Below are 62380 nucleotides of genomic sequence, written 5' to 3'. Positions count from 1 at the left end.
AGTGTAAATGGTATGATTTACCATTTTCTCCGAGTCTATATTGTAAGGTGTGTATCTAACTAGAAGTTTTGAGAACAGAAAACGTCTTGATAAGAGTAATGAGGGTGCACACTCATGACTTTTACCATAGATAATTTTCCTTTCTTAATTCTGAAGGTTAGAGATAAGAAAGAGTGAGAATTTTAGTGTTATTTCCTGTAATAATTCTTGTCTTGTTATTGCTTTTGTGGTAGTATAATGTGCTCGATAGTAGTAGAGGAATGCATATTCAAGGACAACTTGAGTTGTATACCTTTGGTGGAATTGGTTTAAGCCTTTGAGACAAGTTCTTGCCTCGAAGATAAGAGATAGGAGACTAAAAGTTAAGCTTCGGAGGACAAGTGGGGATATGGGAGTTTAGGAGTAATGTTATGAGTGAAGAAAATTTCAAGAAAACAAAGTCAGAAGATCTTATATCGTTCGCAAGAAGTTCAGAGGTTAGATTAAGGAAGCTGTGGATAAGCATGGTTGTAGCAAAGTTTGAGAAATAAGTTGGGTTTAGTATATCAATGACGTCAGCAGTCAGAAGATAGGAAAGTGTGGGTGAGAAACGGAGTGACACTGTGAGAGTTTGGTAACATGGATTTAGGTATCAGTGATTGTTGGAATCTGAATAAGAAAGTAGTGGATGGCCTAAAGTTTAAGATAAGAAAGGAATAGGAAATTCTATAATGGATTAAAGGGAATAGGTATCAAGAAAGGAAGTACAATGAGAAGATTTCGAGAGGCAGTCAGATAAAGCAGAACATGATGTCTTTGAAGAAGAATGAAATATTGTTAGGATCTTAGGATTAAGTGGAAATTTTGAAGGAGATGATCAAGTTTTATCAGCAAGTGGATGATTCAGAGTCAAGTTTAGTTGGATGTTTCAAGATTAGTAGTTCACGCAGAAGAAGGGTTTGAGCATAGGGTTTCAATTGAGGAAGACAAAGGTATGTCTCTGTCGATCAAAGTCTGGAGGCAAGACCTCCTGGAAGATGATAGTTGCTTCTTAGTGTTATCACTTATGGAAGCAACTCAAGTTCAGAGCTTGCGGCGCAGGAGAATCGGAATGTAAACCTCATGGTTGTGAATGACTTCTTAAGATGTTTTCCTGAAAAAGCTTCTGGTTTACCTCCTTCACGTGAGCATGAAGATCACCTAAGGTCAGTGTTTGAGGTTGAAAGTGTGCAAGCAAGAAAGGATTTTTCAGTTCAAGTACAACAGTGAGGATTGAGGATGAACTATCAAACGATTCAAGGTTATCGGGGGATGGTATAATAGACAACTCTACGTGGAACTTAGAGGATGAGATGACAGAAACTTACCTCGACTTGTTTCGGTAGGCCTAATTTTCGAGGACGAAAATTTTTGTTGTTGGGGAGAATGTGAGGACCGTAAATTTTTGGATGTGGGGATACGACAATCAATCACCCATTGCATTATTAGAATGCAATAATTGGAGTGCATTATTGGGAGTATTTTATTACTGGACGCACCCTTCCATCAAAAGGGGGGGATAACTGACTCCTCTCTGCTCATCACCCATCTTCATCCTTTTTCTTCTCTATCTTTTCCTTCCAGCCAACATCATCGTCTTTCTCACACAGCCAAATCAGCCTCCTGTAGATACTTCAAGGTAGACGGTGGTCCGTATGCAGGTGCGGCGGAGGTGAAACCCCTCCCTAGGTTGTCGTGGCTGGATCGAAGGAGTAGTGACGTGGAGGCCAGATCACGGTGGAGAGGAGCAGCCAGTTAGTCAGACGTGGCATAGAGACGCCAGAGAGAGAGTAGACAGGATCAGAGGCTGGGTTGAGGTGGCTGGATCAGTGGCGCGGTGGCCGATTTGGCAGTGATGGAAAAAAAAAAAGGGTGGTTATGGTGATGGATGAAGCTGGAGGAGGTGAAGGTGCTAGTCCGAGATATGAGGTTGCGGGTGGTAGACATGGTTGTGCTTGGAGAAACCCGGTAAGGGGGAGCTAAAATTGGGTATATGAATCGTAGGAATAATATGTTTGATATCATATTATGATTATCTAATATTTTTGATGAATAATTTTATGTTTAGGGTATCCTTCTTTGCTATAAATCTGTATGGGTAATTGTAGAACTATCATGTTGCAAATCTGGGAAAAGGGGTGAAAGATATGGGTTTCTGGGTTTTCTCTGCATTCTGTGCAATTCTGCAGAATTCTGCAAAATGCACGCTCGTCCCATTTTGGTGAGTCAAAATTGGACGTTCGTCCAATTTTGGTAAATCAAATTGGACGTTCGTCCAATTTGTGCTCGACCAAATAGTGGTCGGCCAAAATATATGAGTGTTCGGTTTGGTGCTCTAAGATAACGAATGTTCGCGTTCATCCATTGATAAAGTTAGAAATCTTAAACGTTCGTCCTTAGTCAAGTTTCCTCAGCAATGTCGAGCGTCCTGGCTGTCGAGCGCCCTCTGGCTGTCGAGCGTCCTCTGACTGAACGAGCGTCCTCTGGCTGAACGAGCGTCCTCTGGCTGAACGAGCGTCCTGGCTGAACGAGCGTCCCTTGTCTGGCTGAACGAGCGTCCCCGGCCTGGCTGGACGAGCGTCTTCCACTGTTGGACGAGCGTCCTCCACTGTTGGACGAGCGTCCTCCACTGTTGGACGAGCGTCCACTGTTGGACGAGCGTCCTCCACTGTTGGACGAGCGTCCTCCACTGTTGGACTTGGTATTCTCAGACTCCGATCGTAAGCGTTCTGTATTAATGATAGGTAGTTCGGTTTCATTTATGTTCATTCCCAGATAGAAATTGTCCATAGTGAACGTTCGGTATTAATTTGATAGTCTTAAGTTCCAATCTTAAGCGTTCGTTATTATTATGTGATTAGTAATTTATAGCGTTCGATCTGGAATATGCTTAGGTTAGATTATAAGTGTTTGGTCTCGATGATGTATCACTCAGATAATGTTCATCATAGGCAGTGTTCGGTGAGATTTGACCTTTTAACGTTTGTTCAACTGGGGCTCAACCTAGCGTTCGGCTTCGAGCGTTCGGTCTAGTGTTTGATCCATGTTCGTTTTAAGAGTGTTTGGTTTGGGTCCCGAGTTCCAGTGTTCGGCTCAATAGTTCATTGATTCCCTAGCGTTCATTCAAATAGGATCCAATCAAACAGTGTTCAGTGAATAACGTTTGGCAGATAGCGATCGTCCAGTAGCATTTCGTCCAGTTGAGTTTGGTGAACAGTGCTCGTTCAAATGTATTCTACTTTTAGTATTGGATTCTAAGTTGGATGAATTTATGCGTATAAATGTTTGGAATATAGGATGTAATGTGATATGTGTGAATGCATGAGGTATGATAATTATTATGATAAATGTATCTCATGACATTGATATGAGATCATGCATTTGCTCATGATATGAGTATTGTGGGGAGGTTTTGTAATGGTATAATGTAAGTTGAGGAACATGTATAGTATGAATCTCATGGAGAGATTCTGAAAAGTTATGTTGTTAGTGTGTATGTTGATGTTGAGGGTCCCGTAGTTGGAGGTTATCCTGATACTCTAATAATCATCCAGTCTCATGTAGAGAAGGATGAATTATGTGGTGAGAGGAGCAGGAGGTCCTGGTCTGTGTGCCGGTTTTGGACATAGTGAGGGGACTAACCTTGTGAATGGTATGAAGTATTTTAGAAGTGTAATTGTAAGAAAAAGTAGAAGTCATCACAAGTGCATAACCTCCCGTGACCGCTCATCAACGTATCATCCGGATGAATGTCTAGTAAGAATTGTGGTATGATGGTATATGAGGATGTCTGATATAAATTTTATATGATGTTTATATCAAAGCATTTATGCATGTTTTATAATTGTTGTGTTGCATGTTAGCTAACCCTTACTTATTTGTGCATGTATCGGAAAAATCTTATTCTTGCGATGATCGTATAACGTTTTTGTTGTACGGGAGCAGATGAAGGATTGTCGCGTGATCTGGTGCGAATGAAGAAAGAGATGGAAGACCAAATTTGTAACATCCCAAATTCTCACATTAATGTAACAACCCAACTTTTTACATTAATGTAACATCCCAAATTTTCACACTTGATAATTAACATTACATTTACGGTAACATTCCGTAATCTCACCCTTTAAAATTTCCTAGTTAATATAAGTCTATACATGTAAAAAGATTCTAATTATAGTTCTTCTACTCCTCCCTTTCCTTGGCACTTATGTGAGGCGACATTCCTTCATCTGCTCCCGTATAACGAATTATACGATCATCGCACATACCCAAACACAAAACACAAACAAGTAGGGTGAGCTAACATGCAACAAATCATTTATAAGACATGCATAATTACTTCGATACAAACATCATATAATAATTATGTCAGACACCCTCATACCATCGTACCACAATTCCTATTGAACACTCGTCCCACAATACCCAATAAACACCAAAATACCCAATAAACACCAAAATACCCAATGGACACTCATTCCATAATACCCAATAAACACTCATTGAACACTCGTCCCACAATACCCAATAAACACCAAAATACCCAATAAACACCAAAATACCCAATAGACACTCATTCCATAATACCCAATAAACACTCATTGAACACTCGTCCCACAATACCCAATAAACACCAAAATACCCAATAAACACCACTATACCCAATAGACACTCATTCCACAATACCCAATAGGCACTTATCCCAACGATATTCAATAGGCACTTATCCCAACGATATTCCATAGGCACTTATCCCAACGATATGTTGATGAGCGATACAACGGAAGGTTTTTCACTTGTGATGTCATTCTTAGTCCCCTCACTATGTCCAAAACCGGCACATAGACCAGGACATTCTGCCCTCCATACCATTCATAATGTTAGTCCCCTCACTATGTCCTAAACCGGCACATAGACCAGGACATTCTGCCCTCCATACCATTCACAAGGTTAGTCCCCTCACTATGTCCTAAACCGGCACATAGACCAGGACCTCCTGCCCCTCTCACCACATAATTCATCATTCTCTACTTGAGACTGATTGATTATTAGAGTATCAGGATAACCTCCAACTTCATGACCCTCAACATCAACATATACGCACATACCATGTCATTACAGAATCTCTCCACGAAACTCATACAATGCTCACATTCCTTAACTCATATTATACCATTACGAAATCTACCCATAATCCTCATACACATACCATGACATTACAGAATCTCTCCGCGAGACTCATACCATACTCACATTCCTCGACTCATATTATACCCTTACGACATTTCCCCATAATACTCATACATGTTCAGATGCATAAATTCAAATCAAATAAACTTCAATCATTTCAGAAATCATACAAACTGAATATATTCCAACAAGATATATTACATGATAATTTAACAGTACATAATCTGTACACAAGATTTAAGTTAAAAACTTGTCGAGGAGACTTCCAGGAAAGAGAGGTGCGTCACAATGGACAACTTAAGTACCAAGTCTTTCCTTAGCCAAAGTGTTCCTCAACTAGTTTTTAACAAATTTCTTATTAACAGATTCAAAACAACAGCATATAATATTTACACCGAATATCAATATAGATAAACATACAGTAAGCATTAACAATATTCATACATAATTTCAAGACATGAATAGTAATAAAACAGTACTAAATCATAATATAAAAGCTTAGAAAGATTAGCTCCCCTACCTCTATTCCAGATTCCTCTTGATCTGAATTTATTTCCCCGAAACCCTTCAGAACCTCTACTCTTCTTGCAACTAAAAATTTCTCCCTAGCTCTTTCTTCTCTATTTCTCAAGCTCTCACTTGATTCCTCTTTTCTTGGTGCAAAATACCCTTCCCTCCCATGGCTATTTATAGTTAAAAAAAATTTACTATTCATTAATATTTTAATATTATTTATTATTTTAATATTATTTAAAAATAATATTTCAATCATTTTCTCACCAAATCTGATCCTAATTTCTACCTACTACTTTCTTCCATGCTAAGGAATCTTAATGCTGAAAATTTATTTTTACTATTTACTTTTTACTATTTACTATTCACTTTTTACTATTTACTATTCACTTTTTACTATTCACTATTCATTTTTTACTATTCGATTTTCTTAAAAAAAAATACTAAATAAGTTATCAAAAATTTTAACCTCTCCTTCTAAAATTACTATAATTTTATATTCAAAATATATATTTTTCTATCCATTAAAATTATTATTACTAATAAAATGCTAAAATTTACTATTATAAATATTTTTTTTTTTCATGGGTCTTACAAAATTAGAAAGATTCAATGTTTTATATTTGTAGTTAAATTTGAGCTTAAAATATATGTATAGGGTTAAGTATGAGGTTACGGGGTGTTACTGTAAATGTATTATTATAATATTTTTGTTGAGTTTGAATTTGATAGGGTGAATTTTTGGAATGTTACATTAAGAAAGTTCTAAAAATATATATTGTACACACCATAGAGAGTTGCAATCCAATTCATATTATTTTTCTATTTACTATTAATTTGTGTAATTTATTATTGACTTAAGGGTCAAAAAGTAATTGGCAACTAAATCTCCATTTAAGTAAAGCTCTTTTTCTTATAACAAGTAATTTATCATTAATGACTTCATTTATGCCATTAAGGAGGAGAAAGGTCTAAAACTAACATTGTATGAAATTCAAAACCTTAAAGATCTATTTTGAATTTAGAGGAGAAAAAAATAACACAAATTTAAAAGACGGAAATGAAACTTCTTTTTAGCAATAAGTGGACTTATTTCTAATTTAATCCATATCTCATTTGATTCATTATTAGAAATTAAAAATAGCTTAAAACTTGAAAGATTGATATGGTAAGAAAAATGGGTTAGAATCAACAATAAATCAGTCTAATTCTTTTGTTGCTAACCTACTCAATAATAATTGAAGTTTTTGTCATTTTTTTTATATTGAAATTACGAGGAATAAACAATAATATTTGAATTTTTAAATTAAATATGAAGATGAGATGAAGACTTGCATCCTGTTGTCTTTATACGTCTTCGTTTCAAATTACTATAACACACATAATTTATTAAGTAATATAAAAAAAAGTTATCCAAATTGTATATCTGATATTTTTGTTTCTGTTCTAAAATTATTTGACCTTTATCAATTATTATTTTATATTTATATAATGATAATTTTTGTATTAATATGTAATATTGATAAAAAGGCATTTGTAGGTGTTTGAGAGAGAGATAGAGAGAGAGAGAGAGTGTGAACCGTAGGAATTCCGAAATTCTACTTGGAAATTCTGGTGCGTTGCATAGCTCAGCCATGTGACACTGATGGTTCCCCAATTTGTACCCACAGGAATTCACCGCTGGCTAAATATCTTCTGCAAGCCCCCACATGCTTAACTGCAACAACAACAAAAAATATATATACCTAAGTAACTTTTCTCTTCATACATAAATATAAACAAAACAAATATACAAGATTTTCAAAGGTATCACCAAGCACCATGCATGTGCAACCAAATTTTATTTCTTAATCCAAATCTCTCTTCTATTTCCATGTGCCCCCCCAAATATTGGGCACTTTCCATATAAACTACTCTTTCTATGCATCTTATCTCCCTCTTTTGCCACCAACTTTGCTTTTAAATCCTTTTCTTTTCTCTCCTTCCACATATATAATGTATTATGTTTCATGTGAGTATTCATTATCAGGTAATTTCTCTCTTTTAACACACTTTCATATTTTATAATTGATTGATATTAATGTAGATCCCAAGAGATGTGTCAGTCTCATTTTCTCTTTAGTGATTCTATTCCCAAAGTGGTAAACCTACAAAAATTTCATTCAACAAAACAGAAAGAAGAAAGAATAGAAAAAAGAACACAAGTTTGATGAAGTGTATGATATATTAAAGTGCCTATATATCATCTCTGAACAAAAATATGCTGAGAATAATATTAAAAAAACGTATTACTATTATCATTATTTATGTATTGGAAGGCCTTAAAAGGCATATTGATACTTGTGCATAGCTGAAAGGACAAGTAGAAAGAGATCATCAAGTAATCTTGGTTCAAACAAATGACATTTAATGTTGCTTGTTTCATTCTTTTATTCTTACCCTATTGCAAGAAGCTTTTTGTTTCAAGCAACATTAAGTGGATTGCTAAACAATTCATCATTTTAGTCTCAAAAAAAGGTAGAATTCCATGCTAACTCTGCACCACCTTCATTTGAAAGCAGCCTATTAAAGAAATCTCCAATTGGTGGAACTTCCAAGATGGGGTCCAAACATCTGAGAGACACACAAAAATGTATGGCCAAGAACACAGCCGCAGAGGCTGCACTGAAACATGTTGTTTCTTAATTGATTAATATGAAATTTGAAGTGGTTTAATCTTAGTATGTGCCACTTGATCATGTTATATATATAATAAGGCATTAAGCCCCATGTTACAAAGAATCAGAAGCCAACTATTCCCCATTCACAGCCTGGTTGTCTCACCATCATCCTTAGATTCACTGCAATCTTGTTTGTCTTATCTCACCAAAGGACTCATAGAGTAGACAGGAATCTTTGGCATCCAGACAGCACAGATAGATCTGCAAACCTGTTCATTTGACTGGTACAGTCATCACACAGACCCACAAACACAGACAAATATTTATATTTTTTATAAAAAGTGGGAACAAAGTATCCTCTGTAGGCATGCAGGTATGATTGTTATGTGATCATAATATATATAGTGGAATCTACAGCATGCATTCTTCACATCAAGGCTAACACCTCTTTTGGTGTGTGATACATATCAGATTCTTCAATGGCTCTTTAAAGGTGCACATGAGCAAGAAAGAAATAGGAGCAGCAGCAACTTCAGTATCCCTCCCAATAGGGAAGATACCAGTGGTACTAAAATGAACTCTTTCTTATTCTTAAAAGTTACAGTCACTATACTACTGCTTAATTTCTCAACTCTTACTTGTTTCATATGAACTTCTTTATATGATTTTGGTGTGATGAATGAAGAATCTTGATGCAAATGTATCTGCTTCTTTTTCAGGGCAAAATGGTAAAGGGAAAGAGGTAAATCTGCTGAAGCGTGAGGGATCACAGAAAAGAGGAAGAAGGAACAAATGGGGCACGCCTGGTTGCAAGAACTTTAAGATATTCACTTTTGTATACAGAAAAGACATTCCAAAAGCTTTCTTTTACAGCACTCTCAACTTGAAGAGGCTAGGAAGCTTTAACAGCAAACGGTTTCTGTACTTCATGAAGATGAAGAAAGAAGAGGCATCCAAAGATGTTGGAAGTGCTAACAAGGCAGATTCGGGTAGCCATGTTGGAAACAAGGTTTTGCCCATAAGTGAGGCACCATTGTCATCCTCAGCTGAAAGAAAAGACCAATGTGGTGATGATGCCACAGAAACTAAAGATCAAAACAAGAAAAAGCCAATGTCAAGAATGAAAGAGCTACTCAGATGGGCTGCTTCTTCCAAGTCAGAGAAAGGAGGGAAATTCAATGGAAGAAAGGTGAACTATTTTTAAATCTCTAAAATGACCCTTTTATTTTATTTTATTACTTTGATCAAAACACAACCTTAATCTCTGTTTCTCAGTTGAATTGATCTTGAAAATGTTGTCAGGTTTTAATGTTCAGAAGGCGTGGAAACCTGAAAGCAGTTCCAGATGATGATCAAGGATGCACCGAGTCACCCAAGATCAGTTTCAGATGGGATGTGGAAAGCTGCTCCACCACTTCCTCTGTTTACTCAGCAATCTCAATAGCTTCCTCATCAAAAAATGGACTTAACCAAATTTCAACTTCCACTTTATCCATCCCTCCCGAACACACTGTCCACAATAAATCTGCCAGAAAAGGAAACTGGATCACAACAGACTCTGAATGTATGCCACATCTCTCTATACATATTTTCATTTTCTTCATTTTCATTCTAAGATCATAAGCTTCATCTTTATCTTCACCATATTTTCTGTTTAATGAGCAGTTGTGGTGCTGGAACTGTGAAAGAATGAGGCTGAAGGGGATATTGCATGTGTGGTGAAGTGTTAGGTGGCAAACTACATCACAAGTTAATGCTCTAAAATGTGTCATGTTCATCATGGATTATTTTCTGAGATATTTCTAGAGATTTTATGTAACTTAACTAAAGATAGAGAGATCAAGAGGCATAAGGAAAAGAGAGTAATTAATTATCTGAATGTGCTAGATGGTGATCAAACAGATCAAATGCCCATGGCCATGACATGAGAATGTTTGCTGTCTGCATTATTAGGAGTATAAATTAATTACGTGTTGACTCAACTAATTAATGTAGATGGAACCACTTTTTCCTGTAAATCTCTTATAATCGCCATTGATCATTTTCTCAAGTTTATGCTATTAGTATACAACTCATGTGTAACCAACATTAATGTTTTTTAATATATCCATATAACAAACATCTCTGTTAAATGCAAGAGCTCGAAAGTTGGTTTGTTGAATTTTGAGATTAGCCATATATATCATCACCACATTGGTTTTGAAGGGAATGAAGTAGAAAATTCTGGATGGATGAAAACTTAAAAAGATATTCTTAGAAAAGCTTAGAAAAGTTTAGAATGTGTATAAGTTGATGAAGCCTATAAATAGCCACGTCCTATAGTAATGTGAGTGGTAGTGTATCCAATCCACCACCAACCTCTATCTAAGTGCCATGCAAGAAAAGTAACATTTATTCTAATTATGCTGTTCTCCTTAAATTTGGGTTCCACTATTTAATCATTTCATCTCTTTCTAAAATCCAATAATTGCTAATGTGATCGTTATGTAACATTGGACTCCATTGCATTCTTCCATTTTATTTAACGTTTTAATCACAAAATGTTGTCTCATTTTAACAACATACTATAGTACCACTGAAACACTAAATATTTTCTTATTATAATATCTCTAACCATTTATTTTAGACTGAGAAAATCAGGAAAAGTACAAAAGAGACAGAATATATTAGGAAATTACACGATTTTGAATAGGTAAAATAATAAAGTCTGAATATTAAGAACTAAAGAGATTAAAAGAAATTCAAAATCAAAATTGAATTAAATTAGAAACTAAAAGTTAAAGTTTGTTGATTCCATGATAAACATGAAACAAAATAAGCGGGAAAGAGTCGCGAAGGCTTACAACGCCCTCGATATGAAAATAGGCCTTTGCTTCGTAAATAACAAAATTATATTTTTTTAAAATAAAAATAAATATAGAAACCTAACCAATATACAACTAAAAGGAAAGAAATTTATATACAAGAAAAGTTATATTAAATTTGATAGTTTGGTGCGAGAGCTAGAGTCATGATTTGATATACTGTGAAGTACCACAAAAATATTTTCAAAACGTGGTTCAAATCCAATCATCGGGTAGAGAATAATGGAATAGGCTAGACTTTGAGTTGCAACATAAATTACTTCAATTGCTACCTGCACCCCAATACTTTGTTTTATTAAAATGTGCAACTTTGATAATTTATTTAAATGATGTTTTCTTCTACCTCACCCATTGAGTAAGAAAATATCTTAGTACGTTACTTTTACCTGCAAAAATGATATTTACTGTCAATTTTTTACCATGGAAAAACAAGAGTTCTTATTGATGGCCTGAAACTACAAATTTGGAGAAATTTGGAGGAATTGTAGATTTGTCAATGAGTAGTAATGTATTATTGCACATGGTCTGTAATAGACTAATTGAAACCCAATCTCATTACAGATTGAGAATAGATTATAAATGAACTTAATCACATGACAAATGAACCAAACAATATTTTGGACAAGGAATCTCTACATATACAGCTATTGCCACTTACTGATCAAGCTGAGACTTAACGTAAGTGATCTCCACCATCCATGTGGCTGGATTGTATCCATCTTTAATCTTAGGAACTCTTGTGATTTCCCTTTGAATGGTTCATGCACAATCCATAAGATTACTGCCACCATACTGATTCAAGAGTTTAGACATTATAACAACAAAGATTTACCTCAAAGTACTCAATAAGATTACGAGAATTCGGACCAAGAGGGCCACCATATAAGATTACTATATAGATTGTATCTAAATTTGTATTACTATATAAGATTACTATATAGATTGTATCTAATGAGTACACTTACAAAAGCATTGTAAAATTTTACCTATAACAACCTATAAAAAACATCCTAAGTACACTAAAATTAGAATTTCATTCAACCAGAAAAGTAAAATGCAATGCAGCTGTCTAAACAGGTTATAAATATTAAAAGAAATTCAAGAAACAACTCAAAAGTTTCATCTCTACAAAAACTCAAAAATTCATTATTGAGAACCTAAAACTATGCTAAAACTAATCTCAAATCATGAAAACTTGGTCTTCATAGGTTGTAGAACAGAGTTGTGCTACTGCATCACATATTCTCTGCTATTTTGGTCTTGATGAGGCTAGACAATAAAGGAGGGGCAGTAGTAAGTGAAGATTATGGAATGTGTCAATGAGACCGTAGGTTTCATTTAATGTTTGTTGAATGATATAACCTAAGTATTGTGTAATGCAAATTAAGTAAATAGGTTTGTATATGTGTAGCTATGATAAATGATTGGTGAAACTGAATTAGAAACTCAAGAATCACAAAATGACTCTCACCAATTTTGACAGCAAAGGTAGTTTAAAATGGAGTGTGACAACACTTAAAAGGTAGTTTTGTTATTTGTCATGCATGGAATGATACTTATACCATCTGATCATTTATAATATGACACTAAATGACTCTTAAAACACTAAAATGCTTAAAATATCACTGAAATCAGAAAAGGACTAATTGAACCTAAAAGATTGCAAATAAGCTTCTAACAACTATTGAAATTATGCATATGAATGTGAGAATTGGATTTCTTGAATTGTGAATGTGGTCAGGAAGTTTTAATAGACTAAAATATGGTATTAAGTAATGTTAACATGCTAACAAGTCTAAACTAGTGGAATAAAGCTAGGAAACTTGTCTAAAGCAAAGAATTACCTCAAACTCAAAGTTTGAGTATGTAGAACCTAAAAAAGTCTACTAAAAGAGTGAGAAAGTGGCAATTCACCTAATGTAGACTAACAATAACTAATGTTAATATTCTAACAAGTATAAAGTAGTGAAATGGCATTAGAAAACTACTCAAAAGCAAACAACTACCTAAAACTGAAATTTTGAGTAGTTAAAACCTAAAAAAGTCTACTAAAAAGGTTAGAAATTTGCAATTCACCTAAAGTAGACTAACTTTAACTAATGTTAATACCCTAATAAGTCTAAATTAGTCTAGTGAAGGTAGGAAACTACTCAGAAGCAAACAAGTACCTAAAACTCAAAGCTTGAGTAGTTTCAACCTAAAAAGTTCACTTAAAGGGTGACAAATTGTCAATTCACCTAAAGTAGAGTAATTTTAAGTAATGTTAACATCCTAATAAGTCTAAAGTACTGAAATGATGGTAGGAAAGTGGTCATAAGCAAAGAATTCCCTAAAACTCAAAATCACACTACTTAAAACCTTATAAAATGTAGTAAAAATTACCTAATTGAGTCATTACAGGTCAAATTTCATTCTGCTGTGATTCTGTGATATTTGGAAGTTTAAACAAGTCCAAATTGATGTATTAAAGCTGTGATTACCGAAGGCTTTAACCCCTCGGTAATTACCGTAGGCTTTTGCCCTTCGGTAATTACCGAGGGGCATAACCTGTCGTTAATGATAGCGACAAGAGATTTACCGACGGTGTTTTGGTCGTCGGTAAATGTTAGCAACAAGAGATTTACCGACGACTTATGGTTGTTTCCGAGGGATTATGGTCTTCGGTAATGCCCTTATTTTTTGTAGTAATATGAATTTACAATATATTTTCTTTGATAAAATGAGTATTTTTAGTAGTGAAAAAGGTTGACAAAAGTCTTGTAATAAGAATAATTATAATATTGTTAGCTATCTTTTAGCTTTTGCAATTGTAAGAAAGAATTCGTGTTCAAGTGTAACCTAAACAAGTGAACCAAATCTTGGATTCATCATACATTGTAACCCTTCTTTTAGTGAATAATTTACTTATTTCTTAGATCACTTTTTTAAAAATCTATTTTATTTTAGCGAAAAATGGTTGTTGTCAAAAGAATATTCAATCTTATCCAAGAATGGTTCAATTTTAACTTAAAGTAGACTGAGTTTCAAATAATGCCTAATTTGTCAATCAAAAGTGGATTTGTTTCAAATTTGGATTTTTAGCTAGATTGTAGTCCAAATAATAGTTGGGATTTTAAAACAAGTAATTAGTGATTGTTAACCAAATAATACATGTGTTTTAAACCATGAGTGATTTTATTTATAAATAATACTCCTTTGTATTTTTGCAACATTAATACTTAGTTTTTAACCATAAATGATTATATTTATAAATAATATTCATTTGTATGTTTGCAACATTAGTCTATTTATTGAAATTCAATTAATTATTGAGAAATGGACATGATTAGTTGCTTACACATAAAACAATATAAAACATCTAGAGTAATTTTTCTTTCATCTCTCTTATATTGCATGTTAATTGTAACTAATATTAGAAAGAGAGATTTGTGAACTAAGTTTTAGAAAAGCTTGTGATGAATCATCTGTTATATAAAATTATCGTCCGAGTGTACATAAAAATTTCAAAAAGTTTAAATACATAAATCAACCTTTCATTTTGTATTTGGCCTATTTCATAGATATTTTTATTGTGACAAATCAATCAACTAGAATAAAATGGTGTTGATTGTAAAAAGTTTTTGTATTTTTTTCTACTTTAAATTTTGTTTATCTCCTTGTATTTTTAGTGTATTATGGATATCAATCAACCCAATTATCAACATCATTACAATTTATCGTAAAAATAACCATCTCATCCTAAAAATATCTGAAATTATACATACACATTGTTTATCATGAATCCTGACACATGGTATAGGTCTTTGCAATCGACCCAAGACCATCTGACCAATAATAGTTCTTAATGTCCACCATTTTTTATGTTTGCACCACCCGAAGTAACTCCATACATGTCTCCTTCATCCATTTTAAAGCTCACTTTGTCTAGTCCTAGTGAAGTTGGATCCCCAATCGCACTTAATACTGCCTAACATGATGGAATCAATGAGAATTTGTTAAAAAATCTAATTGTCGGAGTTGATAAATTATTAATCCAATAAACATACAATAATGATGCAAAGTATGACGTTTTCACAAGGAGGATAGTGGGTCAATTAAAATCTTAATGAAACAAAGTTCATCTTGTGATTCAAACGTTTATCACATGTTATAAACGAACAACCAACAAAGGAACATTGGTTAGGTCGAGACAAATATCATGTATTTACACGTGAGATTTTCACTAAAGATTAAAAAGAGAAAAAAAAATTAATTTTAAATTGATAGTAAATGAAAGAACAATTAAAAGAATTAAATATATTTTTAATCTCTTTTTTAGTGAAAATTAAAATTAGTCTCTTAATATTAAAAGAAAATATATTCAACAATGTAAATAATTTAAATTTTATCTTAAAACATTTTGAAACATTAAATAAATTTAAAAATATTTAGTTAAAAAATTAAATACATATATTTCTAAAATTGGAAGACTAAATTAGACCAAAATTTTGAAAAGAGACTATTTTCAATTTTTACTAAAAGTTAAGGGATAAAAATATATTTAATCATAAATAACTAAAATGACTCTCAACATTCTAACCCAAAGAGACTCGTCAGAGTTGATGAAGATGATACATCATCATAAATATGACCTATAAGAAAAAAGACAACTAAGGAAAGAAACAAGTGCAAGCATTGATTTGTCTGCTATAGAAAGAGCAATGAATGAAAAAAACTAAGTTGGAAGAATTTATTAAGTTAAAGAATTTCAAAAAATGTGTTTCGAATATGAAATTCTCCTAAAGATAAATCCGACATGTCTTAAAAGAATGAAAAGAGCATGAAAAATATTTTGACTATATTAGGTAGAAATAATTTAAATGTAATAGTCATTTGATTGTTACATGTTTATTTAATTTTATGTAATTGAAATTACTGTTAAATTAAAATATTATTATATTATATTTTCAATTAATCAGTTTTATAACTGAAAAATTTAATTTTTATTTATTTATTTTGGTTATGAAACTAGTCTTTGTAAAACTAGCTATTACAAAGCTAGTTAATATAAAACTAATAGTAACAAAACTATTAATTTTGTAGTGTTATCTCACTGTCACATATTTTTGTAATATTCAATTATTTATACAAGTAAGTTTGAAAAGCATGGTTTCATACACAACTTTGAATTAAAGCATACATTAAAATTTTGAAAAAATGATTGATGAAGAAGTCATCATGTTAATATACTTAAGCACCAACAATAAGTCAATAACTTTAGTAGTGACACTTGAAGAAGAAAGGTGGTACATCAAAATCGTGAACAAGGTCATAATTGATTGTTCAATGATTATGTTTTAAAGGATTGTACGCAAACATTTTCATTACAGGTTTCATATGCAAACGAATCTATTTCTAGAAATTGTATAAATTTTTGGCAATCATAACGATAATTCTAGAGGATAGATGCAACGCAAAGAAAAAGTATATCACCTTTGCAAAAAATAGCATGTCATTTTATTGTTTGGGTATTGGCTTATGACTTACCTACGTACTGAGAATGTGGATTAATGTATTTAAATTGGTGAAAGCACAATATTAAAATCCTTACAATAATTTGTATCAAAAGAATTTAAAGATGATTATCAAAGAGGTCCAACAACAAACACACCAACTCACTACTGAAAATTAAAGAGACTTACTAATTTTCAAATATATTAGAATATGTGTTTATAATGAACAAATTTTTATGCAATTACATGGAACGAATTTATTATAGTGATTGTGCTAATTCAATATCATTCTTAAAACAATAACACGATAAAACTTATGAATAGATGAAAACTATATATTTGTGAAAAATTTCAGTGAAGTAAAAAAAAATATTACTCATATAAACAAATTTCAAAGGATATTAGAATATTTCAATCTCAATTCAAAATAATTCGTTCTTAATGAAGTGTTGACTCATGGACAAGTAACAAGTGGTTTGATTGTTTATTTTGTCGAAAAATGACCTTTTTATGGTTGAATGAGAGATCCACTTACTAAAGATTTTTGGACGTTCAATAAGAAAGTTAGGATATTTTATAATAAGATAAAAATAAGTGTTTATAAAGTGAGTATTTCTTAAAAAATACTATTTATATTTATAGGATCAATATGAGTTGTGGACCTATGTTCTTATTAGAATAGTACTTATTTAGAGAATACAATAGCATTATAATAAACAATAAGAGAATGATAAATAATTACAAACATACCAAATTATCGAGATTTAGTTATAATATATAAATATGATCCAAATAAACATAGTTTTGGATTGCTCTATAATGAAGAGGCTTAAAAGACTTTACTAGTCTATACTCTTTAATATGCCTATTGGACCATATAGGAATAATATTGAGTAAATATGATAAAACATGACACCTTATACTTAATCATTCTTAAATTCTTAGTTTTGTTATCTATATTTGTATTGAATGACTATTTGATCAACTACAACTCGTACAATTAACCACCAAACTGGTGACAAATCTTGAGTCTAGATAATTAACCAAACGCTCCGACGACAACTCATTAAGCCTAAACAATTATGTAACAAACCAAGTGATAATTCATCATACAAAATAGATAAACTCAAAAACTGATTAACTTTAAGGTTAGAACATGATTATTCTTATTTGGGCCGTAATTAGGCCAACCTTAATAAAAAGTCCACCACAAAATCTGTAAATAAATGTTTGTGGTAAGAAGGTAAATTACTCATTGATTACAACATTAAATGTTTTCTGTCTAAGTTGATCTAACTTTGCATCAAGAGTACCTTTTGCATATACATCCGTACAGACACACATCGGAAACCCCTCTCATTGTACAAAACTTGAACATGGAACGACACGTCAAAGACCGAATAATTGAATTTTACCTCATACCTGAAACATTGTGTATTGTATGATCATCCAGTTAACTATAATCTTATTGGTTACTGTCTCATCAATTACAGCCTGAACGGTCAACCATCAAATCAATAACAAATATCGAGTCTAGATGATCAACCAAACGTTCTAATGACAACTCACTAAGTCTAGACAATTTTTTAACAAACTAAGTGATAGTTCATTATATCAAACATCACCATAGTAAATCAATCCCAAAATTGTTTTCACTTAAGATTATAACATAATTTAATTAGATTAATCTTAATAAAAATCCACAAAAAAAATGTATAAATAAATGTTTTAAATAAAAAGGTATGTTACAAATTAATTAATTTATTTCTTTTTTTTAAGTTAATCTAGTTTTGACACCAAAATTATCGGGTATCATCCAAACAATTTGAAACCAAAAAACACTTTGATCGCACATATAGACTTGAAACTACACATAAAATACTGAACAATTAACGTTGACCCACACTGGAAAAAACATTCTTTCAAAATTAATCAACAATTCGAATTACCACCAAATTTAAATATATTTAAAGAACCAGAAATGGAAATTTATTTTATAAACGACATCTCGTGTCATATTTTTCACGTTATGCATGCTAAATAATTATATTATTTTGAAATTATCATATTATTATAAATTATAAATAAATAAATAAATTTTTTAAAATAAACTTAATTAACTATTCATAAATTTTCATTAATAAATATTATTTCGTATCACAATTAAATTTAAATCAAAATATTAAATGATGAACTGTTTAAATTTATTAAAAAAATTAATTTAAATATAAATTTTAAATTAATGGTATAATATAGTACATGTAAACTCGCATTTTTCAACTCGAAAATTGGTCTAGTAAATGCTGTAATCAGATAATGTTGACACAGTGATTCTGTTGGAATCAGACCCAACTGCTTCTGTTAAAGACACGTGTGATCTCTGGTAAGAGAACTTGCAAGAAAGAAGCTTGAATTTTTGATAGAGTATCACACACTTCAACACGGCACCAATCATCTCTTCAACTCTTCAACCACTCACTATTAGTCTTCTCTTTTCTTCCTCCCTTTTCTGAATTGCAAAATCTGATGAAGATGAGATGACAGAATTCACAAACCTAAGTTCTGATCTCGTAGAGCTGATCCTGTCTCTGCTCCCAATCCCCACCCTCATCAGAGTCTCAACAGTGTGCAAGCTATGGCACTCCATCATCTCTTCCCCTTCCTTCTCCACACTCTCCAATCACTCCAACAAGCCGTGGTTCTTCCTCCGTGGCATCCATAACATCTCCTCCAAGAACAACCAGACCTTTGCCTTTGACCCTTCCTCCAACAACTGGTTCCTCCTCCCCACCCCCCAACACCACCACCGACACCAACCCAACACCTCCTTTATTGGCACTAACTCCTTCTTCTTCATCACTGCCCCCAACTTCCTCTACACCCCTATCCTCCACCCCTCCTGGCACCTCACCCCTCCCCTCCACTTCCCCAGGATCAATCCCCTATTGGGTGTCTTCCATGATGCTAAAGGTAGCAGCTTTAGTCACCCCAAGTTCATTGTTGTTGGTGGGGTCAAGTTCATTGGGAACCTTGTTGACATAGAGGACCGTTTGGATGTGGAGATTTATGACCCTCTTCTGGGGAATTGGGACCTTGGGCCTCCTCTCCCTCCTGATTTCAGATCAGGAAACTCCTCCTCTTCCCTTTCGTCTGCCCTCTTCAAAGGGAAATTTTATGTCTTTGGGATATACTCTTGCTTTGTTTCGTCTTTTGACTTGCATCATAGGGTTTGGAGCGAGGTTCACACCCTTAGGCCTCATGGGGCTGTGTTCTCCTTCTTGGTTGCATGTAAGGAGATGCTTGTGCTTGCTGGGGTGTGCAATTTTCCCCACGGGTTTTCTTCCTTTGTGCTGTGGAAGGTTGATGAGAGGACCATGAGGTTCAGCCAGATTGATGTGATGCCACATGATTTGCTCTGTAGCTTGTTTGATGGTGACGAGGATGATAAATTTGCAAGCTTGAAGTGTGTTGGGTTGGGAGATCTTATATATGTTTACAATGAGGATTACCATAGGATGTACCCTGCTTGTGTGTGTGAGATTAACGGGGAGAGTGGGAGGTGTGTGTGGAGGAAAGTGCCCCCGTTGCCATCACTGATGAACAGGTTTCACAAAGTTATTAGCTTTTGTTCGACAGTTTCACTGCATAGTATTCTGCGTGAACTTCAAGGCCCTGGTCTTCAATTCTAGGTATCCTTTTTTCTTGACATTACCAATTTTCTATTCATAGGTTTTTAGGGAGCACTTAATTTAACCGCATAAAATGGTTTTGTTTTCTTCTTCTTTTTTCTATTTTACCAATGATTATAGTGGCTTGTGATTGTGAAATTAAGTTAAATGTATGTTATTTTGGCCTTGTTTGTTTTATGTTCTGTTTTTGTTTTACAGCAATTTGTCTGTGCCTTTTGATCATGATATTATTTGTAGTCCCAATTATCTTATCATCCCTTTGGTTGATTGAGTTTTTGGTTCAATGATAGATAAGTTTCTTATAGGTTGGCTAGAGGGTATTTTACCAAATGCGTCTTTCATTGTTTAAGCTACCTGATATTAGAAGTCCGTGTAGTGATTGTCTGATGTAATTAAACGTACTAACTACTGTCTCTTAATTGTGCATCGCCCTTCATAAACCTAGTTTCGTATGCAGTTGTTGTATGCAATATTTTTTTGTTTATTGTCTTTTACATTGGCTTGTCAGGATTCTACTATGTTGCTTAATTTTTTTTTACCCTTTTTTATGCCTATTTCGGTAAATCGATGTTTATGTATTTATGCCTTGTTTACCTCTGCTGGTAATGATTGCACGTGAAAGTTAGGAAAGGAAAAACGTTATTGTTCTTTTTTATTTATCTGTTTAACATGTTTTGACTCTGACAACAATAATGCTAGCTGAATTGACATATTTAGCAGTTTAGCTGCATAATTAGACTAATTAGCATTACAAAATGTTTTGTTTCATAATTTGATCAAGCTCAGAAAGAATTGTTCAAATTTTTGAAACAGATAAATTTCTCCATCATGGTGTAAATTACCCTATTTTCAGCTGTTGCTGATACTCGAATTCATATGTTTATAAACATCTTTTTATTCATGTTATAAAACTCCCAAGTTAAACAAGCATATTTAAAATTTTTGTGATGCAGAAAGTTACGAGGAATTTCTCTAATTAGGAGTAAGCTTTTTTTTTTGCTATTAAGTGTCAAGCCTCAGTATCAGTTTCTTCCGAGTGAGTAAACTGTCAAGGTCAAATGGATCCCGATCCTAGTTAAATAAAACTGAGTGTATTCATGTCAAGTGGGAATTGTTCCCACTTGTTATCATAGGAACAATTAATCTTCACTACCTTACTGAATGGGGCTGGAGAAAATTAGAATTGACTAAAACATGATCAACAAAATCCTTTTATGGTCGAAATATGGTGAAGATTCATTACTTTTCATAAGAACTAGTGAAAGCATAAGATGTGAGTTAATCTTGACTATACAATTAAATAATTGGTCAAGATTATGTTTAAGCAAAACAGTCATGATGGAACTAGATACCCACACTTTGTGATGTCTGCATAGATAGAAACTCAGTTGCTTTGTGGTTAATTTTCTACGCTCATGTATGTGTGTGTGTGTGTGTGCATGTATATGTGTGTATAGACAAAGACACATACACATATATATTTAATTTAAATTGTGTTTACAGCTTTCAATATGTTCAAAGTTTATTTTAATGGTTGATTGAAGGTGTCAACAACTTATTTTTGTGTATAAATTGATCATTATTGAGCTATTCCATTGCCTACCATTTTCTACTTCACAATATCTCCCTCACTATTGAGGTTCTTTCTTTATCATACTTTTGAGTTCTGTTTGGTTTTACTATAATTTATACTGTGTTCGAAGTTTACATCTGTTTGGTTTTACTATAATTTACACCACAACACACATAGGTAGAGGTAAAGAGAGAGATTAGAGAGAAAAGATGAATTGTTAATATGTATTGATTAGCAAAAAATTTAGTCTCAGCACTCCCATAATGAGTTTCCAATACCTGCTGCTACAGTAATAAAATTGCTATTTATACACTATAACTTCCAAACTGACTGACTTGTGGGTCTGGTAGGATATTGTGGGTGTATGAAAGGAGAAGGAGGAATTAGTTAGTTAGTAGTTGTGTACAGGGGGAGACTGTTGGTGTGTTAGTTAAGGGGAGCCTATATATAAGGCTCTGGGAATATTGTACAGTTTTTCAGTTTTGAACATTCTTTGAATAGGCAGGACATTTTATTGTCCTCATGCTGCCTGTCTGATATTAACACATTTTCTGTTGAACCTGGATCTCCATGTCATCTGCTAGGGTGAGGGGGTAGAGCTTGAACAAGCTGTGGTGAGCTGAATACTCTCTTGAGGAGAGACATTTGAAAATCTGGGTGAATCCTGCTATCCTCTGGTTAATTCATCATATAGGCTTTTTGATCAGCAATGGGATATTTTATAACTATAATAGAGTACTTGGGGTACTCCAATCCATTTACAAGATATGTACAGCACTGTAGATACAATAATAATTCAAGAATGCCTTTCTAGTACATTGTAAGATTTCATTCTTATTCTATAACAGAGAATCTACTTTTCCATGTATACATTGGAATTGACCCATATATTAGCTTTCTACATTTTATCTAACATATACTACATTTCAGTTGTGGCTGCAATATTAATCTTATTATACTCTTCATTATGTGAACATATGTGATGGAGATTTTCTTTCAAGCATATTCCTTCATATCTTTAACCAAGTGTGCATATAAGTTAGAAGTGTAGCAGCACCACTTCCAAGCTAAGAGGTCAACTACCACTTTGAAGTCATGTTCCTCTTAGCTCACCACCTCTTTAAATGAGGTGCCTAAAGGACATTGCCATCATTTCCTGAATCACAAGTCAAAGCCACTAACATAAGCTACCTGACCAATTCTATCCAAAATCTGAAAATGACCTTAAAAACGAGGACAAAGGTTGTTGTTAGGCCTTTTATGTTAATAAGTAAATCAAGTAAATCATAATCAAGGAAATCCATTATTAATCATTCCTTTTATTGTGCATATTTACAGTTAATTTGGTAATCAGCCTATCAATTAGGAATAAGAAATAATTTGTAATCACTAGCTGTAAAGCTAGCTTTATATATAGAAGAAAGGAAAATCAAACAAGGCATCAAAAGCAAACTTTGTTCACATGGTGTCTCGAGTCTCCTCTCTTAAGAACCTTAGCTACTGTTGCCAAAATGACAGTGTAAGAACAATCCTCTCTATTTGCAGCCTCCCAAGGCTGGTTACATGATAAAATGGATGTGAAGAATGCCTTTCCAGGCCAAAGATATTTTAATGACTCCTCCACGAGGGTTGTTTTCTTATTCTGGTGTTTGGAAAATGGAGCTTTCATTTTTCTGGTTTCCTCCACAATTTTCATTTTTCCTTCCATTTTCATGGTGATCTTTAAAGTCCCTTGCCTCATTGCATCCATTCTTGATACCCTCTGCTCTAAGATAGAATCTCTGATACCAGTTGATACAGCTGGTACGAAGAATTAAAAGAAATAACACCACAATATGCAGAAGTAGAGGTAAAGAGAAAGAATAGAGAGAAAAAAGGTAAATTGTGAATTTGTGTTGAGTACTGAGAGTTTGAGAGTCTCACTCCCAGAATAAGTTCCCAAAACCTGCAACTGCAGCAATAACATTGTTATTTATACACTATAACTGACTAACTTGTGGGTCGGTTGGATTTTTTTTGTTCTTCATATCTGTGTGATTGGTGCATCTGGGTTGTCTATATCTTCTACATTGATGCATCTGGGTTGTCTATATCTTCTACATTGATGCATCTGGGTTGTACTATAGTGCTTGGTTTTTTAAGACAAGTACTCCGTTTTGAAAGTTTATGATCTTGGTTTCTCCATTTCTCATTACCTGTATCTTAGTTTATACTCTGTATATTGAACTGTTGAATTTAGATTAAGTTTACAGATTTCAACTAGTTCAAACTTTATTTCAATTGAAGTTCTCTTATTGGTTGCTGGTATCAGAAACTTATTCTTTGTCTACGAGTTAATCACCATCATTGAGCTTTTCCATTTCCTTCCATTTTCTTCTTCTTCAATAATCTACTTCCAATTGTTCAACATTTAACAATATGATGTTGTTTCCTTTTATATCTATTAATCAGAAAAGTAATGGAACACAACTTCTGAGAGAAGAAAGCATCAGTTTGAAGAATTATTTGCTGCAGATGGTGCTGTACCAAAAGTATGTGTAACATTGACATGAAGCAAGAACAGAAGCTGACATAAACTATGTAATAGATAGTAGTCTTATATGTGTTGTATGTGTCTAGTTAGCTGTTACAAAACATGAATGGTGACAATTTTTCCTAGTGATATTGGCAAACTGTATTCTGTAATAGCTTTCTGTAATTTTAATTAATAATCATGTGAATCATTTAGTTTCATGTTGCATTTCTTAGTGAATTGTTGTTACAATTTTAATTGAGTGGTCCATTTTCTTGTATCACCATTTGAAAGACTATTCAATAAAATGTTTGAGTTGCAATAAAAATAAATTACTCAAATCATCTTTGGTAATGCTGATAGTAACATAGTTGGATATATATCACAATTTCGTTAAGACTGTTTCCTCTTGATTCTACCCTTTCAATATTAATGTTCCTCTTAATCTGAAGATGTTGAAGTTTTCTATCATTTTTTTAATAATTTTAACTTGATTCTTGTTTTATGATTAAAAAAGATCGAGATAAACAAAAAAAAAAAAAAACTACAGACCACTTGGCATGATTAAGTTTATGATTTGAAGTTTGGGACATAATTAAACAACTAAATTTAAAGAGTGAATTTAGCATTATTTAAATGTAATAAGAATATACATATGTTAGTTTCTTAGTAAATTTAATATATTACTAAATAAAAAAAATAAAAAAAAATTGTAGTAATATAAAAAATTAAAAATCATCCTAAAAGTACAATAGTGTTTTTGAAATATTTTAAACCGGAGTATTTATTAGACAAAAAGGTTCCATTAATAAAAAAAAGACATATTTTAAACTGGATTATTTTAATAATTTTTATTTTTAATTTAAAATAAAAATTAAAAAAATAAAAAATACTTTTGTAATCCTAATATATTTTTTTCACTTATCTAATTTGTTGTTATTGTTTGTTGAAAATTATTTATTTATGAGGAAACATTTGATTCAGGAAGATTTTCTCAGCGAAAGTGAATTAGTGGATTTCTTGTCTTTGTTTGCTTTCATTCTGCATCACAAAATTTTATCACAATAGTTATCAATTTAAAAGTGAAGCCTTCTTATGAGTGATGTTTGAATCTTTGTTGCCATTTCAAATTCAGCCACTGCTTACTTCCCCCTCTTTAATTTTTTGCCCTAATTTTGACTTTTCACTCTCATAACATCATCCACTGCTTAATTCTACTTCTAACTCTATTCTATTTCAACAAAATGGAAAATACAATTCCATTCCATTACTATCAATGACTTTTCAAGATAATTATACCAAATAATTTTCTCATTTTCCAGCTTCTTAGTCAGGTTCTTGTGCCAAATTTATTAACATAATGCAATTTTACTTTTAATTTACCTTTTTTAAAAACAATTACAAATATAGATAAATTTTTGGAATAATGAAGACGAACAATATTATATTACCTATCACAACTTAAAATAAACAAGTTTTAACATCATATTTATACATGGGTTGATATTTATTTATGTGTTTATTAAAATAAATATAAATATTGAGTAAAAGAAAATAATAAATATTTTAAAATTTATAATTAAGTTTTGAATAAATGAATTTGAAAAATAATTTTCAATCAATAAACTAATATAGCAAGAGAAAAAAATTGCGCTTGGTTGTTAGGAGAAAAATAAATTGAACAATTGAGGAGAATGAATTAGAGTTAAAGTTAGCTGACTATTTTTTATTTTTTTATATTTTAAATTAAAAATAAAAATTATTAAAATATTCTTGTATTTAAAGTATATATTTTTTTGTTATGAATGAGGATTTTTTTATCTACCCTTGGTACATTTTGCATAAATTAGCAAATCCCAAATATATATATTTAAAATAATTTTTAGAAAAATTAAAAAATAGTTATAATATTAAACAAATAAAAATATTAGTTTTTGTATGAACTTAAAAAATAATACACAATTTATTTTCCTTGTGAACAAATTAGATATAATTTATATAAATTCAAAAGATAATAATTGTTAACAATATATAATTAAATTAGATTTCACTACATGAAATAATTTTTAAATATGACTTAATTATTATTAATAAAATTAATTTTGATCAGAAAGAAATTTACTTAATCTTTTTTTTGAAATTTGATTTGATTAGATAATATAACTAGTTACACATGTTATTACACTTACATTATATAATAAGATAATTATCCAAACAAGATATAGTTAATTATTAATATATCCAATTAAATTAGATTTTGTTACACTTAATCAATTCAATATGATTTAATTAAGTTTTAAATGTTTGAATAATTGCTTGAATATATTTAACTAACTGTTAGAATATCTAGTTAAATTGGATTAGATTATGATAAATGATTTACTTAATTTAATTTAGTACCATCAAAAGTAGTTTTAAATATATAAGATAAGTAATTAAATATGATTTTATAAATATATTCATAATATTCTATATGAAAACATAAAGTATAGTGATATTCCACTAACAATTTTTTTTTGTCATTTTGAGTTATCCTCGTACTTTCTTTTAGTGTTGTCAAAATGGATTAGAACTCGTGGGTCAATCCACGGGTTTGGCTCACTCAGGTTGAACACGTGGTGAGCCAGATTAACTCACCAACCCACCTAATTTAATTTAATTATTTATTATTTTGTGTTTCAATATTATTAGTTATCATTTTTTTGTTGTATTGTTAATGGAAATAAAGAAAAAGATGTTTCAAGAGAGAAAAATATTATAAATGTATCCATTTAAGACTCTAATCTTATAAATGGATAAGTAACACACAAATTACCAATATTATAAACTTATCGTTTAATCCACCAACCCATGGTGGGCCGGATTAGATTCAAATTTTTTCGGTTCACTAATAAATAAGTCGGGTTAGGTTGACTCACTAAATAGTCAACTCGTGGTGAAAGTTTCTCACTACACCACCACATATTGCTTCCTCCACCACCCCATTCCACAAATACCCCTCAGTTAAAATTAAACTACCGTAGTTGAGGGTGGTTGAAGGCCTCAACGGATATCCATATTCGTTAACGGGTATTAGCCTCCGTTATCCGTTTCTCCTATGTTGATATCCGTTTATACATCTGTCTCGAGCATTGTTAATTGTTTATTATATAATGTGACTCTTTATTCAGCACCAGCACTCTAGTAAACTCCGGTACGTTGTGCCCCTCATCTCCCTTCGCCAAAGAATATGGGTTTCTTCTTTCTTCAAGGACTTCAGCTGCTCGAGGCTGTCGTCATACGTGCCCACCTACTGAGCACGTCACTGCTATCGCTGCACATCTTCCCCTCGGACTTAGAACCGCCGGCGAAGACGTGAACTCCTTATTCATCTTTGGGTCACATTGTTTGCTTTCGGGACCACCACCGATGACACTTCTTTCTTCATTCGAAATACAGATCGGGAGTTGGCAACCGCACTGCCTCCTTAGTGCGCTCTCTGCTCGAAGTGTTTCCTTGTTTTGATTGGGTTTGTGTGTGTTGGACGAGAATGCTAGCTGGATGGAGGGGATGAAAATGATATGGCATTGAATGATTGTTCAATGGTTTTGTTGGAGAAAAAAGATGAAAAAGATGTTGGAGGAAAAAGGTTGAGTCTGGAATTTGTTGAAGATGATGAAGAGGTGAGAAAGAAGATGAACATGAAGGGTAAATGTGAAGGAAAATGTATTGGTTATTGATGATGATGATGAATGGAGAAAGGGGTTGAATCTGCTCTGTGATTTTATTTATGTGAGAAATGATGGGAATGGAGATGAATGACGGGTTGTGTTGAAGGGATGCAAAGATAAAGTATGAGAATGGTGTTGTGCCCAGGTGGTGGTGCATTTTTTATATTTTGAAAGAGTGAAGAAGGGGTTGGAGTGGTATTGAGAAAGAATGGAGAGGAGAAGAAGATGGAAAGAGAGAATTTAAAAAATGAAATGTGGAGATGGAGTGGGGTACAACGGTGGAGTGAAAAGAAAAAGATATTAGCATTTGAAAAAAAAAATGAAAAACTAAAGTAAAAGTAAACTTAAGGTTTCTTTTGAAATTACGAAAAATTGGGGAGGTGGAGGGAGAATGATGTGGTGGTGTAGGGAGAAACACTCACTCATGGTAAGCCGGTCTGGGTGACCCATTTTGATAACACTACTTTCTTTATTCATTGTCTACTTTCATTGTCTTCATGAAAGAAATACAATAATCTCAAAAAAACTCATCATAAAAAATTATTTTTCACATCCTAAGAATCATGAAAAAGTATGTGAATTAAAGAATAAAAATGGATATTATGCAGAAGCAATATAGGTTGATATGAATAATCCATCAAAAATGAAGTATGAGGAGTGTGATAAGATAAAAGATAAGGAAATGATGCATGGAGAGCGGAGGAAAAGAGAGAAGAAACAAAAGGTAAAAGATGTAATGAGAATCGAATCGATAGTTGTAAAAAGATGTAGTGTTGGACAATTGATGAAGTGTTTGATGCTGGGAAGAGATATGTATTGATTTTAAAGAAAAATGAACAAAACAAAACAATAATGAATTTGCGAGATATTGAATTAAAATTGAAAAGATTTAAGTCTTCAAAAGTTGATGAATTTACATAGAAGATGTTTTCTTATATAATAAGGTATCTTTGAAAAATGAAATTCACAATATTGTCAAAGATATATTAGTCAAGCTTTTAAACTTAACTGGAAACTATGAAAAAAAAAGGTGTACATTGCAAGTAAAATAGAAAAACAAAATTTGTAATAAATTTTACCTTCATAATTTATTCAATAAAATAACAGTTTAAAGTTTGAATGTTACTTTATATTTTAATGATTTTTTATATTTACATAATATAATATATTCTCAAATACTATGTTTACAAACAAAAGTAGTGTAAATTGTATATGAACGATGTAAATTATTATGTTAATTTTATTTTAAAAAAATTTAATTTATAAAATTTATAATATCTGAATGGTTTTTAAACAATTAAACATTAATATTAAATTACATATATGGTTATAAATTTAAATATATTTTTCTGGTTAAGTTTAAGTAATTTCTAATATTAAAAAACCAAATAATTTAAACAATTAATTTTTAAAGTTTATTTAATCAAATAAGATACCAAACTAAAATGATTTGAATGATCATACATATTTTTAAATAATAATTTCAAAGATTTATTATGTTTAAATTATTTTTAATAATTAAATATCAAATATAAAATGTTACTTATTTTTATACATATATTCTCAAAGTTTATATATATTTTTGAAGTTTATATATATATATATATATATTTTTTTTTGAAGTTTAAAAGTTTATATGTATATTTTTGAAGTTTAAAAGTTTATATGTATATTTTTGAAGTTTCAATTAAATTTTTAATTAGTTTTTATGGTCTAGTGAATGTTCAATAAATTTACATATTTAATTGAGTATATAGTGTTAGATTTTTTTAATTATGATGTGGTTGACGTGGTTATTATAAAATTATAAAAATAATAACATAATATGTGACGATAATGTGACATGACATTAAGATAACAAGCCCTTGAGACACTTAAGAGTCACATTATCACAGTATCTACCACACTCATTTAAAAAAAATTAAAATTCATATTCAATTGAAAAATATAAATTTATTAGTACTAAATAAATTTTAAAATTTTATTAGTTAAAATTTGTGAAATTTTGAATTAACTTTTTTAACAAAGGAGGTCATTTATAAATTATAAAACATCCATTAATTTAAGAAAATACGATCTCTCGTATCATCACTAAGGCTTTGTTCTTTTGGAAGGATTTAGGGGAGATGATTTGAATGGATTTAAGTGTATTTGAGGGTAATTTTTTTGTTATGTTTTTGAGTGGATTTGTGGGTAATTGAAAGTGGATTTGGAAGTAAAGTTTATGAGAATTAGTGTAGGATTTGATTGATGTGACAAATAAAAAAATTTGTTTAATTGATAAAAATTGAAGATTACCAAAATAGCCCTAATTATTAAAATAATATAAAATATTATATTTAATTATAAAAATATTTATGAAGAGAAAAAATTTAACATTAATTTTGAAAATATACAAAAATTATAATTTAGTAAATAAGCTCTTCTTTTCCATGGCAACCAGAAAAGACAAACCCATAGGCATTAAATTAAAAACCACCTGTAGTTGTGTGGCAGTGTGGAAACACAATCGCGTCACATACAGGGATGAAGAGAAGAACCTTGCAGCAAAAGAGATATCTTCCATGGTGCTGTTTAAGATGAAGGAGGTTGCCAAAGCCTATCTGCGTCACGCGGTGATCACTGTCCCTGCTTATTTCAGCAACGCGCAGAGACAAGTGAGGACACATATGACATTTCACATAAAATCCCTCCAAATCTTCGCAATACAGCGAGATGATCGAAATTGGCATATCCCGCAAATCAATGCAATCTCTTCCTCGCATATCCATCAAAACGAACACCTCTATCTCGCAAATCATTCCTCACAATCTCTCTTCAACAGTGTTTTCTCCTCATCCGAACACAGCATAAATAATAAAAAAAATTATTTAATTATCAGAAGAAAAATTTATTTCATTATCATAATGAAGTAAAAGCATTAGTAAACAACTTTTAATCCAATTCCAAAACTTGTAGATGTTATGAGAAAGGCTTACACTTTTATTTAATGGGAGATTATTTTTTTAGAATGTTCAATGTAATGTTCAATTTTGTCCTTTTGGCTAACAACGTTTAAATAATTAACAACAAAATGTCCACAACAATAATCAGTGACACATCACCCTTAACACGTCATCATCATCTCCTACCTCTAGAAACCCTAATTTTTTCCTACACAGAAACCCTAGCCACCACCTAACGCTAGTCGTCGCTGCCACGCTCACGACCAGCCACCATCTTCGCACCTTCATCATCAAACATTTCGAAACCCTAACCAGAAACCTTTTACGAACATATCACGCACTGGTCGCGCCACTGTTCCAAACGCTCCACCACAAGCATCTCAAAACCGAATCTCGAGTTCCTCGCGTCTTTGAGCAACATCGTCATGAAGCTTCTTCATTCTCCACCAGCCACCATCAACTTGAAATACAGAAGATCAAAACCCACAAAACCAGAAATCTCCTTCAAACCAGAAGCGTGATTCGCACCGCAATGGTGAAGAGCCATCAACATCATCACCAACCTCTCGGGAGCAAAACTCAATCGTAGAAATGCAAAGCCGAATCACGCAATCATTTCAACCGTCGCACCAGCGCCTCTCCACAAGCTTCTCCACCACGCCTTCTCGCGTGACGGAACTGGAGCAAGCTTTTTCCCAATCTGCAGATGCAAATCTAAAACCCTAATTTTTGGGTGAAGAAAGGGGTTGCCACATGTCAAGCCCTCATTGACACGACCATCATTAGTCAACTTTGGTCATAGCCACGTCAACCAATAATTGCCATGTAATTCACTGATTGGTGATGTGTTGTTAACGATTTAAACGTCGTTAGTCATAAGGACAAAATTGAACATAAATTACGATATAAGGGACTACAATGAACATTCGAAAAAAATAAATTTCACATCAAACAAAGCTGGCGAAAAATAGGGAAAAAAAGTGGTATTAAGCCTTGTTCGAAAATTACAATTTAAATTAAATTATTGTTCCAAATACATTTTCAAAACTCCCCAAAATATTTTCCAACACGCATCCTCCTTCTAAGCATCTCCAACATCATTTGTAACAACATCTAGTATAACAACACGCGTTATACAATTATTGCACACACACAAACAAGTAAGGATGAATTAATAAAAAAATAACAGAAGATAAATATACAATAATCATACTCACCCACACTGCCTAAATCATCCATTCCAAATCCACGAAGACAAAATCACATTCATGAAACATGAAAGCACATTACAACCAAGTAATACCCAACAATATTTCACCCTCTCGTAACATAGCAACCAAGCTCATCCCCGATTGACAACTGAAGGATGAGCCATCACATAGTCATGTCTTCTAGCGACAACCGAATCGATGCGACAACAACAAACTCATTTCCCCACACCAACCAAGCCGACGAGCCATCACACAATCACGTCTTCAAACGAAAACCAAATTGATGCGATAACAAACAAACTTGTTTTCGAACACCATCCAAGTTGATGAGCCATCACACAATCACGTCTTTCAATGACAACCAAACTAATGTGATAACAAATAAACTCGTCTTCCAACATCAACCAAGTCGATGACCCATTACACAATCACGTCTTCGAGCGACAACCGAACCGACGTGATAACAAACAAACTCGTCTCCTACCCCCAACCAAGTCAATCATTCATCACACAATCATGTCTTTCAATGAAAATCAGATCGACGCGATAACAAACAAACTCGTATCACAACGCCAACTGAGTCAACAAGCCATCAAACAATAATATCTTCCAATGACAATCGATCCAACACAATAACAAAAAAACTTGTCTCACATCGCCAATCGAGCTTACGTGGCATCACACAATCACATCTTCCAATGACAACCAAACTAATGCGATTACAAACAAACTTATTTCAACATCAACAGAGTCAAAGAGCCATCACACAAACAAGTAACTCAACCACAATAAACAACACAACCATGTTCAAACATAACACAACAACCAACTACACAACTCAACAACAAAATAGAACAACACGACCAACAACAAATACAAATTGGCATTCATCACAAACCTCTTGGCCGACCTCCAAAAAATAGGTTGAGTTCCGAGACCTTGAAACCGAGGTCCAAAACAGCTTTATCAGAACAACCTAGCTCGACACACATACTAAAAAAATACAACAAACCAACCAAACAACTCAATATTTGGCCATGACCTTCCTAGTCTAGGTAGAAAATAACACAGCCTAGCCAAGGTCAACTCATTTTGGCACCAAACAACCAAACTAGACAAAACCAATAAACTCGACACAAAGTAAACCAACTCGATAAAACAACTGCGCCCAACATAGAGCACAAAAATAACATGGAAACAACAACATGGCAACATATAAAACAACATGGAAACATACTAAAATAGCTTGACATCATATAAAAACCACACAACAACACATAAAAGCACTATGGCATCATACAAAAAGCACCAAGACAACTTACTTAGCTAGTAAGTCAACAAGAAACTACATGATTGGTACTTAAAACAACACATCTAGATTAAGGCACAAATCAAACAACTTGGCTATAACATAAACCTATATGGATCCCATACAACCTGGAACATTTGGACACAACTTAGATCAAACACATATAACACAACCAAAGGAAAAAAGCTCAAATCATGCAAAAATAGCACCACCAAAAGGTGAAACAACTCAGATAATGCAGAAACAGCATGGCCAAAGGAAAAACAACTCGGATCATGCAGAAACAAAATGACTAAAGGAAAAACAACTTGGTTTCACCCAAACACAAGGTTCTTCTTAATTGCTAGACAACACATATCAAACCACCAACAAGACACCCTTACATTTTAAGATTAATCTACTTAGACACTAGTTTCTTATGGACCTTTCCCATATAATACACCTTTACAAAACATCAAGATATGTAAATAGGGCTAACAACGCTATGCATAGATTTAGAAGGTATATTCAAATATTCACAACAATTATACACTATGCAAAAATTCATATACTTTCAAACACTTATTCACATGAAACATATAATATTATCATGTCACCATGGCCATAAAGAAAGTTATCAAAACCTAAGAGTTTATTGGTTTTGTTTTGAAAACGTAAAAGACACCTCCGCACTCTCCCGTTCATGGTCTAACAATGCATCAATCTCAAAACAATCACAAACCAAAAACAAAAATGGTACACGACGACCAAACGTCTAACATAATGGCTAACATACAATCACCAATTTCCTTTGCACCACAAACACCACGACTCAACCATAGCACGAACACGATAGGAACAAGAAAGAAAAGCAACGAACAATAGAATAACTCGGATTGAAATATAACAGCATGGGTTTGGTGCAACCAACAAAATTAATGCAATTATAAACACATAGAACAGGCAGAAGGATAACTCCTTTTACCTTGGTTTCCACTACTTCCTATCCTTGATTAGAAAATTCCCTTCTACTACACCCACAAACTCTCACAAACCTTCAACACGAATATTATTTTTCTCTCACAGAACACTCAAAAAATACAAAGAATATCAAACACAACACGTTCACATATAATAAATAAATAAAACATGTCTTACACACACGACAAGATCGAACGCATGATCACCAACCCATAAGCAGGAGCTCTAACCAATTATGTTACGTTTCACTTCTGTATAGCTTCTTTTTTCTTATTTTCATTAATGACATCCACAACCCTACCACCTTTCTAGATATATTATTTTTCCTAGGTCTTCCAAACTTGGATTTGGACCAAATTGCCTTGACCTGAACCCATGTCGACTTGTCTCGACCTTCAATCAAGATTGAATTCTCTCAACCTTCAACCACGACGACTCTGTCTTGACCTCTAACTAGTGCGAACTCATCTCGATATTAAATCAAGGTCAGCACATCTCGACCTTTATACTAGGCTCATTCAGCTCAATTCCTCGGCTTGAACTTACTCACCTCAACCTTCGTCCTAGAAAATTATATCTCAGCCTTTGACCCAAACTAATTCTTCTTAACCTTTAATCTAAGATGACTCGACTTGACCTTTCAATCTGGGATGACTCAAATTTACCCTTTCGCTTAGGCTAACTCGGCTCGAGCTTACTTAACTTGCTCATTTGGTCCAAGTAGACTAAGCTCTATCTAAACCAATTTGGCTCAACCTTCACTTTGGGCTAACTCTATTCAACCTTAGACATGTGACAACATAACTCGACCTTGGAACCAAGTCAACTTACATCACCGTAGTCCTCAACTACCTGGACTAGACTTAGATGCACCATGATTTTAGATTTTCAAAATCCAAAAAATGACTAATCTAAATCTGATTCAAATCTAATTAGGTGGATTGGACTTAAAATCCAATTATTTGGTTTTGTTACCATTGAGAAACATTGATGCTTTGAAGAGATTTTAGTGATGATAGACTTAAAGACTTGAAGACTGATCTACATACATTATTAAAGTATTTTTGCAGAAACCTTTGCATTAGAATTTTACTTTCATTTCTAAGCCCTTAAAAGTCCTATAACTTGCTCTTTTGTATAATTTACTTGCGGCAATACTCGATTACCACGGGGGATAATCGATTATCATGAGTAGAATTAAAAATACTTCAATTCAGCAATAATCGATTATCACCAAGGATAATAGATTATCACCAAAAGCTATAATTGTCCAAGGTTCGACAATAATCGATCATCACTAAGGATAATAGATCATCATTATTTTCAAAACCTTATAAACGATAAAAAATAATTGATTATCACTTTTGGTAATGGATTATTACTGGCAATTGAAAGTTTCCTTTTCAGTTTCTGACCCTTGGCCTATAAATAGAGTTTACCATAACCTTGAGAAGGTTACCTAAACTATTACAGAGTACCAAATTGGTTGTGAGGAAGCTCTATGTGTTTAAGTTTTGCTTGATCAAGTGCTTGAAGAAGGAGAAGCTTATCTTAGTGTGTCTAAGGTGGAAGTGGTTCTCTACCAAGTTGTTTCAAGTTTTTCTTCATTCCATCGTGTGTCGAAGGAAGGTGCTGCTATCATCTTTTATCGGTTAAGAGAGGTGTTTTCTACTTTGCATTATTTTTTACCTATATTGTATCATTAAATTGATTTTAGTGAAAGGTTAATCACTTCTTTTAATTCAAACCAGTATAAAAATTATCTGTATGATTTTCTCTATTCTTTCTTCTCTTTACTTTATTTTGTTTGAAGAAACGTTTTAAAGGGAAAAAGAAAAGTTTGATAGAACCAATTCACCCCTCCCCTCTTGGTTTTATGTTCGAACTCGCTTTTAAACATTTTGCTGCATGATACTAATTCCTACAATTGGTATCAGAGCTTGCTTTGATATTCTTTCAATTTTTTTGAAAATGGTCGAACATAATCAAGTGTAAGCTAAGAGTGCTTTCATCAACAGACCTCCTATTTTTACCACTGATAACTATGCATTCTAGAAAGTCAGAATGCAAATCTTCATGGGGTTTGTTGACAGAGGCATATGGGAAGCATGGAAAATGGTCCTATAATTTCCACTAGAATTTTTTATGGTGTTGAGCAAGAAAACCCTAATTGTCATGGACTGCTGAAGAAAATAGGCGAGCTCAATTTCATATAAAAGCTCAAAACATAATTTCATTTGCTATTGTATTAGATGAATTTTACAGTATTTCAATGTGTAAGACAGCTCAGGAGAAGTGGGAAGTCCTTCGAGTGACACATGAAGGTGTTAACGATATTAAGCATGCAAGGAAGAACACATTAATACAGGAATATGAGATGTTCAGAATGCAACCTGAAGAAACTATAGTGGATGTGCAAAAACGCTTCATCCACATCGTTAATCATCTCATTGGTCTAGGTGAAATTTTTTGATAGTGATGAATTAAATGTGAAAATTTTGAAATCTTTGGACATGACATGGTAGCCCAAGGTGACAACCATTTCGGAGTCTCAAAACTTGTCTTCAATGTCAATGGAAATCTTGTTTGGGAAGTTGAGAGAGAAATAACTTGAGCTAAATATGCTAACTGTTGAAGAAGACCAATGAAATAAGAAAATCTTGGCCTTCAAAACTGAAGTGTCTAAAGGAAAAAGCTCAAAGGTAGATGATGATTCTGATGATGATGAACATATGAGCCTCATGATCAAGAGGTTTGCCAAATTCATGAAGGCTAAGGGAAAGGATAAGTTTAAGAGTGAAAAGAAGGAAAATCAAGGATCTTCATCAAGTTATAAATGTTATGGATGTGGTGAAAGAGGTCATGTGAAAGCCAATTGTCCAAAAAAACAAAAGGAGTGAGGAAAAGAAAGTAAAGAAATTTCACAAAAAGAAGAAGGTTTACATTTCTTAGGATGATAATGACTCAAGCTCAACTAGTTCAAGCAATTTCGATGAAGGAGCAAACTTGTGCTTGATGGAAAATATTGATGATACTACAAGCCAAGTTGCTCTAACTTTGACACTAGTGAAATAGATTTGCAAAAAATATTTTCTTGAATTATTTGATGAATTTGAAAGATCGGATGTTTCACATGAAAAATTGAAAAATAAATTTCAAGACTTGCAAACAAAATATGAAAAAGATTTAGATGAAAAAGTAATTTTGAGAAATAAAATATACAATGTAGAAATAAAATAGTCTTTTATTGTAGAAAGGTTTTTTGAATGTATATCATGCAAGAGTCATATGTCTGATATTGATTATTAGAAAATTTTCTTAAAAATGCCAAACAATTTGTATCTTGGAGGAATAATGAAGTTAGGAAGAAGTCTTTCAAAAATAAAAATGTGCATGAAAGGAACATTCAAAATAGGAAAACACTGAGTTTAGGTTGAAAAAGGGCATTGTTTTGAAAACCAAACTGCATAGTATTTCTTGTTTCTATTGTATGAAACAAGGTCACACCTCAAACAAGTGCAACATCAATATGGTGTACCTAGTGGAAAGTTTGCTTGGGTTCAAGTCATGAATTAAATTTTTCAATTTTACTAACTCCAAGGACCCATAAGAAGATTAGGGACCTGAAATTCTCGCTTAATTGTTTTGTAGAAACATTTAAAGTCCAAGAAATCTATGTGGTATCTTGATAGTTGATGCTCAAGACATATGACGGGTGGCAAGAAAATGTTTATAAATTTTCAGAAAAAGAAGCAAGAATTTGTGATTTATGGGGATAACTACAAATGAAAAATTATTGGAACCGGAGACATTGGAGGGGGAAACACTTTGACCATCAAGGATGTTCTATATGTAGAAAGGCTAAAGCACAAACTCCTAAGCATAAGTCAATTATGCGATAAAGGTCTCAAGGTAACCTTTGAAAGTGATAAGTGCATTGTTTATCATAAAGATTTATCAAAAATTGCATTAAAAGGAATTAGGCATAATAACATTTATTTGATTGATATTGAGAATGCATCTAGCCAAAGCATATAATGTTTAGTAGCAAAGGATGAGAATCCTTGGTTATGGCATAAAAGGGCTGCACACATACATATGCAACAACTAAATAAATTGATTTGAAAATATCTTGTTATTGGTTTGCCAAAATTGAAGTTTGAAAAAGACAAACTATGTACAACTAGTCAAAAAGGAAAGCAAACCAAATCCTCTTTTTCATCCAAAAATATGATTTCTACCTCTAAACCTTTAGAGTTATTGCACATGGACTTATTTGGTTCTTCTAGGATCAAAAGCTTTGATGGAAACTATTATGCTCTTATTATTGTGGATGACTATTCTAGGTACACTTGGACTTTCTTCTTAACATTGAAAAGTGAAGTTTTCAAAGAATTCAATTGCAAAACGGGTCCAAAATGAGTCTTTTGAAAAATTTTGTGATGTGTATGACATAACTCATAATTTTGTTGATCCTAGAACTTCCCAACAAAATGGGATGTTGAAAGGAAAAGCAGATAATTAGAGGAGATAACTAGAACTTTATTGAATGAATCAAATGTTCCAAAGTATTTTTGGGCTGATGCAGTTAACACTGCTTGTTATGTTCTTAATAGAATGCTACTTAAACCAATTCTAAAGTTAACTCCTTATGAGTTGTTTAAGGGTAGAAAAACAAATGTGTCTCATTTGAAAATTTTTGGTTGCAAATGTTTTGTCTTGAATAATGGAAAAGATAACTTGGGTAAGTTTGATGCAAAATCTGATGAAGCCATTTCCTTAGGATATTCTCTCACTAGTAAAGCATATAAAGTATTTAATAGGAGAATCTTAGTAATTGAAGAATATGTGCTTGTTGTATTTTATTAAATAGTAAACCTTAAGAGAACCCTCTTAAGTCAAATAAGCCACTTGCAAGTAATGAAGATTACTTAAGGGAGGCTCTTGAAGAAATGTATATCAATTAGAACACTTCATCTGAAATTCCTCATGTACAACAAGAAGATGATCCTAGAGGTTATCAAGAACCAGGGGCCTATCTATGGACAACATAATAGGAAACATCTCAAAAGGGGTAACTATTAAACGCAATTTAAATAATTTTTTCATGACAACTGCTTTTGCCTCACAGATAGAACCCAAAAACATTGGTAAGGCTCTTCAAGATGATAAATTATGTGTAGCAATGCAAGAAGAGCTAAATCAATTTAAAAGAAATAACGTTTGGGAACTCATTCCTAGAGAAGAAAGTTACCAAGTCATTGCAACAAAATGGGTCATCAAAAACAAGTTGGATGAGGATGGACATATTACTAAAAACAAAGCCAGACATGTTGCAAAATGATATTGCCAAGAAGAAGGCATATACTATGATGAAACTTATGCACCGGTGGCAAGGTTAGAAGCTATTATATTATTACTTGCTTATGCTTCTTTGATGAAATTTTAATTGTACCGAATGGATCTAAAAAGTGCTTTCTTAAATGGCTTCATTAAAAAAGAGGTATATGTTGAAAAACCTCTTGGATTTGAGGATTTCAAATTTCCTAATCATGTTTATAAACTTAAGAAAGCTTTGTATGGCCTTAAACAAGCACCTAGGTCTTGGTATGAAAGACTTAGTAATTTTTTGATTGATAATGATTTCTTTAGAGGAAAGGTTGATTCAACCATGTTCATAGAGAAAGTAGGAAGTAATGTTTTGCTTATTCAAGTCTATGTTGATGACATAAATTTTGGGTCAACTGATAATACTTTATGTGAAGGGTTTGCTAGCATAATGCAAGGTGAGTTTGAAACCTCTATGATGGGTGAGCTAACATTTTTCTTAGGATTGCAAATTAAACAAATGGATGAGGGACCTTTATTTCTCAAACAAAGTGTTGTAGAGAAATTCTTAAGAAATTTGGGATGCACACTGCTAAACAAGCCAACACTCCCATGGACACCTCTTGTTACTTAGATAAAGATGAATCTGGAGTAGAGATTAACTAAACCATGTTTAAAGGCATGATAAGATCCTTACTATACCTTACAGCTAGTAGACCAGACATTATTCAGAGTGTATGTGTATGTGTTAGATATCAAGCCAATCCTAAAGAATCTGACATAGTAGTTGTCAAGAGAATCTTCAAATACCTTAAAGGTACTACTTCTTTTGGATTATGGTATCCCTCTGATGGAACTCCTAGTCTTATAGGATATTCTGATGCTGATTATGGTGATTATAAAATTAATAGGAAGAGTATTAGTGGAACTTGCCATTTTCTAGGATGTCCTTTAGTCTCATGGCACTCAAAGAAACAAGCTTGTGTAACATTGTTTATCACTAAAGTTGAATACATAGCTGTTGCGAATTGTTGTGCCCATATTTTATGGATGAAACAACAACTTGAATATTTTGACATCTTCCTAAACCATATTCCCCATAAATGTGATAATACTAGCGCCATAAATCTAACTAAGAACCCCATAATGCACTCTAGGACCAAACAAATTGAAATTAAACTCTATTTTCTAAGAGATTACATTCAAAAAGGTGATTGTGTCATAGAATATATAGATACTATGCATAAATTAGCTGATATATTTATCAAAGCATTGCCTAAGAAAAGATTTTATGAGCTTAGGAGAGATTTGGGAGTGTTAGATATGTCTTAGGATGAAAATGTGGCCCAAATTTATGTTTTTCAAAAATTAATGCTTAATAATCGATTATCTGAAGCTTATAATTGATTATCTTAGATCTGAGAAAAGTTTTTGATTCGGTAATAATCGATTATATTGAGAATTTTTGCATATGAGGATTTTAGTTCGGTAATAATCGATTATCTTAAGTGATAATCGATTATCCCCAATTTCTAGAAATTATTTTATGAAACGATAAATGATTATCGTTAGTGATAATCGATTATCACTCATTGCACTTTAAAAAACTAGTCGTTGCAATGGCTATAAACGCTCATAAAACAACTAGTTTCATCCCTAGGTGTATAAATAAGACCCTTTAATCGATTACAAACACATCCTACACCAAAATTCTTCCCATTTAAGTTCTCAAACCCATTTTCTTTCATTCTCTTGCAACCTCTCTCTAGTGTCCCTCTTTTTTGCAAATCATGGCTGAATCCAGACGCAAGATGCCAACTAAGAGAAGGACTGGAGCTTCTTCCTCTACTCAACCTCGCGCACAACGATCGACAAACATTGATGCGTGGATTTCCGACACCAACAAGCATAAGGAATTCATCACCTTTTGGAAGGAAAAGAAAATTATTCCTCAGAAGTATGTAACTTTACAGTGGTATATAATATGTTGCTTCTAGTTTCCTACACTATTGGAGAATCAAGGGTTGAAACATCTTGTGGAACTCAAGGGTGTGTATTACCCAGATTTGGTAAGAGTCCTCTTTTTTAATTTCAAAATTCGTAATGGCATTGAAAGGACCAAAGTCAAAGGTGTCAACATTATTCTTGATGATGATATATGGGCCAATGTGGCAAGGCTACCTCTTTGAGACGATCTTGTCAATGTCCATCTGCGAGTTGAAGGATTCAATAGACTTCTCGCCTTTCAATCCTTTCTACACAATGCATAATATAAAACTGGGCGCAAGCAACTTCTTGCGGGTGGCTTCAAAGTAGATGAGCACATGATTCACTACTTAGTTGTCTAGGTTTTATGTTCACGTGACAGAAATCACATCCAATGTTCTGAGAAGGATCTTCTTATCATTTATGGAATTCTAAACAACATTCATATTGATTGGCCATCCCTGATTATTGATACTATGATGAAGGCCAAAAGCTATGATGTTTACAATTTGCCATATGCTTTTCTTGTCTCCAAAATCTGCGAATACAAATGGGTAAGTGTTCTTGGTGAAAAGAAAACCACTATGTTGCCCGCACATGAGATTGGAGAGAGAACACCTTAAGACAAATGGGTTTTGTCGAGCGTGGCAACATTTTTGTGCACAAAGATGATGCTCAGAATGATGATGATGAAGATGCGCACATGGCGGAACCTATCAATGTAGTTGTGTTAAAATAGAATGACTCAATTTCTCACACCAAGAGGAGGGGTGAATTGGTGAAATGTAAAAACAAAATCTTTTAAAATCTTTTTCACAAAAAGGATGCCTTGATACTTTTCTTGAATCGCAAGGTAAAAATTTTCAATGCAACGGAAACTTAATCGAATGAATGCAGAACGTAATGGATTAAATAAAGAGAGTAGGGATGAGAAAATTCAAACACTATGTTTTTATACTGGTTTGGCCAAGCCTACATCCAGTGTCCTTCCAACCACAGGAAGCCAATGCACTATAATGATCAAGATTTTTACAACAAGGCTTTTATAGCGACCACACGTCAAAAATATAAAACACCTCTCTAACCCTCTAATCAAAATATAGGAAATACACAAACTAGACTAGCAGCAAGAATCCCCTCTCCTGCCGTTTAAACCCTTTGAGACACTCTCAAAGTCAAGAATGTCACACGCTCTTCTTTCTATAATCACAATAGGGAACCTCAAACCAATCTTCAAAAGATTGCAGAATCTGATCTCTCAATGACACTCAAATGTGCAAGTTGATCAGCCTTTGAAAAACACAACAGTCTTGCTATTCAAGAAATCACAAGTAGTTGATCACCACGGTCACTCTTGTTTCTTGGAGCTTTTTCTCTCTTCTTGTAAGATCACAACTTTCTGTAAAAGATATCACACTATTAGATTTTCCAAAAGTTCTTACAGAAATCAAATTATCGTCAATTTATAGATTAACATATCTCAGACGTAATTTAATGGACTAAGCTACTAAAGTAATCGAATATAACAATTCTGTTATAACAGTTAGCAACAAACACGACAATTAATTGAATGTGCAATTAATGCAGTCGACTATCATTTAATGTTTGGTCAACACAATTAAAAATATGACCGTTAGACAGTTATGTCAAGCATTAAAAAAATTTCAAAACAACAACAGACTTAATCGAATACAACACGCATGCAATCGACTAAGTAACAATGTTAAGCATAGTTTTGAAAAACTTTCTCTTTGAAAAAATCTCACAACACACTTGAAAATAGTTTGTGAAAAGACACGAGTTTTAATCGATTCATCCCATAATGAAATCGACTTAAAACTGTTATTTTGCCACACATTTAAAGTTCAACATAAGTGCTTGTGGTTTTCCTTTTCAACATCATATGTCATGCATTCACATATAAAAAAACATATGTAACACAGTGATATGCAATGAACAATACAATCATGCTCTCATATATGCTTAAACAGATTTAACACATTGATCAAAAGCATATAACATGTAACATGTAACACATAATACACATGTATTATTAATTATGTGTTGTCATCATCAAAAACACAGATATCACTAAGATTATGGGTTAGGCTTAACCTTTTCTGCCGCTATCAACAATCTCAACCAGTTGGGTCATCCGAATCTAGCCCTGATAGGGAATAACATGCTTAGATAGAACTAGCCTAATGAAAATTAAGAATTGGAAATTGAAAAGATTTAAAATGGAAGAGATAAGGACGAGAGAACTTATGAACTTGAGGACACGCCACTTGAAAAGGATTCCAAGATAAGTGCCAATGGTTGGACCACCACTTGTTTTGCATAAGATGAGATCCTAAAAATGACTATGAGATAGATTTCTATCTCAAAAGAAGATAAACAAGATGCAAATCACTCTTAAAATTGATTCAATCAAGGGTGTGTACAAAAGGAGACCCCTAGGTTACTTATATAGTCTTTAGGATGAATTAAGTGGAGGGTTTTAAGGGATGTGGGACTTGGAATGCCTCCCAAGCTGACCAGTAGCATCCCAAGTGTATATTAGTCTCACATAATTTAAATCTTCCACTCCTAAAGGGTTTATAAACTTCCTAGAAAGTCTAGAATTCAAAAACTAAAAAATATGCATGTTTACTTGCACTACAAGCAACAAAAGGAGAAAACTTATTTATTCTTCATTTCTTTTAAGTCCAAGCTATGTGAAGTCCCAAATTGCTTGTACTATAAAGAAAAGATGAGTTTATAAGCTTCTCTACATCCAAAAATAACGAAAGAATGAAAGAAGCAAATATAAGCCAAGAAACCTATTCTACTCTTTTTGTGCTTTTTTTGTCACTCTAAAAACTCTTCATTGTTGCCCCATCTATGATCATATTAAGCCCTTCCCATGAGCCTTCATCATCCACTTTCTCCATCGAAGAACAAATTGCAAACTTAACCCGACAAATGGAGCAAATGAGTATTCTCCAACAATTCAAACATGAAGAGCTAATGGAACTACAACATTCTCACCATGCATATCTGTGTGGACTTTTAGATGAATTTGATATTAGGCTTAACAATATTGAGAGTCATTATGATCTTTAATCCTAATGATGCTTCTAGTCCTGATTTTTAATGTTGTATTATCTTTTTAAGTATTATACTTTTTATGCTTTGACTATGAATGCAATTGTCCTTTTAATCTTCTTTAACATTGTATCTCTTTTTTTTGCATTGTCATGTTGAGGGGGAGCTATTCTTTAGGAGGAGTCTCTCCTTTTAGAACCTTTTTCTTTATGATAAAAAAGGGGGAGAACAAATGCTAACAAAATACATGTGTTATTCTTGTTTGAATCTAATGATCTTTATGGTTTGTATAAGTGACAAATCATGCAGGATAGATGAAACAAAAGTGCCTTTAACAAAGACGTTTTTTATCATCATCAAAAAGGGGGAGATTGTTACCATTGAGAAATATTGATGCTTTGAAGAGATTTTGATGATTATACACTTAAAGACTTGAAGACTTATCTACATACATTGTTAAAGTATTTTTTTAGAAACCTTTGTATTAGGATTTTACTTTCACTTCTAAGCCCTTAAAAGTCCTATAACTTCCTCTTTTGTATAATTTACTTGCGGCAATAATCAATTACCATAGGGAATAATTGATTGTCATGAGTAGAATTAAAAAAGACTTCAATTCGACAATAATCGATTATCACCAAGGATAATCGATTCTCATCAAAAGCTATAAGGTTTCGGCAATAATCGATTATCATTAAGGATAATTGATTATCATTATTTTCAAAACCTTGTAACGACAAAAAATAATCGATTATCACTTTTGGTAATTGATTGTTACGGGCACTTGGAAGCTGCCTTTTCAGTTTCTGACCCCTAGCCTATAAATAGAGTTCACCATAACCTTGAGAAGGTTACCTAAACTATTACAGAATACAAAATTGGTTCTGAGGAAGCTCTAAGTATTTAAGTGTTGCTTGATCAAGTGCGTTTAAGGTGGAAGTGGTTCTCTACCTTGTTGTTTCGAGTTGTTCTTCATGCCATTGTGTCGAAGGAAGGTGTTGTTATCATCTCTTATCGATTAAGAGAAGTGTTTTCTACTTCACATTGTTTCTTACTTATATTGTATTATTAAATTGATTTTAGTGAAAGGTTAATCATTTCTCTTAAAGTTATTAACAACTGGACGTAGAATCTTTTGATTCGAACCAATATAAAAATGATCTATGTGATTTTCTCTATCTTTTCTTCTCTTTACTTTATTCTGTTCGAAGAAAAGTTTTAAAGGGAAGCGAAAATTTTAATAGAACCAATTCACCCCTCTCTTCTTGGTTTTGTGTCCGAACACGCTTTTAAACATTCTGATGTGCAATACCAATTCCTACAGGATTTGGATATTATAGATTTGATTTCACAATTTTTATTTTTTGTCCATTTTAAATCCAAAATATTGAAAATGGGTTGTCTTGGTGAATACAAAATGAAAACATATAATCTAAAAAGTGGAAAAAACCTTTATCTGGATAGCCATCTACCTTTACCTTGTTGGAAATCCAAACAACAACCCATTTGTCATTGGCATCCTTGCCTCCCTTCAACCTCTTTGCCAACCCTCCATATGTTCGTACATAAAATAGAACACCGTATAGATCTTCAATTTCAAACAGCAAGGAATCGACAATGAATACAAAATCTTTTCCCATGTTGCTACATTGGGTTCACATGTAGAGTCTTTGTCGAGATCAAGGGATGTTGGACGGAGTGACTTCGAGTATCATTGACGACCAACATAGGCTTATAGGAGCATCACAATGGTGGTAAAGATGCAATACATGGTTTACAATAACCACAATGAAGGAAAGGGGGAAGAATTAGGTTAGGATGTAAAAAAGGATTCAAGGGCATTTTGAACTTTTTACTTTTACTATAATACAGAGGTGCAAGAAGCCAAAAGAAGAAGATTTTGAAAGCACACAAAGTTGCATAAGGTCTAAGGATGACAAATGAACTCATCCCGATGGATATTATTCAAACTTATCCCTATTTTTACAAGGAAATCCTCGCATTGACTAGGTAAGGTTATGGATATGAGTAATATCTAATTTCTTTTCAATTGGATACGAGAACAGATATGTATATTACATACCCACCTTGACCCATTCCTATATTCATCCTAATACTATTCTCATCTCATTTAAATTACTAAAGTATCCGTAATTTATTAGGTAACCTAAAGAATATGATAAATAGAAAAGGTTAATAATAGGGCCACCGAAAACAAATCATATCTACAAGCTCACACATAATCAATTCATCCAACACTTGAAACATCAGGTAAAGTTTAAGTTCATATAGAGACACTTGGACAATGAGAACATCTTCCTAATTAAATTCAAAAAAATATTAAAAACTAATTCCCACAAGACAGTAGATTGAATGTTAGTAAACTAAAAAACGTGAAAATGAAGGATCGTGATATCCTGTTCAATTGAAATGACGCTCATCGTGAAGAAGGTTTCTCAAAGTTGTTAAACCTATTGCGGTTCAAGTGAGTGGAGATGCAAGCCAAATTTTCTTCCTGCCAACACTTAGTATATTTAACAAAGTTCACTTACACCAGGATCATATAAAATATCTTCAATATGCACACCAAATTAAAATAAAACAGCCTTCATCTAAAAGTGAGGTTGAAAGGTTTCAACTGTACCTTGTGATGAGCAAAATCAATGTGAGAAGGATCAGAGACATTCTCCGGCTAGCCTGGCCCGCTGCTCCGGCGACGGACATTCGCCTCCTTCCTCCCTGTTCAAGAACCCTAATATTTTGCTTCCTTCACGCACTGAAAATCCCTTTCCATCTACTGGTGCGGTCGTCGCCGATCACCGCCTCCGTAGTAGTGTCATTGCACGTTCCTTCGTCGGCGTGCCGCCACCGCCCCCCATCGCAAAGTTGCCCCCTTCCCTTCACCAACTATAGCACCTCACTTCCCTGCTTCTTTCTCCCTACTTCAAACCCGTGAATCCGTTTTACGCAGGCAAATACGCTAGACCTTATAAAATGCTTATGAAATAAATTGTGACGGCTAACAAAAATAAAAATACTTTTAACGGTTTATTTCACCGTTACAAAATAATGCCTGATAAAAAATAATTGTTTGTAGTGTCATTTTTTTTTTCCAAATAATAAGCTTTAATATTTTGAGTTATAATTTTCCTTTTCTGTGTAAACTTTTTTTTGTCATTCTCAACATAATAAAAAGAAAAATTAGAGCAGTATTGAGCAATACTTATTATATAGATTTATTCCTCACATCCTCAAATATAAGAAAAGAGAATAAACTATAGATAAAATATGCAATGAAAATGAACCATCTTAAAAGAAAATCAATTAATGTTGGGTGGTGAAGCGTTTAATGATGAATGTAACATATCGATTTAACTACCTGCGTACTAGTCCTAATAAAACATAATATATACGCATACAACTATGTATATAGAATATATTACATCAACTTGGAATCTACGGTTAAAAAAAACAAAAGCTATGTACATAAAAGTAAAACATCAAAATATAGATAAAGATAATGCTAAAGATAAATGTATAGTATATAATATGGACCGAGCGGTCATGGAATAAGGCCAATCGGTCGGTCCGCTGTTCGATCCATCCATTTAGGACCAATCGATCTATCTAATGTAGTAGCGTTCGTCAACTCTACTGTAGCAGCGCTCGTCAACAAACCAGGTTAAATGATGTTGGACTACAACGCTCGTCAACCATGTCAAACCAGGTTAAAAGGTGTTGGACCACAATTAGGCCAACATTTAAGTTATTGGACTAATAATCCAGCAAAGGATAAAATAATCAAGGATAGCTGATTAAAGATATGCATAAAGCTGTTTATGAGCAACCAACGGAATCTTCAAGTAAATTTGTTATTATTTCGTCTATGAAGCACTTATAAATACAATGACAGGGCCAAAAGCCAGGTACATTCCACTTACGTTCAACTCACACTTCATAACACCCAAACATTCAGTAGTGATAATCCTTCACTGAATACTCAACCAAGAGCCGAGGCTCTTCAAATCACACGCCTAACTTGAGCGTCAGAGTATCTTTTGCAGGTATCTCTCCCCCGGAGCACGAAGGTAACCGATCAACCAAGACTAACGTGACCGAACGGCCCAGACGGAAGTCAACCGAACGGTCCAGACTGAAGAAAGGCTAGCGGCTCAGACGATCCAAGCGTTCGGAGGCGAGGAAGACACGTCGGAACAGGTTAGTCTTTCAATCCCGTAAAAATCTACCGAAACAATAAATAAGTATTTCACACCATAATAAATGTAAATTGGTTAGAAATTAATTTGATCAATTTGACCACTTATATTACATATTTTTAATTATTTAGATTTGTTTTTCTTTTAATTCATCATGTTAGTGTCTCGATGTGTGTTTTCTTGTAGATATTATTGAGTATTGTTATGTAGTGAGACACAATATAATAGAAATAAAGTTGTTATCAATATGAATATTGATGGTATGGTTGAGATTAATTTGAAAGGTGAATTTTTTTTATAAATTATCTTATTATCTTATTTATATGTTAATTGCTAGCACATTTAATGGTAAGTGTCTCAATCACAAAATAACAAAAGAACAAGTAATAAATATTATCATTTTTTCATGTCAGATACATAATAATAATTGTAATTGATAGCTAATTTAGATAAAAGAATATTTCCATAAATTATGTTGATGTTTAAATATCAAAACTATTCAAATAATATTAAAACTTTTTTTAAATTTTATCAAATTCTGTAGAATAAATTTGAAACTATGTGGTATGTTATGATTAAGGTTAGACTTTGTTTAACCTAAATCTCATGCATAATCACTAATTTTCTTTCCAAATTAATGCTAAAGTTTTAGTAAATCCCTATTTCTTTAGTGGAGTAAGCCTAAGTTTCTTTATTAAGATTTAGTTAATTGAGTACTTAACAAACAAACTTGTTTTTGCACCAAAAGTTTAATAATTGGTCAAGTTCCATTCTTATATACAAGCTTCATTATATATGTGTTCCATTTATATACCACAAAAGATATTTTTCAACACTTACTGAATCAAATATCAAGCTATGGACGATCAAACCATATCAGTTGGTTACATTCAACCTCAACAAAATAGGTTTAGCTATTCATTGTCATGAAATCCCAAAGAGAAAATATGAACAATGGAAGAAGATGGTGATCCAAGAAGAAGCGCGGAGGTCTTTAAGGAAATCCTAGCAATAAAAAAACCTTTAAAACTTGTTCCCTCACTTATGAATAAAAAAAATCTTTCTCTTAAAGAAACAAGAAGAAATAAGCTAAAAGTGTCATATATCGACAAAATTAATGTCCAGTGCCAAACACTCTAATCACCCAAAAGAAGGAGGGAAGAGGTGGCGACAATGACTACAACAGAAGAGGAAGATGAGGAGAGAAGGAGTAAAAAGAAGAGAAAAAAGAAAAAAGAAGAGGACAACGAGAAAGAATCATAATATTTACTAATGAATTTTAATGACAAATAAATTTTGTCGATTATTACTGACAGAATTACCGAGGATTATTATTAATGAATTTTTTCAATCAGTAATTATTGACGAATTTATGACTTTTAATTATTATTGACGAATTTTGTATATATCAATAAATTTTTCTGATGAACATTTTATCGATACACTAGTGCAAAAAGAACTTTAGACGTCTGTTATTTTGGGCTTTTAACGTCTGATATCTGTCCGACGTCTATATGGGTGACGTTAATGAGACGTCGGACCCTTTAGGTCAGACGTCTTTATAGATGTCGGACCTATATAGGTCTGACGTCTTTATAGACGTCAGACCTATATAGGTCCGACATCTATATAGACGTCTGATCCATACAGGTTAGACGTCTCTGAGGTTGCTCCTGACTCATGGTGATTCGAGTTTACAACTTTATATTTTAGTTGAAGATAATGTATTGTACATTTTTTTTATTGGATGGTTTTAAAAACGTAGTGGAGGGAATTGGAGGAGTACAAAACGCAAGAAATCGCTGTCATAGAACGTCGCCTAAAGACACGAGAATAACTACACCAAAACCCAACGAAGATGCATTTTAATCGGTTCAAATGAAAGATAATGTATCAAAGAGTGATGTAATCGGAGTAAAATTAATTTAAAAAGGTGCAAAAGTGAGAAAAGGAACCTGAAAAGCGTAACCCGTAGAGAGAAAACGCGACGAAGATGATGAACAATGAGTACGCGTAACGGCTGTCTCGCGTTCACGGTGTTTTAATGCCAAAATTTAGACGTCGATTCCCCCAACTAACAAACGTCTGAAGTGCTTCAGAAGTCGGAGTGGCGGGATCAGACGTCTAAACAGAGTCAAAAAGTGACTTTTTAAATTTATGGATTTAGGGTTTAGAAGTCGGTTCCCCCAACTAACAGACGTCTAAAGTGCTTCAGAAGTTGGAGTGGCGGGATCAGACGTCTAAACCGAGTCAAAAAGTGACTTTTTAAATTTCTGGGTTTAGTATTTAGACGTCGGTCCCCCCAACTAACAGACGTCTAAAGTGCTTCAGAAGTCGGAGTGGCGGGATCAGACGTCTAAATGGAGTCAAAAAGTAACTTTTTAAATTTCTGGATTTAGCGTTTAGAAGTCGGTTCCCCCAACTAACAGACGTCTAAAGTGCTTCAGAACTCGGAGTGGCGGGATCAGACGTCTAAACGGAGTGAAAAAGTGACTTTTTAAATTTCTAGATTTAGGGTTTAGAAGTTGGTTCCCCCAACTAACAAACGTCTAAAGTGCTTCAGAAGTCGGTTCCCTCCATAACAGACGTCTAAATAGAATAAAAAATTATTTTTTTTAACTTTTTCGTTTAGTTTTGGTGTCTATTAGGGGGAGCCGACGTATATGAGTATTTAGACGTCGGGCCCTTAGATAACCGACGTCTAAATAGTTGTTTTATTTACGAAAAATGCCACTGGTCATTTTTTACGTTGGATATTCGAGGGTCAGACGTCTAAAAGGTGACGTTAAAGGTCTTTTTTGCACTAGTGATAAATTTTGTTTGTTGGTAATGATTGATTTTATTATAGTGCTTGTTGGAAAGAGTAAGGTGTATGTTGTCCTAGTTTGGGTTAGTTAAAAGGTACTACGCTTAAGTCTCCAACACAATATTTCTCTTAGTCTACAATTAATAGATTCAAGACTCAATTCGAAGCATGAGTTAGTAAACCAACAAATTACTTTATGTTGAAAGCATTTTGGTGTCTTACTTATTATCATGTAAACAATGATAAAGTTAGAATTCGGATAAGAAGGAAGTTCTTATGGGCTACATATTTGGAGTAAAAAGGTTTAAAATTTAATTTTCATTTGAATATAGGATAAATATGAACAGAGACATAAATTTTGATGAAGTTTTTTTTGTAAATCTAAAAAGAATTCAAGTAATAATGATATCATAGTTTAACGATATAATGTAGATGATGTTATGAGTCAAAAAGATAGCGATAAGGGATATTGGATTGACAACAAGCCAATGAGGTTTGTGATCCTTAATGATAGGTTCAAACTTTTGCTTCCAATGGAGATAATTGGAATCATCCAATTTTTTAGTAACAATGGTTGGAAAATTTGGGAAGGAGATAGGGGAACTAGAACTAGGATTGCCATGGTGGATTGATAAACAACTTTTGATATCATAATGGAGTTTGATAATGATGATAAAAGTGAATAATAAGAGAAGTAAGAAACCAATCATGTGACTGAAAAGTGCAATATTATAATTTTTACTATTTGTGAAAAAGTACATTACAAATTTATTCTACAGTAGAACATATAAAAGGGAAGAAGTCACTAGTACAAAAATCGCATACAACGTCGAATATTTTGGGCTTTTAATGGCGAATTCGTGAACAACGTCATATCAGGAGATGTTAAATTTACGTCGAATTTAAAAAATTCGACGTTAAATTGACGTCGAATTTTGTCAATATACGACGTTAACTTTACGTCGAATTTTGTCAATATTCGACGTTAATCAATTTTTTTGTTTTTTTAATTAATTGTGATCCTTTTTTACAATTCTACGAGACCTAAAAAACAGAAAAACAACAAATTTTAGTTTTTGGTATTTTATACTGTATAAACTATGAACGTGTAGTGTAGTATCAACAACAAACATTAATATCCAACAACAAACAAGTTCAATCAAATAACAACAACAAACAAGTTCAATCAAACAACAACAACAAACAAGTTCAACCAAACAACAACAACAAACAAGTTCAACAAATAAATTCTTCAAAACGAAAACGAAAACTAACCTTCAAAAGGTGGGTTCGTCGGAATAAAGTTTCGTCACCAGTGAGAGAGAAAACATAATGCACCTATGAAGGACAAGAGCACAAAAAGAATCGGTTAAAACAAACAAAAACCATACATAAAATAATTAATTAACATGCATTTTTATCAAATGAAAGAAAGATTACATGTGATGTTCGTCGAACTTCGTTCGAGAAAAGTTTGAGAAGAGAAGAGGGTATCGCACGCTAAGATAAAGTGAATGAATTTTCAATCTCACACTCAAATTTTTATTGAATTCACTAACCTTTTGCGTCGAATTTAAAAGTCATTCGACGTTTTGTATCTTTTACGTCGAATTACAATTCTAAGCGACATTTAATAATTACATTTATTTACAAAAATGTCACCGCTCATTTTTAACGTTGGCTATTCAGCGGTTGGACGTTGAACGTGTGATGTTATACATTGTTTTTGTACTAGTGAGTTATGTAACAATTAAGAGAGGTTTTTCAGTAGTTATGTAACTAACTATAATTATAACTAGTCTTGAAAAAAAAAAGACACATGAAACATAAATAAAACAAAGTACAAAAAATACATAAAAAAATACAACACTTTAGATAAATAGATAACACTAACAAGGAGAACTTTCTAATGTCTCAATTCAAAGGTTTCAAAGAACTAATGGAGGAGAATTGAGCTTACAAACTATGAATGTCATTGTATGGTTTGAAACAACTAGCAAGGCAGTGGTACAAATGGTCTAGTGAGTTCATTAGAAGTGGTACTGTTAGAAATGAAGAGCCTTGTTTCTAACACCAAGAGGGAGGGTGAATTGGTAATCAATAAAAACAAATGTTTTTTATATCTTTTCGCAAACTTAAAATGATCTTTAACCTTTCTTGTAATTTAAGTAATATGCGTATGCAATGAAAGTAAAAGAGATAAGGAAAGAAGAACAAACACAAGGTTTTTATCCTAGTTCGGCCTCAATGCCTACATCTAGTTTCCTTCCAATAAACTTGAGATTGTAGGATCTTTCACTATAATGATTTGAGTTTTACACCAAAGGCTTTACAAAGACTCTCTCAAATGTAAACACCTCTCCCACTCAACAATCAAATATAGAAAGAAAACACTTGCACAATGAACCACACGTCCTTTCTGCAGAACCCTTTGAGACCACCTCTCAAAGTCAAGAACCCCTTGTTCTTCTTCCTATCATGCATGAACAGGGCAGCACAATCCAAGATTGCAAAATACAAGTTTCTGATCAACGTAGGAACACCTCAGTAGTGCAGATAAAGATCAGTCTGTTCGTCCACAATGTTTCTCTCAAGAATCCTTCAAGTTTCTTCCAATTCTTCAAATCTTGATTCTTGGAGCGTCTCAACAACCTGTAATATCTTTCTCAAATCAAAGATATCATATATGATAGTTTACTAATGATCAAATTCTTACAGAATTGCATGTAATGCTTCAATTTATAGTTTTCATCATGACAGACGCAAAACAATAGATTACATTAGAAATGTAATTGGTTACATTAAAATCAGATGTAACAGAATTACTACTAACACAATTTTAATTGAATGCACAATTAATGTAATCGATTTGCAATAAATGCTAGTCAAACATATTTAAAAATATGACCGTTATAAATGTTTTGACTTAACTTGAAAATAGTTTTCAAAAGATAACAAACTTAATTGATTACATAGCCGGTGTAATCGATTAAGCTCTTTACTTAAACAGATTTTGAAAACATTTTCTCTTCAAAAACTCATCATAGCACATTTCAACAAGATGTATGCAAAGACACGAGTTTTAATCGATTTAACACTTAATGTAATCGATTCAAAACTTATTGTTTTGCCACAGTTTAAAACATAAACTGTCTTATGGACTTAATTGATTATAACATCACTGTAATCGATTAACTCATACAGAGTTGCTTTGTGCTTGTAGTTTTAACACAAAAACATTCAGTATGCATACAGAGATATAGACACATCATGATCACAGTAGTGTACAGACTAAACAATATATGAACATATGTATTAATCAATAATAAACATTTTCATAGCCACATACATATGTATCAATCACAAATACACATTTTTGTTGTGTCATGACAACATCTATGTGTTGTTACAATCAATGTGTTGTCATCATAAAAAACAAACACATCAGGGATTGGGTTCAACACTCATATTGCTCCCCCTGTCAACAGGTACAAATGGTTTAGTGAGTTCATTGCTCATGGGTACAATTAAAGTACTTTTGATGTCTGTATTTTTTATAAAAAGGTGGAGAATAATTTCATAGTATGCATTATATTTATATATACAATATGTCGATAATATTTAAGCATTAAGTGGAGATTCAAAAGTTGAAGTCACTATTGAGGAGTGAATTTGAGAGGAAACACTTGGGAGATATTGGTCAAATTTTGGATATGAAGATCTGATTACTCTTAGAATAAACTTGTTATTGGTTAACAATAACACATTCAAAAGGTCCTTGATCAATTTGGCATAAGTAATTTCAAATCAATGATTACACCATTGACATTGTTTATTTGTCTATTTCTAGATAATACTACTCTATTGAAACTTATAATGAATACATGACTCATGTTTGTTATGCTAGTATAGTGGAGAAGCTGGTATATGTGATGGTGTGCACTGTCCCAAACCTTACTCAAGCAGTGGTAAATACACAATTAATGTGAGGAAGGAAAATCGGTAGGTGGTGAAACATGTTCTTCGGTATCTAAAAAGTACATTTGATGTTGGCCTCATATAGAAGGGTGACATTGAGTATGGTTTTGCCAGATAATTATATTGAAATTGCATTCATTGGTTATACTTTCACATTTGTTGGTTCGTTAGTAAGTTGGAAAATAATTATGGAACAAACAATAAAATTGTCTGCTACCAAAGTAGCACATATGGCTCTTATAAAGGCAATAAAGGATGAATTTGGTTGAAACAACTAAAGTCTAATATAGGCTTCTAAGAGAAAACTTTTTTTTTGTGATAGTCTTGGTGCAACTTTTTGGTGAAAGATTAAGTTGATTATGAACTAACCAATCACAATATGTTAGGTGTCCTTTTTTTCTCAAAAAAATAACACGTTGAAGCATGGAAGATTGGTATGAAGGAGAATCAATCTGGTATGTTCACCAAGCTTATTTCCTAAAGCAAATTGTTCAATAACACTTATTTAATTTTTTTTCAAACGTAAGTTAAGGTAGAGTTTTTATTGAACATGTCTTTGTCTTATATCAAATTATCTAAACAACTTGATGGTCATCTAATACACAAGATTTAGAACGACTAATATAATCATTTTCCTACAACATCTATTTTCTATTACTCAATTATCTAATAATAGATTGTTGTTATATTATTGTTTAATTAATTATAATTATAAATTGTTGTTATATTATTGTTTAATTAATTATAATTATAAATTGTTATTATATTATTGTTTAATTAATTATAACTAGAGTTAGTTACGTAATAAGGAACCTATAAATATGATTATACGCATAAAGAGTTCATTCATGCTTATATTTCACAATGATTTTTTTCCTTTAATGTGCTCTTTCCAAATTGGGTGTGTATTTTTTTCAACTATGTGAATTTTTTTTTTCACGCATTCATAAATAACTAATTAATATACATAGGTTTAATGTCTCAATAGGTCCCTATTTTCGTCCAGAATTTTAAATAGGTCCCTTTCTTTTTTGGCGTCTCAATTGGGTCCTTATTTTAGTTAATTTTATGCAAATAAATTATTTCCGTCAATTTCATCAAACGACGTTAATGAGTGTGTGATATGGCCTGGTGACACTGCACTTTTAATACACGTGTCAATAAAAACGTGTGTGAATGCGATTTTTTAAAATTTAGAATTAAAGAATTACGTAAATATATTATAATTCTTGCTGAAATTAATTAAAGAAAGGGCAAAGATGGAAAATGGTATTATTCTTTTTGCTGAAACATCCATTTTCTCTGCAATTGGGAAATCAAAATCAAATTGGGGGAATTTTGTGTTTTAGGGCTCGTGTCTCATAGTTGGGAAATAGTGGATGCGCGAGTGTTTTAGGAATCAAAAAGACATTGTTGTTCGAGTGGATGCACGAGTTTGGTGGGTGAATTACCGCTGCATGTGCATGTGCGTGTGGAAAAGGTTGAAGCACGAGGTGAGCTGTGGGACCTTCTGTCGTTGGAAGCGCAACGCTGAAGCACGTGTTGAGTGGAGGTTAATCTTAACGAAGGTCAGTTTTTGTGGTTTATTGTCTTACTTTTTATAGTTGGGAAAGTATAATATTTGATTGTCGTCCCCTATGGTTTGGTCTGCGTTCTTGATTGCGTTTTGGTGGTCCCCTATTTATGTTTAAAGTTATATGAGTCTTTGTGAGTGTGTTTTGTTATTGTTTTAATATATTCTTTTTTGTCGTCATACTGTGTTGTGCGTGTAGATATATTGATAATGTATTGTGCGTAATGGGCGATGTTTTTGACTGTGTTTTCCACCATGGGGGGAAGTTCATTACAGATGGTACCTTGAAGTGTGAAGGGGAGACAACAACTTTGTCCTTTGACCCTAATGTCTGGAGTTATTTTGTGGTTTTTAGTGTAGTGAAAAGTTTTGGATATGATAAGTTTAAACAATTATGGTACTATGTAGGAGGGGGTTCAGTGTTGGAAAATAGGTTGGAAGAATTGATTGATGACACTGGTGCCATGCATATGGCTAACTTAGGTAGGCTTAATGGTGAGGTTCATTTATACGTTATACATGATGTTTCTGAGTTTGAAGTGATATATATGCTTCAATATGTTACTAATGATCAAGGACAAGTTCATGCTGATGGTGAAGTACAAGAAGAGGGTGAAGAAGATGGTGACGGTGTTCATGTAGACGGTGAAGTTGATGGTGACTTAGAAGAGGTGCATGAGGGTGAAGAAGATGGTGATGCTGTTGAAGTAGAGGTTGAAGGTCATGGTCACGTAGAAGAGTTCCATGAGGTTGAAGAAGATGTTAATGGTGTTGAAGGAGTTGTGGAGGATGAAGTTCATGTTTGTAGTTGGAGTACATCTACTGATGAACGTGATGTACATGAAAATAATGAGTGCTTAGAGGGACTTGTAGATGTGAGTGTTCAATGTGATATAGATGGTAATGTGGAAGTAGAAGTAGAAAGTCTTAAAGACAATGATGATGTGAGTGTTGAAAGTGATGATCATGATGAGAAAGGTTTGTTAGATGAGGAGTGGAAATTTGAGGAATTACTTATTGCAATAGATAGTGATGAAGAGGTTAATGATACTGAAGGTTATGGGAGGTTTAGTACTTTTTGTATGCCAAAAAGTATGGTGGACTTTACATGGGAAGTAGGAACTTTTTTTACAAATAAGCAAGATATTATAGATGTTGTAAAAGGGTATGCGTTGGAAAATGGTAGGAATATAAAGTTTGTCAAAAATGACAAAAGAAGATTGAGGATGAAGTGCTTTGGTACAAAAGGAGAATTCCCATGGACCATATATTGTGCTTATATGGAGGCTGAGAAATCATGGCAGCTGAGAACTAAAAATGACATTCACACATGTAGCAGGAAGTTCAATCTCAAGTTACTTGACGCCAAGTGGTTGAGCTCAAAGTTAGAGAAAACAATAAGGGAAAATCCTAAAATGAACGGTGTAGATATTCGTGAAAAAGTTCAAAGGAAGTGGAACATAGGTATATCTAGGGGTATGGCTTATAGAGCCAAAGCTATTGCTTTTGAGCACATTGATGGGTCCTTTAAAGAACAATATAAGAGGATATATGATTATGCACATGAGTTGTTGGGAAGAAATCCTGGATCTACAGTTAAAGTGGTTGTTGAGAATAATGAGGATGAGGTAATTTTCCAGAGATTTTACTGTTGTCTGAAGGCATGCAAAGACAGTTTTGTGTGTTGTAGGCCAATAATTGGACTAGATGGGACCTTTTTGAAAGGGAAGTATGGTGGTGAGTTGTTAATAGCTGTTGGGAGAGATGGAAATGATCAAATGTTGCCCATTGTATATGCGGTGTTAGAAGGGGAAAACAAAGATTCATGGTCCTGGTTTTTGAATCTTTTGATTGATGATCTTGGTGGTCAAGAAGTATGTTCATCAATAACTTTTGTGTCAGACCAACAGAAGGTAACAATCATATTTAATTTGGTTCTTTCTTACATTAATTCATTACTTATATATCATATTTAATCATATTTAATATTGCCCACAGGGTCTACTACCAGCAATACAAGAGCTACTCCCCGGTGTTGATCAGAGGTTCTGTGTCAAACACTTATTTTCAAACTTTAGGAAGAAATTTCCTGGTAAAAATCTGAAGAAACTGATGTGGAGGGCAGCTACTGCCACTCATCCACAAAATTGGGAGAGGGAAATGAGAAACATTAAAGATGTTAATGAAGACGCATTCAAGCATTTGATAGCCATCCCTCCAAGGTTTATTTTTGTACTTTTTTATTAGAACTATAACTCACTGCTGCATATATAGGCATTGTAATTGTCTATATTTTATGGTGTAGATATTGGTCAAGGTCCAGATTCAGTCCAAGACCAAAATGTGATACATTGGTGAACAATATGAGTGAGGCATTCAACAGTGTATTGGTTCATACCCTGACTAAACCAATCATAGCAATGCTGGAAGAAATCAGGGTGTACATCATGCAAAGATGAGCAAAAAACAAGACTAAGATACAGTCCTTTACAGGATCATATTGTCCAAAAATCCAGGCTAGATTTAAAAAGGAATCCCAATCAACCAAGAACTAGATTCCTAGGTAAACTTTCTTCTCTACTTTGTAATCTACTTTCTTCAGTTGTATCTAAACTTTGTTCATTTTTCTTAAAATTTGTTCACAACAGGTCAGGAAATAAATTGTTTGAAGTGAGACACGTCTCCCACATTGGAGACAAATTTGTTGTAAACATAGACGACTTGTCATGCTCCTACAGGAGATGGAGCATCACAGAAATCCCATGTTGTCACTCCTTAGCCGCAATGAAGTTTCTGAATATTGATGAACAACAGTTCATTCCAAGTTGCTTTATGAAGTCCACCTATGAAGAAACATATGCATCAATCGTATACCCCATCAACGATAACAACATGTGGGACCTACAACCATATCCGGATGTCATGCCTCCTTACAAAAAAGTTATGTCTGGAAGACCTAAAAGGAAAAGAAGAATGGAACAATGGGAGATCAAAAAAGATCATTCTCGAATGACCAAGGTTGGTTTGCGCAAGAGATGCGGGCTATGTAGGGAGGTTGGGCACAATAGGAGTCGTGTCCCCAAAGCTACCCAACAACCTACTCCTTCATCACAATCTGTGATGCCATCATCACAACCTGTGATGCCATCATCACAATTATCTGAAGTCTGTAATGACCAAGTAGCTGAACCGTAGAAGTGACTGTGAATGTTGATGCAAGCTTTTGGATGTACTGTTTTAATGTTTTAATGTAATACTACACTTATTCAATACTACACTCAATGTATTGTTTTAATGTACTGTTTTGGATGTACTGAATCTTGTTTTGGGTGTCCATTTCAATTTTAACTTCACCTAGCTGATGTTTTCCAGCTTGGTTCAGTATTATTACATATTTCTAAGTTGTTTGCATTATTGTTTAGCATTTTGATTCAGTGAAACTCAGTTTGGGGTGTGAGGTTGCCTATTTCTCTGCATAATGGGCTGTTAGGAGGTCATATTCTGAATTTTGCTATTTTTGTACCAATTCCAAGCTTAGACAACTCTATTTTCATCATATAAAGTTGTTGGAATTGATTAATTGACCTTATAGCAACTCTTGTGCATTTCGACATCTCAAAACCCCATTCTAAGTTCATTTTTTTGGTGCAAATTGGCTGCTGTCAAATCTGTTTTAAGTTCAAAGTGCAAGAAAAGTTAGTTTGGATTGTAGTAAAAGCCAAAATCTGTAAGAGACAATGTGTAACAAGTTTAAATGAATATAAGAGGCTAATAGATCATGTGCAATCCAGTTTTGCAACTTATAAATCAGAGAATCCCAAATTTTCTTGAAATCTGAAAGTCATTTTGTGACATAGAAGTATACTGCATGATTTGAATTTTGGTAACTATTCAACAATTAATAAGTGGATAAATGTAAACTAGCCGTGCTCTTACTGTATTTGCAAGTATCATCTTTCAATATTCATTTTTAGTTCTTGCTTATGCTCTGTTTGATTCTAAAAGTAATATTTTTATAGTTTATTTGATAATATTAGTTTATTTGATAGTGCTTTCTCATAGAACCTAATGTTTATCTTCATCAAATATTTTTCTTACTGATAGGTTTGGAATGAACGTTCTATCATGTTTGTTTTGTCCTTTTGTTTTTTGGAGTGGAAGTTATGTCTTCTAATCAGACACATTAAATTTTTTTTTGAATAGTGTTCTAATCTTTGATGTCACTGAAAGCCAGAATAGAACATTCAATTGTGCCTATTACACTTTCATTGTGATTCTGGTTTGCTGGTTTGTTTTAGTTATGCAGATTAATTCAGAAAAAAAAAACTGACAGAAAAGCAAAACAACATAATGTAGTGTAGAGTTATTTGGACATAGCTGCAGAATCACGAATCTGTAAAGCCTAAAGACAAACTGCCCATACAACATGGAATTCACATTAGGATTAATTTAAAGTCATTTCAGCTACAAAACATCATCATAGTAATGCCACTTAATCATCACAGCTACAAAACATCATTTCATTAATTGAAGATAGTCAAATACATTGTTATTCCCGTTTTCATCACAAACTAAGTTTAACATCACCTATTGCATCCTATCAAAAACGAAAATGCACGATACATTATGGATTTGTCATCCATATTGAAATTACAATAATATTAACCACACAAATACAACAAACTGCCCCTATCAACAACTTCATCCATTTTTCCACAACCTTAACAGAATTTTTCAAATCAATCACCATATTCGCTAC

At 33.0% G+C, this 62380-nt stretch overlaps 2 protein-coding genes and 1 long non-coding RNA gene across 4 annotated transcripts; 2 read left to right on the top strand and 1 right to left on the bottom strand.

Moving 5' to 3' along the window:
* The first annotated feature begins 8159 nt into the window (after positions 1-8159).
* On the top strand, positions 8160-10542 carry LOC108328626 (uncharacterized). The gene is made up of 5 exons (XM_017562513.2): positions 8160-8754; positions 8853-8946; positions 9101-9570; positions 9684-9945; positions 10047-10542. The coding sequence occupies exons 1-5, from the start codon at positions 8749-8751 to the stop codon at positions 10064-10066; spliced, it is 852 nt and encodes a 283-aa protein (XP_017418002.2). The 5' UTR covers positions 8160-8748; the 3' UTR covers positions 10067-10542.
* Positions 10543-19134: 8592 nt separating this feature from the next.
* Positions 19135-24732, top strand: LOC108329467 (F-box/kelch-repeat protein At3g24760). Of its 2 annotated transcripts, none has more exons than XM_052872822.1 (2): positions 19135-20426; positions 22584-24417. In XM_052872822.1, exon 1 carries the CDS (start codon positions 19275-19277, stop codon positions 20424-20426), a length of 1152 nt encoding a protein of 383 aa, XP_052728782.1. In that variant the 5' UTR covers positions 19135-19274; the 3' UTR covers positions 22584-24417. The 2 variants fall into 2 exon arrangements, with proteins under 2 accessions (XP_052728782.1, XP_017419166.1); XM_017563677.2 differs by lacking the exon at positions 22584-24417 and adding an exon at positions 24451-24732 and having other exon boundaries at positions 19137-20426.
* Positions 24733-47287: 22555 nt separating this feature from the next.
* Positions 47288-48035, bottom strand: LOC128195175 (uncharacterized). The gene is made up of 2 exons (XR_008246747.1): positions 47692-48035; positions 47288-47562 (listed from the first exon to the last, which is right to left on the bottom strand). It is a non-coding gene; the product is annotated as an uncharacterized LOC128195175 (long non-coding RNA).
* Positions 48036-62380: the final 14345 nt, after the last annotated feature.

This window comes from Vigna angularis, chromosome 2, assembly GCF_016808095.1.
Source record: "Vigna angularis cultivar LongXiaoDou No.4 chromosome 2, ASM1680809v1, whole genome shotgun sequence".
Lineage (NCBI taxonomy): Eukaryota > Viridiplantae > Streptophyta > Magnoliopsida > Fabales > Fabaceae > Vigna > Vigna angularis.
This window is presented reverse-complemented; position numbering and strand designations above follow the sequence as displayed.

Bases quoted from the DNA above. Each gene is read 5' to 3' on its own strand.
- LOC108328626 (XM_017562513.2), top strand. The intron at 8,947-9,100 runs GTACTAAAATGA...CTTCTTTTTCAG, and splicing joins CAATAGGGAAGATACCAGTG to GGCAAAATGGTAAAGGGAAA. The intron at 9,946-10,046 runs GTATGCCACATC...TTTAATGAGCAG, and splicing joins GATCACAACAGACTCTGAAT to TTGTGGTGCTGGAACTGTGA.
- LOC108329467 (XM_017563677.2), top strand. From the start codon at position 19,275: ATGACAGAATTCACAAACCTAAGTTCTGATCTCGTAGAGCTGATCCTG.